Genomic DNA, 72,089 nt, shown 5'->3' with positions numbered 1-72,089 from the left:
CTCACACATCCACGGCTTTGTGTCCTTGATGACAGGACAATGGTACTGCATATAGCTAATAAGAATTTCCATATTTTAAAAGTGGGACTTATGCTGCGTTCCAGACAACTCTGGACCACCCATGGAGAGGCACATCATTAATGGTAAACTATCAAATGAAAAGCAACGTAATAATATTTGGCTGCATTTAATGAAATAACTACTACTATCATAAAGTGACACATGTTCTCTGAAAGAAAGAAGCATCACTTTGTCACGGTCGGCCATGTTTTTTATTGACGTGTGGCGTCGTGCACCTGGAACGCTCTGAGGTCGGAAGTCAGAAGTTCTTGAGTTCCCAGCTGTCATGAATACAGCTGCAAGACTCATACAACAACAGTGGAAGAACTCTAGGTGTCTCACTGCACAGGAATGGACTGATGAACTGATTAAGATTTCATCATATGACCACATGTAAGGGAGAATGAATGCCGGGGGGAGGGCAACGGATAGGTGGGGTCAATTCTGGCTACATGTTAAATCGAATAAATGATATGTATATTTTTCATGTCCAAGGTCATATATTATGTTAAGAAATGGCTGTAATATTCTATATAAATGTTTTGTACGGTAAGATATGACACGCTGCTTAAAAATGTTCAAAGAGAAGTGGACAGAGCCACTGTGTTTCTGAAGTGAGGCCAATGGGAAACAAAAGTAAACATCTATCAGAAAAAGACTCTACTCTTCAGTTCATTTATTACCTTTGTAAATATTTTTCAATGACTTTATGGTTTCAAGTCTTCTTTTCTTAATAGCATGTCATTTTTGTAAATTATGGTCCCATTTAGAGCAAAATAGACAGTAAAACAGGGTATGCTTCATGGTGTAGTTACCTGTTTTCAAGAAGTAGCTGACACAGCGACCTGTCAACCAGGATTTAGGCATAGCAATGTGTCTTCATCCTCCAGAAAATAAATATGCCAAATTTAGGGCTTCATAATGGTGGACCAATGGGTAACGTCAAGGTACCTTTACCCACTTACTTAAGATTTGATAGCAGCTTCCTGTTTGGCCGTATGATTAGGCTTTGAAGTGTTTTTTGAATTATGCTTTTAGCCTAAGCTCAAGCAATGACCTTTAAGTTGTGGTCCAATGCTTTCATAGGGTCCAATGGTCAACTTAGCTGGAGGATGTTACACATTTCCTGCACCATACCACCGCCACTAATATATGGGACCCAATCTATGTGTCTGTAGGTTGCTATTGAGTCTTTATGACATAAGGCTGCACTCTTGCTACCTTCATTCTGTTAAGTGGTGGCACCACATAAGACATGAAGTTTGATTGAGCTCAGTTTGACCACCAAATTCTAGACCATTATGTAAAAAGTGCTTTTAAACCCAACTTGCCAGATTCTTCTCTTTAAACCTGCGCGTTTCCTCTTCTGCAGCACAGAATCTAACAGAGTATAACTTCTTCTGCTGGCAAAGAACACATTTTTGGATAAAAGTCTTGCCTAATGCATTTTTAAGAATCTCCTCAACAGTGAAGTTTGTTCACTTCCTGTTCGTACTTGCTTGTATTCTTCTAAGATCCATAACCTACAATAATACTTCAAGCTTGTAAGTTCATAAGAATGTCTCAAACACTGCTTTACTTTTTGGGAAACATTTCTATTCTTCCAATACAAAAGTTCTCAGAAAGTCTTTTACTTAAGAGACCCAGACTCTGAATTACTTTTTTTTTACCACTGTTTTAAATGGTTCAACCCATTCTAGAGAATCCCAACCAAACCCAACATAGAGTCAACAGTAGGGTAATAGGAAGGCTGACCCCGTTGGATTGGAATGACCCATACACCACATGTATCTGAGCAATACCAAATACTCTATTTTCAGTGTTAATGTTGTCCTGGTGCAAGAGCTCACCTCTATTGTTGGAGTGAGAGGGGGCTTATGGGAAAAGCAATGCTGGGCTACTTTTTTCTGCTATATGGCCATTACAGAAGTCTGAACAAACAGCAGCGCTGTAAGATCCAATGGACTTAAATAGGAAAGGCATTCAACACATTTCTAAAGGCCTATAAAAGCTTCTTGGTGACTGAACGTTGACTGTACATAGAACCGTGTTAGTTTGGAGTGAAACTTCCACAGGGTGTCTTAGACTGCACTCTCTTACGTTGCCAATTTAGCTTAATGTTTGAATCAGCCATTATCGAATAGTTCTGTTTACAGGGTTTACATCTACAAACATCACCCACAGTCTGAATGAGTCTAATGTGGAATTTGTAATTATATTTTTAATAAGGTTTACATTAACAAAGATTACAGTTTGGTTAAGCATGTTTGTATTCTTCTTTATGTACACACAGTGACAATGAGTAGATGGAAAGGAAAGGGATGCATTTTATCTGCTGAGGAACTGCTTAGCATGAACAGTATAACATTTTATACTACACATAAAATGTTCCCATTTTACTGCCAACTGGGTCCATTGTGACGATACCTGAAAGCACCTTTTATGAGCTTTATCAAAAAGCAGGTGATTCAACATTCTTATGGCCCTGCAGTGAACACACTGCAGTGTGTGATTGGTTCAAACCCACCACGTCGAACAACAACAGAAAACTAACCAGGTGCAACTAACCATTATTGCAAAAAAGTATTAATCTGCCCACTAATTGTTTGTTCATCCAAAGTAATGAAAACTTAAAAATTGGCCTTCACAGGTTCCAAAGGCCCCAGCTGACACAATAAAATGTAATTTGTAATCCAACAAAACATCAAAAACCCAAATATTTCTGTTAATTATCAGAGAAAAATACAAATCAGCATTTAGAGGCTGGAAAAAAAAGGTGAGGTTCTGCTTGAAAAATGACTACGACAATTAATCAATTATCAGAATAGCTGTGAAATATTATTTTTCGATGATCCTCTTTACCATTTTAATTACAACGTTTTTCAGCCTTAATATGGAAATTTCATTTTGGTGGTGAGTTTTGTTCAATATCAATGACATGATGTTGGAACAATAAAGTCTATAGGGCCACTTTGCATATGTGCCTTAAAATGTATAGGGTCTTTTAGTAATATAGTAGGACATCATATTGTGATTGGCCTGAGAAAAAAATCAGGTTGGACTTGCGCGGCAAGGAACCAATTGGCTATCGTCTGATGACAATATTGCCTCTGGGAGTGAAGGCCAATTTTTTTTCCAGTGTAGCCAGCATTTAGTTACAAAGCACTTCAAGCCAAGACTTCCTTTTCCGTGCACCATATTGTTTACAGTCCACTTAGCAACTTCAGAAGCGACATTCGCCTCTTCAGATATGTCTGTAAAATCAAAGCCGTCATTTCGTTGTTCATAACATCCCCCGGGGAACGCACATTTATCTGTTTCTGGTGAGGTCTGTCTTCAAGAGGAGAAGAAAACGCTTGTTGTTGAGTGGAGGTCGGATTGATCATTTCTGATCCATTCCAGGAAGTTAGGGAACTCTAAACACTGATTGGCTTTGTCAATCAAATTTTTGATTGAGGACAGATTGTTAGCTGCACTGGCATGCAAATGTCTGTTTACAGAGATAAATAAAAACCTTAGTCATTGTCAGTTGTCTGCTAAGGGGGGCCGGGATATCAATACGGCAGATTGCATTCTACCTGCTTTTGCTCTCCACACAGACTGTTTTTCCTGCCAAAGCCTGCTGATACGTGATTGGTCAATACTACTCGGACTACAAGCGTACTACAAACAGAAACCAGAATTACTAGAATCAAATACTAAAATTCAGTCCCGCGCCTACAGACATTTTTAAGTTGAGTCTGTAAATACAGATTAAGCTTCTACAAACTCCTTTAAATTGGTCTAAGTAGCCACGGTCACAAACCAATCATCAAGCGGTTTATGATGTCAGTATCTTCTCAAGCCTTGATCAAATAAAGGACTATTGGGGAAAGAAAGAATAATTTCTATTGTCACTATTTTGTCCGTTATTGGGTAGATGTAAGTGGCGCACTAACATACACATACACAGCGGTCAGACTGATAGTTTTCCAAAGGAGGTTTGTCAATTGATGTATTGAGTTCTAAAGGAATCACGAGTTGTCAAAATTGTCTAAGATTAGAATATTTGAACACCTCCTGAGGGACCCCCCTAAACTCATTACCCAGAAGCCGACTGACGGGAAAATGTGCCGCTGTTGTCTGACTATTTCTTCTTCCTTTCCCCTTTTATTGCCACCAACATCTGGGACCATTGTCTGGGGGATATTTTGCCCTTTTAGAAACACTCATCAGGGTCATTTGAGTGGGTGTAGCTGTTCTGTTCCATTCATCAGCGTAACCTCTTTGTCACAGTTTATATTCCATCTCATGGGCTTGTTTTTTAAAGGCTGTACTCTTTTGTGCGTGTTCATCTAATGTGACTAAACTGACTAATATAGCAAGGCTGTTTTTCAAGGGCAGTTGGAGCAAAGAATGGCAAAAGCATTCATCACCTAAAAAGGTGGTGACCAAGGTTCTGCCCACCTGTTCATTTAAAAAAAGGGGAAAAAATGTTCAATTTCAATTCATTCAACTGCTGCAAATTATCAACAGAGGCTCCTTGTAACATGTACATTTGAAGGGATGGAGTCTTCGGTTGGCGTCCACACTCCGGTTTTCTAAGGTTTTAGTAAAAAAAACGAGTATTTTGGTTGAAGAGGAACGGTTGGGATTTTTTTTAATGAAAGTTAAAAATGTCGAGTCACTACTGTCTTTGTCTGTATTGAACATACCCAACAGAAATGTGAAAAATGCTGCCAGCCTCGTCACTATGAGTGGAAAGTGTGTTCCAAGATGGTCTGTTTTGGTGGGAAAATGGGGGAAAAAATGGGGTTGAAAATATTATTTACTTTTTAACTTGGCATTTATGCTCATTAACAACATATCCTCTTATTTAAAAAAAAAAAAATCAAAAAATCATATGACGGCGTATTGTAAAAAAATTGTCCATAGTGAAAAAAAAACAAAACAAGTAATTTCGAACTTTCGAATATATGGGTTGTGTCACAATCAGTCTAATTCAAGTCAGCGCCTTATCTTTTTCAATTGTTTCCTTCAGTTTCAGAGTCATGAAGATTTAGTTTAGTTTTTTCCAAGCTTAAAGATCGTATCTACGTTCAAATGCAGTTCAGTTCTTACAACAGGAAGTAAACGCATCACTGTTTGTATGCTCACGTACTGTGCTCTCCAAGGTGCTGATTTAAATAGCTATGGTTAAAAAAAAAAACTAGGCCTGTAAAAACATTGTTGTTAGGTCCACAGCTCAGTTCCAAGTTTTGCCAGAGATGATGTATTTGTAATTTTGCGACATTGATGTTCATCATGTTGTGGGACATTTTCTTTTTATAGATTATTTTTTGTGCCTTTTTGCCTGTATTGGATAAGACAGTGAAGATAGACAGGACATATGAGGAGGATTGAGACATGCACCAAAGGGGCCGAGGTCCGAGCTTAACCAGCGCCCCATGTTTTGGGACATTTTCATGAAAGACAACTTCATAAATTATTGATTAAATAACTAAAGACAATTAGCTAGTCTAGTCTGAAAAATCAAGGTCACCGTTTTTATCATGTCTATGGAACCCTGTAAGTGTGATTTTTTTTCTTCAATTATATGCTGAACCATTGCTGCTTTAGTCCTCTCCATCTCACATACATCCCTTTATATAAGGACCATTTCTTTAACAATGCATTCCTTACACATTACACAGCAGCCGCACTGCTTTAAGTGCGACGAGTGCCATTCAGCTGTAGTCCAGCAGCTGCACTAACATTCAACGTCTGAGAGACACAGGCATGGAGGGCGTTAAAACCTCGAAGAAGAGAAGGAGATATAAATAACCTTCATCTTCAAAGGGAGAGTGATTACAATTTCAGTCTTTAAACCCACACCTCTAGGGGTCTTAATCAAGAGGATGAAATAGCCCTGCACCTATAGTGATGTATGGCTACACTCCTCCATGCAATCAATAGATTGAGATTCTGCAGTTTTGTACTTCTGACTGCGAACAACAACAATAAAATGTCTGTCTTGACTTTACCCAACAGAATCGATACTGCTTCTTTTTTCACCCCCTTGATGCTGCTGCTCCGATTTTGTTTTAGAAATCAAACCAGAACGTTCCCCAAAGCTGATGTCTACTTTTCATTCACCTTTTTATAAAACATGTAATCCTTTGTTTTCCTGTATGATATCCTGCCAGTACTGATAAGCTACGCATATTGTTTCCTCTGTTCAGCTGCATATAAATTTGCATTTGCTGTGCGTTCTAAAATAAGATCACCATCTGACATCCGCTCAGAGTATCAGTCACACAACTGATAGTTTAAACGAATATTTATAAGCCTAAAATCCTTTTAAATTATTCATGAATGCTAAATAAAGAAATGAGAACAAGGAGGAAACTATTTAAATAAAGTTTTGAATATAAAAGACAGAAGGACAGTGATTTTAATGCCAGAAATATCAACTTCTTTTCATTAAAAATGATGTTGAAAAGACGGTCTATTGAAGGCCTTGTAGCAATGAGCACAGACAACAAGAGCTGCACTCATATCTGAATGGGTTTTTCAGCATTAACCTGCCAGCCGTACCCATCTTCAGCACTCTTCACACACACTCTCCAGGTGGAGGTTGCCAAGTTAATTTTAAACCCTGGTGTTTACAGTACGACAGGCCCCGTTTTACACGCTCATTTCAATGACAATGGCCTAAGTGTTGTGATACAGCGTGTAGGAGGACTACAAGAGTGGTTAGGCAGGGGGGAAAAATGGGACACCAGCATAAACACCAGAGAGATCAGGCTATTGTTTTCTCCCTCTAAATATACAGGATCCAGCTTCCCGTGGCTGAGCACAGACAGAGAGAGAAAGAGAGAGAGGGAATGACATAACCATCCCTTAGAGAGGCTCCTTTCTTCTGCTTGTGTCACAAGCTTTTAATGCCCTCTTGCTGTCAGACGGTAAACTGCATTTTCAAATGGAGGGTGGTTTTCAGACCCTCATTGTGTAGCTACATCAGGCATTTTCATTGTGTTAATATTTCCGGGCAATAATTCATTTGCTATACTTTTATTTTGAAGCATGAAGGTGCTGAAGCTGCATTTTGTCTTGCATATTGATGGGTTTACATGCTCTAGTTTCCTTCCACAGTTCAAAAATATTCTGGTTAGTTTGACTGGAAACTCAATCTGCCAAAGGGTGTAAATGTGTTTTGCTATTTTTTGTAATGAACTATCTAGATTGCTCATGGTGCAAGCTTGGATAGGTTACAGCCATCTACAACCCTGCCTCATGTGTAGTCTCTTAAAGACCAATTTAATCAGGAAGTGTGGTTTTTTGGATGGCCGAGAGCATGGATGCTACTTGCCTTTATTTTGAGTGATGTGAAAATAACAGTTGGTGACACTTAACATTAGTCAGTGCTGCTGCCAAAAAATGATTCGCAACTGTCTCAAATGTCAATTTACTATCCCCGATAGGGTACATTATTGATTGTTTGCCCAACTTTGTTGGCCTCGCTTCCTTCCTGTTATGCTACCTGCTCAGTGCATGCTAAGAAAAGTCCAGCGTCCCCACAAACTGATGAATCTGCTAAGCTAGCTTGTTTCTTTTTAGCATATCAAACATTACTTTGTTTACATCTACAGTGACAGCACCCTCAAAAGAGGCTATAATTGATTGCCTACATTTATAAGGCAAATGGAAAAGGTGCTATCACCTTACTTAGCTGTTACCTGTTTGTTTGTTTTTACTGGAAGCTCTTAAAATCCACTGCATGCTAGCATCCCAGAACCGAACCGCATACAGTTAGACTACATGGGAATCGATTAAAAAAAGAGCGAAGTGATGCTTAACTTAGCTTTTTGTAGCTTAAGTTACATAATTATGCTAATTGTATGTCAAAACTTCGTTTTCTGATATTAAGTCTGATATTAAGTGTATGACATTTGTAAAGGCTTAGCTGCACCTCCTACCTGTACCAATTATCAAATGTTAGCATGCAACGCAACACAAAGATGATTAACGTGGTAAACATTATACCTGCCTAGCATATTATCCTGTTGGTGTTAGCATTTAGCTCAGCTCACAACTAAGCTTAACTATAGCAGGCTAAAATTGCCATTGTGAGCATATTATCCTGTTGGAGTTAGAATGTAGCTTACCTCAATACACCACTGAGCCTAAATAAAGCTACATAAGCAATGCTAACATTGCCATTGTGAGCATATTTTCCTGTTGTTGAAAGCCTTTGGCTTATCTCACACCACTAAGCCAAAGTACAGCTACATAGGCAAGCTAACATTGAAATTGTAAGCATATTAGCCTGTTGGTGTTAGCATTTAGCTCAGCTCACAACTAAGCCTAAATATAGCTACATAAGCAAGCTAACTTTGACACTGTGGGCATATCATCCTGTTGTTGAAAGCATAGTTTACCTCGCAACACCACAAAGCCAAAGTAGCTTCAGCAGCAAGCTAACATTGACATTGTGAGCATATTATCCTGTTGGTGTTAGCATTTAGCTTGGCTCGACACACCACTGAGCTAAGTACAGCTACATAGAGGTGCTAGCGTGGCTGTAAACTTGTGTGTCACACCACAGGGATGCAACCTTTGCTTTATTGGGCATAATGAACGAATATTGGCTAACAAAATGATAAAAGTAAAATAGGATGCCAAAGAGAAGTCACTGTCTGAGTAATAATCTCATACATGAGTCATCTTCACATCATATATTAGGTCCTGGTGAGAGCTTGTATCTAGTAGGAAATTAGGTTAATAAAAATGCTTTTTGGTTTCCTCAAGTGTGTTAGCAAGTGACTCATGATGTCACATGGTCTGTTCTGTGATCTCAAAAGAATCAATTAAGACTTTGAGTCACATACACTCCCCGCTGAGCATGTATTCAGACCGTAAGATGTAATTTGTAGCCTCTCCAGAGATTGTCAGCGTGCTGTTGTGGTCACCCGGTGATAAATTTACACTTTGGAGACAGTCTAATTGTAGCTGATTTGGTTGTCTATAGTGATGTGCTTCCACCGCGCTACAATTCAGCAATAGTGGCCTGTTTTTTTTCCTGCCAGAAGATATTCTCCAACTGGCTTTAACTATGATAAAACAGACCTAAAAATGGAGACGAGCTGTAGTGGCTTCAGGAGACATGAAAGTGATGGATACCACCGCACTGTATGTTACCAAAGATTTAAAAATAACTTCTGCTGCCTAAACATATGTTCCTTCAGGCCAAGGCCGGTTTAATGACTCACTCAAGACGAGAAGAGATAAGATTTTTTCACCAAAGCATAGGATCATTTACTCCACATTGCAGCGCACTGCAGATGATTTTTCAATTTCCATGTTCCTCCTGGGTTTCCTGAAACATATTGAGACTTCTGCCCTGAGTAATGGCTTTTTTCTGCCTGTCAAGGTAGCCCATAGACACAATTTACAACCTCTGCTATCTTCAGAAAGCACTATGGAATACACAAGTGTCAATAGCTGTATCAAAATGGCCACAGGGATGGCTATAACAAAAATGGCAGCCATGTGAGGAATGGAGTGGTGGTTTTACTCAGTTTCTTTCCTTTTTTCAATCTTTTGAGATGATTTGCTTCTTTTTGATGGAGTAAAGCTTGCTTTTCAGGGAATTCACTCTTGTTTCATCGAGTACAAAAAGAAACAGTCTCAAAAGTTTCCAATTTGACCACAAATCCACTCTGATCCTGTGCGGTTGCTGGCTTCAATATTATTTTACTGTATAATTCCCTACAAAAATGACCTGCGGGGCTCCAGGTGTCATTAGAAACATACTTTCGTGCTATGTGTTTTACTGCCACTGTTAATTTTATGAGGGCCGTTAAGTTAAGTGGAGGTGTATGCTGCCAGCAATCATGCTGCTTGAATCAGCGGTTTATTAACACCCTTCCCCCGTCTTCCAAAAAAAAAAAAAAGAGGAAAAAGTAGATGAGGTTTGGTTTGCTGCCCTGCCTGAGGCTCGTGAATGCCACTTGTGCCATGCGAGTGTGCAGAATGATGAATCAAGGCAGGAATTGAAATGCAGCGATCATCGCCTGTATCGATGTTTCACACTAAACTTCCTTCACTGACTCCGTTTAAAGGGGGCAATGAGTGAGATTTATTCCGTCCCATAACACAAAATGACCATAACATATCATCGGTGGAGTTATTGATCGACGCCAGTGACCCAAAAAAGAAAAAAAATACTTGAGCAGGTGTTTGGAATGTCGGCCATTCGAAGCTGGCTGTCCAGCACACCCCTGGCATTTTAAACTGCCCAGTGCACTGACAGGGCTATGATTAATATCACCATTTCTCAGGCATGTTTGGTGAGATTTCTGCACTATTTATTAGCTTGGCAAAAGTTTTTCAGTACTGTCACAACCAGGCATGATCACAGATTGGTACAATAAGTGGAAATAGAGCAGGGTTTGTCACCTATAAAGGACTATAAAGTACTAAGCTTTTAAACCTTTGGTGTAACTCTAAAAAGATGGCAATAAAGCAAAGACCAAGGACATGATCAGAGGCGCAGAAATATTCTCTTCTGCCCTTGATGCTTTTAAAGAAAGCTTTTAACTGGACATATAATGTATTACTTAAAGCAATTTCAGTGATTCACCAAGACTTAATTAAAAGTGACGTTCTGAAAAACTGGACCTTTCAATCCAACCAATCCTGACAATTCTTGTAAAACCCTTGTAACCCTGTAAAACTTTTGTTCACTCCAAACGATATTTGTGTAATTAATTTTACGAATTCCCCAAAATGTCACATATTTCAGGCTGTAATCCACGACTAAAATAACATACCAAGGTCATATAGGGTCGACTTTTACGAGAAGGATGGGACCTGTTCCAATGAAGGATGTTGAATTCTCAAGCACAGATTCCTCGCAGGTTGTGAACGTTCCTTATCAAGGTTCCATATTTCCAACATTTAACCTTTTCCCTAAATTGAACCATTTCCTAATTAAAAGTTGTAGTGGAAGCCTGCAAGGTAGCCTGTAAGCGTGGAGTCCAATCCTTGTGGGCTTTGGCCCAGATCTCTAGCTACCAACTGTTTCACAGGAAAGCTAAAGGAACAAATCATCGGTGAAGGTTCTCAGTCAGCCAGGTCATGGTATTTCTAAGCTTAATCCAAAAGGCAACTGGATTTGGTTGAAGTTCCTGAAGATGTTTCACCTCTCTGCCCAAAGGCTTCTTCAGTTTTAAACTGACTGGTGGACAGAGCTAGGAATATAAGCCTCTGTAGGTTAGCAAACCCCAAAGGAACAAACTTCACTGTCGCTTCAAGCTACTGTAGACTGACTAGAGCCCAGTTTGAACTGTTGGCTACTCAGGTTCTGCTTTGAACCAGATTCACTTTGATGGATACCAGCCATGGTTGTCTGTTTCCGCTGTGGAGCTCCTGTCCATAAGTGTCCGGTTAGTGGTAGTTCCACTGTATTTAGCAAGTCATATGTTTGCCTAAATCTGGATTACAACAGTGATACGACCCCAGAATTGGCTCCAAACAAACCCAACTGTCCCACCATCATTGAAGTGGGGAAATTCTTAAAGGGCCACAGCCATCCACTAAATCCCCACTCTCAGCTTCTGCCTTCAGGCTGTTGCGAACCAAAATATTTATGACAAATGGTTTGTCCTAGTTGCCATAAAACATCTTAATCAGTAAGGATGCTTTAAAGTCAGCCTGCTGCCTCATACTGCACGTAGCACTTTATATTATTACTGAACACCCCTTTAATATCCAGCATTATTGTATCTATTGTTTATGATGTATATGTTGTGTTTTGTGTGTTATGTTCAGCGTTTTGAATGGTTTTAAATTTACCACCTTGGTAAATGTGTCACCCTGTGTTTTATATGGTGTATATTTGCACACGCAAGTCAAAGACACATTTCTGCCATTGTCATGCAAAAGTATTTTCTATTCTATTCGATTGTACTCTTGCTTTGTCAGGGCCATTGGCGTAAGTATAAATGTGTCGCTACAGCTGCTGTTCGGGGTTCTGATCACTGGCTGGTTTGGATAGGCGTTGGGAAATACGGCTCTTTGAAGGGAGCCGGATCTTATGGCTCCGTTTCTTTCCGAGAGCGGCTCATTGTTCTTTTTTTCTCACTCAAGCCTGCTCTCGAGGTAGAGAGGGGTCAGACTCGCGAACGTGCCTGCACTATATTCTCCTGTCTCAACGCACACGCGTTAAAAGGAAACAGCAGAATAACAAATAAACAACGTCATTGATATGTAAACAATTTATGACACAACTCTCTTACGACTCGGTTCCTGTCGTTCGCACCAAAGATCCGTTCAAAAGGAATATTTAGTCAGTGAGAGTAAAAGGGGTTGGTTTGTCTTGGACTGTATCTATTATTATTATTGCTTCCTATATTGTTTTAGTAATAAAAGCTTAACACAGATAAACCTAGTCTTAAATGTGGCTTCAGATAACCTATTGAAAGAATAATTCAGTTTATATGTAAAAATATAATCATATAAGTGACAATGACCGTCTCCAGAGCGACAGACAGCAGCAGTCTCGCTCTTAAGTGCTCTCCAGGAGTCACTTTATATGAAGGTGACACACAACATTTAACCCCTTCCTCGTGTTTAAAGGATTAAACACGCAGATCCCTTCGCCAACGGCACTTTTTCATGGAGTGACTTTGGCCGCCGTCTGCCCCGAGCACTTGAAACCGCTGAGCATTAACCCGCGCCCCTGGCACATGATCAATAAAGCCGGGGAGACGCTCGCACACGAGCGGGTGCGCACGCACACACAAACAGGAGCCCTGCCTCCCATCATTGAAACTATTAACACCATGCCAAGATCGATCAGTCACCCTTGGCTCCCCCCCCACCAAGCACATCAAGGGTAAGTGTGTGTGCATGTGAGGATGCATGTGTGTGATCATATATGAGCACATGCAGAATATTTGTGCTCTGCAGAAGCACCAAACCAACTGTGTTCCTTCCATTTTTTATCTTACTTGACAGCTGACATCACTTCCTATAAGTAGGAAGCCTTCACAGCTGGGCGACGGTGCCAAACAGTTGATAAAATGCATGATAAAAATGTGCACTACCTGAAGGAAAATAATGTCCTCGTATCTGAATAGTTGACCTTTTGCAGAGAGGAGGAGCTTTCTGCAGCACTCTGATGGCAACAATTCAAATGCAGGTTCACAGCGTAGCACTCAGAAACTATCTCCCTCCCCAGTGGTGCCATTAATAACTGGAGGCAATCTGCCTCACTGAGACGTGGGAAATGTAGTCATCTGTAGCGCAGTGGTGTGACCAGCTAAATGCTGCTAATTGATATGGACAGCAGGAGCCTCTCAGTGTGTGGGATTAGAAGGTGGCGGGGTGGAGAGAGCCTGACGTGTTTTCAGGCTGTGACGAGGCTGCTGAAGATGCGCCAAAAAAAAAGGGAGAAAATTGATTCCCTTTTCTACATTACTTTTTATTCGTACCCGTATATTTTCTTCTAAATGCATCCAGAGTTAAGAGACACATCGGTATTCGACCAGGCCTATCTATTTTTACCCCCTGCCCAATGATTGATGTATCCTTTCAGCATGTACACCCATTGCTATCCACAGGGATGAATAAACCACAGATGAACAGCAATCTGCAGGGAGTACACACACACACACGCACAGCGCAAGCATTTACAGTGGAAGTACACACAGATGTCCGTATGCACACGCTGGGGAACAAATGCATATGGAGGAATTCACATATACAATATAAAGACAAAGTAATGTCCCACGCTACGGTGGCCCACAAGGGCAAACATGCTGCAACGGCCAAAAACATTTCTATAAAGAAAAATGCAGCACGTTTCCGTTGTTTGTCTTTTGGACTTTTGTATGCCTTTCTGAATTTGCAGAATTCAGATTTTCTATTTGCCCCTGTTGGCCACCGTACGAAACAGCACAAAGATGCAAAATATACACAGGAACTCACACAAATAATTCTCCCAATAGGACTGTTCCTTTTAGTCCATCCTATCATGCTTCATACAAACCTTCATATAAACCATACAAACCGAAACCGCATACTAATCATACTAATCATACTAATCATACTAACTGTGACGTAATATTGAGTATGTCGTGCGTTCCCATCTCATAGTATGCAATTTTGTGTATGCGAGAAATGCCCGGATGTATACTAGATCGGCCCAGATATTTGAGTATGAGACGGGAGCTCACTGGTTGTACTCAACCGCCCCAAAATGCATTGTGGCTATTCAGCTTCTACTATGGCGGAGATGGACCGGAGATCAGACTGGACATACGTAAACGATTAAGTCACGTGATACGGAGAAGACGGCTCTGAGTATGATGCCAACAGCATCCATACTGTCAGGTTAGTAGGCAGTTTGTAGTAGGCAGTACGTTAGTATGCGGTTTTGGACACAGCACCAGTGATATCCGAAACTGGGGGAAAACGTTCTGCAAAAACTCATACAAAAGTCCAAACAAATGCAACTGCAAAAAGCCACAAAAATTGCATTAAACAGCTAAATACCCTGCAAATACATAAACGATGCAAAGTTAAAAAAACAAAGCATGTTGGCCCTTATCGGCCTCCGTATAAAACAGCACAGAGATGCAAAACACACACAGCAACCCACACATATAATGCTCCCAAGCTTTGGCTGTACCTTTTAGTCTATCCCATTATATACTCTGTTGCATCTGTCATGGACGCTCACTTATTTTGCAGTGTGTGTGTGTTTTTTGCGAGGCCCACTCTGCCTCTGCTTTCATCTCCCCGGCTACAAGACAGCTCCTGCGTCGACTCATCCGACATGCTTTGCAACTGATACGAGACAGACAGCCATGACCGCAGAGATGCATGTCTCCCTCAAAGAGCTGTCTATTCTGCACTCTTGACAAGCTAATAGGGCCAGTTTGTGAGCGATAGGGGGGATTTTGGCGGCCATTATGACCACAGGTGAGTTATGGAGTTGATGTGCCCCCTCTCTTGTAGGGTAAAGACACAAACAGGGGAAATAAATGCACGGTGGCAAAGAGACACAGGGTCATGCGCTGAATGCAGCGTGTACCAGGTGACATAAGGTCTCAATCTTTTTCTGTCTCAATGACAGGCCTAATTGCGATCCCTTTAACTCACGGACAGGCAATTTATAGGATATTCACCTTGGGGGACTATTTATATATGAACAAGTGCCAGAGAATAGACTACTTACTCCAGGGGGCATTGCAGTGTGATTGACTTGCCTCTGTGCTCAGCAGAGTTCTGGAGAGGCACTAGTGCCCTCTTGTGTCCAAAATCAATCCCACAACCTGCAGCTGAACACAAAAAGTATTTATTTGGGGTTTTACTCAAGAGAGGAAAGCAAATTAGAAGAACACTTAAGAGGGAATCCGTAAAGCTTTGGGTGATATCAGATGGATGCAGCCAAATCCGTCCCAAGTGGTCCCGCCAACCCAGGGGAACGCAGTCTGCAATTCCATCTGCACCCAACCAGCACTCAGTAGAGCACCCTTAAGATTCACAGTGTGGGTGACATTATTGCACTGAGTAAGCTTTCACGCGGGAGGAGGTGGAGGTAGTTCAAGCTGGGCTAAAAGGCAAATTATAGAGTGCCGGCTACCAGTGACTCAGCAGGGCGAAAGTACGCTCATAAATTCATGGGCTCAAATCAGATACATCAACCTTTCAAATCCTTTTGAGACAACTTTGATGATGCAGTTCGGAGAATTTAACCTCAGAGTTCGCAACATGATTCCAATCCTTTTAGCCGTTTCCTGGAAACAAGTGTGTCTTCAGTAAAAGCATATTCAGGCAGATGCTCAGAGTAATATCAAGCAAATATAGTTAGTTTCAGAAAGCAAGACTAGACATCATCCTCATCCTATATCGATCTATTTCAATATATATGTGCATTTGCATTCTACATTTCAACTGCAGACCTTTTAAAATAGATATTATAGGGAAACATTATGAAAGCACGTTTTAGTTTACATTCACCACAGGGAGTAATCAGGATCTGTCTCGTCGAGCAGGCACCAGGACATTCATATTATGCATTAACGTCACTGACACAGTGAAGTCTATTCCTGCAACTGTAACTATGAGTTAAAGTGTAGGTATATAAATGTTGTATTACAGTGCGGAAGGTCGATCACTCCTTATTCTACCTTGCCAGATTTACCTGCTTTCTTTGCATTAAGTCCTAGGCGGTGTGAAAGCACAGCTTTATGAAGACCATGTTTCATGAAGATCCAGGGTTGTGTATAAAAAAAAAAGATTCTAAAAAACGATTCTTAATGTTAAAAAACACTTCAAAAGGCGACATAGTGTCTTACAGTAACTTTGTAATGACTACTTTAAAGTTATAATCATTTTTATTTAAATAAATGTCTATTACGTCACTATCTATCCCTGAATGAGGGTACACTATAGTGACTGAGCCTATGGTCCACTGATGAAAGCCTTTGCATTTGCAGTATTACGGATTGGGTGCTGACTTTTGCAGAAAAAATCACAAGCCAGCAGTGGTTGGGCTGCCAGAGAGGGTAGGCGGAGCTAAGCGGCTGCTTTTCCGGTCTCTGCAAGTGTTGCGAGTAAACGGTGATCTACTATGGCTGAACAAACAAAGAAAAGATGGATGACTACAGATACAACTTCAAAAATAAGTGAAAATCCAAAGAAAAAGAAACAAACTCGATGCTTAGATGAAGCAAACAGTCTAAAAAGTGTTACAACCAGAGCAAACCGTGGCAACACACATGCAACACTGTCTGGATATCTGGGAAGTGTGCGCCCACAATTACCGTTTATCGCCACAGGTGCTGCCAAAGAGAATGACACTAAGATGTTTGAGATTACATGGTCAAGGTTACAATACAGCAAACTGCGAAAACTGTGAAAACCCCAACTGAGACACACCGTACTGGTCCAAATATAAGGCCGATTTTTTCCCTTGAAATACATCTGAAATAGTGGGGTCATCTTATAATCGGGGTCTAGACTTCTAAAAGCAAAATATACGTTCACAACAGTCAACGGTGCAACTTATCTATAGTGCGAGTGTACCCCTCATGACTGAGGCCAGCCGTCATTCACAACTACAGTGCCAGGGGAATGAATGATGGAGAGACATGGTGATCGTCTGGAACAAATGGCTTAAAAGTAGGCCAAACAACTGAGGCGGAGTTCTGATGACAATTTTAAGATAATGGTTATCAATGCAGCAGAGTCATTAAACAACTGTCAAGCAGCCAAGAAATATGGTGCCCGAAGAACATCAACATATCAGAAAATGCTAAATTTATGAGGCCTAATTTGGGATATGAAAACTGAATATGCTGTTTACATGCTCTGCTTTAATGCTCTACACGTCTGTGCTGTCTACTTCCTGTAGTTGGTTTCAACTTGATTTAGATTGACTTTAGGTTATAAATGTTACATCTATAGTGTAATGTTGCTGGTGTAGGGAGAGAGGGCTAGCTTCATGTAGCAGTTAGCAGAAGCCCTGGGATAGCTGGTTAGCTGTTAGCTCTTTTTCACCACTGGAACAACAGGAGGAACAATGAAGCTATGTACCATAATCCACCACGTTTGGTCTCGCTCCCTGGGTTGCCTACGTAGGCACATTACATATTCACTGGAATCCTTGGAAAAAAACCATCATGATCGCCATTGCAGCTGCCACCCTCACAACAATGGCACGGTAAATGGACTGTACCTATATAGCTCTTTTCTAGTCTTTGCGACCACTCACAGGTGCTTTTACACTACATGTCACATTCACCCATTCACACACACCTTCACACACTGATGGCAGAGGCTGCTACCTAAAGTGCCCAACTGTCAATAAGTTATCACCGTCGGCTCTGCCACCGGGAGCAATTTGGGGTTCAGTGTCTTGGCCAAGGACACTTCGACATGTAGACTGAGGGAGCTGGGGATCGAACCTCTGACCTTCTGATTGAAAGACCATCGACTCTACCACTGAGCCACAGCAACGTTAATGTAAGGCCGTCCCAATCAATGTTAACGTAAGGATGTACCAATCAACATTGACGTAAGGCCATTCCAATTAACGTTAACATAAGGCCGTCCCAATCAATGCTAACGGAAGGATGTACCAATCAACGTTGACGTAAGGCCGTTCCAATCAATGCTAACGTAAGACTGTACCAATTAACGTTAGCTTAAGGCTGCCAAGTCTTCCCCAGGGTAAGCAATGCACACGCACCAGTCCACCTACTTCCATTGCCCTGTGGTCCAGTTCTGAGGCTTATGCGCCCATTGTAGGTGCTTTCAGTAGTGGACAGGGGTCAGCATGGGCACCGTGACCTACTGCGGCTACTTAGCCCCATAACGACGAACTTTGAAGCACTGTGTGTTCCAGGATGAACTTTTTCAGCAATTTAAGCTACAGTAGATCGTCTGTCCGGCCTTCACTCCCCACGCGCATCGATGAGCCTTGTCCTGCCACGAGCCTGTCGCTGGTTGACTGGTTTTCCATCCTTGGACTGTTTTTTGGTAGGTCCTGACCAATGCAGACCGAGAACAGAAGAGCTGCAGTGTGGAGATGCAATTGGCCCTTGTCAAGTCGCTCCCCTTACGCTTGCCAATTTTTCCTGCTTCCAACACATGAACTTTGAGGACAAACTGTCACTTGCAGGTGCCATTGGCGCCATTGTAACGAGATAATCAATGTGTTTCACTTCACCTGTCAGTGGTCATAATGTTATGGCTGATTTGTGTATACACTATATGCAGAATAAGTAGAGCAGGAGTAGATTATGGCATAATAACAAATAATATCTATACTAATGCTGCCAGACATGAAAATAACAGCAAACAGGCTCATTCCTGCCAATTATAACACACCTGTCTCTTCCACTCTGCGTAGCAACAACACAGAGTCAAACCACATCCAGCGCTCCCGTTGACAGTCTAAGAACTTCAGCATAATTAGCTTTGAGGTGTCTGCTCAGAGTAAACAGATAAAGTAATACAAAGATACACAGCAGCTCCTCTCTGACTGATCTGGACTGTGGCGGTGGGGAAAGCGGGTGACTTCCTCAAACAGAGGTTGTACATTATGTTTTTGCATGCTGGGTAATTAGGTGGCAGCTTTATGCGTCCCTGTGTGTGTGTTGCTGATGTCTCCATGTGGAAAGCCTTGTATATTTTTGCGTGTGTTATAATCTCATCTGTCCCTTTTCATGTACCTGCGTGTGTTTATGTGTGTGTGCTTTTTTTTTTTTTTTGGCAAATCACCTTCATTATAAATGTGTCTCATTACAGTAATGAGACGATTTCATTATCACTTAAACGACCTTGTCCCTGGTGCTAAACAAGGCCGGCTGTTACAAACCCAGTGGGCTTCTTGAGTTGAATCGCAGCAGGGGGGGGTGGGGGGCAGGCAGGTGGGCGGGTTCGGCAGGTGGTGCCAGCTGAAATTTGAATGGAGACGTCTAATTGGAGTGCAAGGCTGCTTGTACGCATAAGTATGTGCATGTTTGATTGGGAAGGAGAGCTGGTGGTTTGAATGTTTAGTAGATTGGAGTTTAAGTCTTTTAAATGTTTCAAAAACACTTTGAAAGTCAAATATGAAGCTCAATGAAAAATAGTGTGTAAAAAGTGGAATACCAGAATGTTTGTTATGTCACTTACAGGCTTTAAAAGGTATGTATGTAGTGCACACACAAATGTTTTTAAAATCTTAACAGATGTTGAAAATGTGAGAGACCCCACACATGATCCTAAAGTGTGTGGAGAGCAACAATATGACCAACAGATTCCATTCACCAACAATCAGAGTCCAACTCTCACAAGTGTCAGTCTGTCATACGCGACTTTAGAGGAAACAAACATGGTGGACGACGGGCAGGAGGGATTGGCGATGATAGTCTTTGGAATACTTTTTGCTGAAAATTCACAAACAAAAAACTACGGATGAAGTCGTGTACATGTTACAGTTTGCTTCCCAATTGGCTGTTGTTTCGTTCCACGTGACAATTCACAGAGTGCATGTTTGGCTGTCCTCGGTGATCCCCCCACACAACAGCAGTGCTTCCGCTACATACAAATTATTGTCCCGCAGTTACAATTAAACGATGGAAATTTCCACTCCAAATAAACAGTCGTTCGCCCGCTCTCCTCGTTGAGGGAGAGCACTGAAACAGCGACAGGAGTCACAGGACGTCAATCACACGTGAAGTTGTGGCAAGCAAATAAACAGCAGCGGGACCTGTTTACTCCTCACACAGTGTTCTAACGGTTCTGTTACGCAATGTAAACAATCCTATTGTGTATCTCCGTATGTCCCTACCGTGAATGCATTGATTATCTCTGTTTATAAAGCTTTTAAAAGGTGATGAGGTTTGGTTTTGCCCTGTTCACATATATGGATCAAGTTCGCTTTGCCTGTGCCAAGAATTTTAAGAAATTAAAAAAAATATTTAAAAAATTACAGGACTGGTTGTGTTAAAGATAAAGTTACTTCACATTGACAAAACTCTAAAATATCTATAAAAGGGCCACATTCTGTGTGGATGTTGAGTCAGTTTGGATTATAAATGTCAATTGATGCAATACATTCCTCAGTTCACGCTATACTGATTGAGAAAGCTGCTGCTTGCAGAGCCGTGCTGGCAGTGCCTACATGTACCATGATGCAATTGTGTGCGAGCTGCTCCACTGCATTGCTTCAACCATATTCTCTAGCTCTAATAAATATTCAGCCAAAATGCTGCAAAATGTAGCCTTGTATGAACTCATATTTAAGGACACCATTGCTTCTGTATGTAGCATGGTGTCGCTGCCAATTTGCAATTCAAGCAAAGGCTGGGACTGGAATCCAACTGAAGTAGCTTGAGGTTCGTCAGGGCCACCAACTTTGTGAAATGACAGAACATCTGCAAGTTGTGAGTTTGATAAGTTGCTGATGGAATGGTGATGTCATTGTAATAAAACAACACAGCTCTGATTGGTTGACTGTTTTTTTAACTGGGTGACATCCACATGGCTAACTAGCAACATAATGACAGCCATAAGAAATGGTTCTATGTTTGTTGCAATTGTAAAGTTAACGGCTCCTAATGACCGCTAATGGAGCAGTACGTCACCCAAAGCACATGAATGAAGAGTCATGCTATTGGGCAAGATTGTTGCTAATTTTGGTTGATCGACCACTAAGTGATGGATCAACACCAGTAAGTCAGTCAAGCGTATGTCCCCAGCATTCCTCTTATACATATCTGCATAGGATAGAATGATGAGTACAGAGCAGTAGATCTCTTGTGCACATACTCTGTGGGCGACTCCAGGCACACCTTCTATTTTGGTTCATGTATGAGCAGCACAGAGTGTGACAGGTCTGGTGATTAATGAATGCATCCTTTACAGAAAAAACAGATGAATTTGACATATGATCACGTGCTCCATTATGTAAAATGTTGGCTTCATGCATTTCATTGTTGCAACATTTTTCCACATGTGCTGTACATGTGATAACATGTCACCACATGCGGAGCGCATTTGGAAAAATGTTGCAACAATGAAATACATGAAGCCAACATTTTACATAATGGAGCATGTGGAAATTATGTTACGACGTTGAAACATGCAAATACTGCACATTTTTCAATTGACTTGGACATCATCCAACAGCATGTGCAACATTTAATAGAAAATTTCCTAGGAGGACTAAAAATGTGTTCTTAAAGTAATTCAAAATAGTAGACAGTAAAATATGGTGGACAATGAAAGCCATATATGGCTTGGACTCGGCACCTTCCATAGTAATCTATCAGAGGCCATAAGAAGAAGGATGGTTTGTCCAAGAGTAACAGATGCTCCTCTGTACAGTGGGGACCTCATCAAGTCATCATTTACCTGGAACAAAATTGGAGGATCCATGTTAGTCACAGCTCCCGCAATACGTGGTTGTAAAGTAAGAGATGTGATTGAACCATTTGGCCTTGTGGCAGCAAAGGCAAGTGCAGCCCTAAACCCACCCTCTCTCAAAAGCTATGTGAAATGTTGTGACATCATAAATGAAATCATGCTATTATTAGTCCATGTGTCCACATAGTTTTGAGTTGTTCCCAATAAGAAGAGAATGTCTCTGAACTTCTCAGAAAGGCGCTGGTGTTGTTACCGCCACTCCTTTAAAGGCAACTGGACAGACAGACGGACAGACAGACAAAAAGCAAAGGGGCAATCATACAGCGGTGGTTAGACTGGTGTAAATAATCTGGATTCCAGCTGTGAAGTGTCAGGGGGCTGCCATAAAATATTGACCAAATACTCTTAAGGTATTTACAAAATCAGAGTAGCTCGACTGCTACAGTATTATTATTGTTATTTCACAGTTTATGATTTATTATATTAAAGACCAACTCTTAACTTTGATTTTATTTTTAACGGAATAGTTTGGAGAAGCAGCCAGGAGTTTTACAGAATAGTGATTGAGCTTCAACACGTTTTTGATTGATCCCTAATCAGACTGATGTACATCAAATGATCCTACCATATGTTCAGAATCAGAGGTCCAACCGCTATCTCCATCATCACCACTATCGTCAACGTCAGTGTGGCTGTCAAGGGGGTGCTACAGAGAGGAGAGACACCAAAAGGTTACTGGTTAAGATAAGAGCTGGATTTAAATTGGGGAAAAGATAATTCAATATTTGGCTTCGATAATAAACATTTCCTCTGCCTTGGCTCTGAGAGCCCCCTTTAAACATCACAATGATTTCTCAGAGCCAAAACCTTTTACAATGCAAACTCACCTCGAAGTCTGAGTCCAAATTTGTGCCTGTGCCATCGCTGTTTGTGTGGTCGTCAAGGGACTGCTGTGTAAAGAGTGGAGACAATAGGTAGCAATACTTAGTGGTGCTTATTCTTAATCATTGTGAGAACAGACATGAAATAAACAGTGAGTGAACTACCTTTTCAGGTCCATCGTTCAACCTCCCCTCCTGTCAGGGTTTGCGGTAAAACAAACAAAAAACAAGGTGAGGACACAGATGCAGACTTAGATACTTAGGTTTAATAAACAAAAGGCAAAATATGCAAAAACAAAATCTAAAATCAAAAAAGACAAAAAAGGAAAATCAAAAGGCAGAGCAAAAACTTACAACAAAACCAGGAACAGGTAATCCAAGGGACACGAGGGGTCAGGGGAAGCACAAAGAATATCCAGGGAAAAAACACAAGGAACCAAGTGCAGGTCAGAGACATAGACTAAACTCCAGAGAAGGACGACAATGAACAGGCAACGAGCCAGGGGAGCACAAAGACTAAATAAACTTAGGAGGGGAGGCTAATCAGACACAGGTGAGACAATCAAGGGAGCAGGTGAAAACAATCAGGGCAGGGCACATAATCAAACAGGCGGGAAAACACACAAAGGCAGGAAATAAAACAAGACAAGACAAACATAAGGCAAGAACTACAAAATAAAACAGGAAATACTAAAAACCAAACTCAGGACTGTGGTAGCAGAACTCGAGCAGAAAATCTCTAGACAATGAAACACAAATCAATTACATAACTAAACAAGACTAAATCAACACAATATATTAAATACAAAATTAAAAAATAAGAACTCATGACACCTCCTCCTCACGGCTGTCTTCTGTTGCATGTCCACTGGGTTGCTGAAAAAAACAAGAGATAGATAATTCAATATTTGGCTTCAATAATACACATTTCCTCTGCCTTGGCCCACAGAGGCCCCCTTAAACATCATGTTTGGACCAGCTGTTAAACCATTTAAAATGCAAATGCACCTTGAAGTCAGAGTCCAAACAAAAGGAGGGGACGCGTCTCTGTCTGTGTGGTTGTCAAGGGACTGCTGAGGCAAGACAATAATAGATGGCGTAGCTCAATGCAGTGACTGAGTTCAATGAATATAAGAATATTACATTCATACAGTGAACCTTAAAATTGTCCAGCATGTACAAATGTGATCTTACCTCTGCATGATTCAAAACTTTGCCATTGTCAGTCAAATCTGAATCAGAGCTGTATAGATATTGGTTATTGCAGTTCAATACATATTTTCCTTAATAATTCTAATACATCCATAAACAGCACTTCATTTTTTTTTACCTGTCTCCATCAACATTGGGATCTGAAATAAAGTCAAAAATATTACTATATTCTAAATAATATTACTTTAGTATGCACTATACAGTCTATGGTATGCACACACACACACACACACACACACACACACAGACAGACAGACAGATAGATAGATAGATAATTCCCACATATTATACAAATCTTTAACATATTTTAAATTCGTATTCACAAATATTTGGCTTACCACTACTACTACTAAGAGGACAATTTTAACGTTAGTTGGCAACATTACTAATTTTCTCTATACGATTTTTTTGTCATCGGGGGTAAGGGCTCCTTGTCATCTCGCAAATATCTTCTGTAAATCTTCCTTTTCTCACGAGAAGGCTCCATTTTTAAGATCCTAGCTGTCCTCTATAACTCAACCCTGTCCCTTCCTTCAGACTGTATGGGTGCCAACAGAAGCTATAAGTGACGCGCGTGGAATTATTTTTCAAGCCCGCTGAACAATCTGATTGGCTCTCCAGTTGCTGAGGCAACGCTTTGAAAGTGAACTTATAATGGTTATTTCATAGAGACGTGAAAGCAGCCGCCAGCCATGTATGTTCTGATAAAATGGGTAAAAGAAAATCAAGTAAGTGTGGGCTTGGAGAAAAACGTAAAGGACAGAAAAATGTCAAGTGACTCAGAGACGATTGGCCTGGTGGAACATTTGTATCCCACTGTCAGTGTTAGATACTGTTATACTGTATATGGTTTGTTGGCAAAAATGTAACAACAAGACAAAAAGTCTACAGCTATGCTAGCAGCTCTGTGACCCTTTATTCAGACAGATACATTTTGAGCCAAAATGCTAACTTCAACAACGCTAACATGCTAGCAGTTATAATGGTTGCTATAGCAGTGTCTCAATTCAGAGGGTTGCATCCTTCGAAGGATGCGGTCTACAGAGGATGGGTCATTCGTAGCCTGTGTAGACCGCTTTAGGTGAACTAAAATGCGACGTCTGTCACCAGCTGTTCCCGCCCTTATCTTTGCGTCACAAAATGCTGCCTCTGTCGCCTAGCAACAGCTATCTTGCTAACTAGCCAACAAAACTAACGTCACGGAACAACCTTACAAGTTATTATTTTATAGATAATTTGTTTCAAGGCCCCTTTCGTTATTTTTTTGAGTATTGCATTGAAACCAAAAACGTTTACATATAAAAGTGTATTTCTCAGCTTGATTAATATATTCTCTGATGGATATAAGTCTAAAGACAACAATCGCTTTTTATCGCAAAATTCTAAAAAATATTCTACTGTCTGTGTCAAACAGAAAGGAGAGAGGGAGCCGGGCCTGGAGATATCTGATGATGACCGGAATGAAATTTGGGAGGGTCAGGCTAGGACTTCCAGCTCAAGGTCCTGGTGGGAATTTTGCTGAAAGAACCTCATCTGATATTTTGTGACTCCAAAATTGCAATATATGCAGCGAGGCTCTCAGGGTCAGGATGAATGGTGGAGGCAGTGTGGTAAATCAATGGCAGACCACTTTCATATATTTTGGGCCTGCCCCTTGATCCATCCATATTGGCAGGAGATTGCAAGAGAGATAAGGAAAAAATTTTTGATTAGAATTTGATTGCTCTTTTTCATATTATACCTGGGTAAAACCCCAGACAAACTCTTGGCCCAGGATGAATATCTTTATAAAATACTTTTGGCTGCAAGTGAGAAAGCCATCACATGGAAGTGGCATGAGACAAACCCATCGAAGGACGACTGGACTGCGATTGTCAACGAAATACACTGTGTGGAGAGACTGACCTTTTCCTTAAGATCACGTTTTAATCAATATATAAAATACTGGAAATGGACTACATATTCTAAGGCACTGGCTGATTCCTCGGCCACTTGAGAGTCCGCCACCTTGTTTGAATAGGGATGAAATTAATCCTGCGACACGATGGGCCTAAAAGGACGCATCTGAAGGAGCCTTCGAAATGAGACAACCTTCGATTCACCGCTGTGGCCTTCAAGTACGTCCTTAAAAGGATGCAGCCCCTGAATTGGGACACAGCTTTGGTGTCGTGTTAACAGAGTGTTATGAAGGAAGAAAGTGAATGAAAAGAAACAAATGATATGCTTGGAATTACATGCAGAATAAATAAATAAACCTCCCACCTGTGCATCATTTGCTTTGCACTTGGCACAAGAATACCACACAGCTGGGCAAAGCTGATTTTAATGTTGGGTAAATACCACAAGTCCATGAAGACTTTTCAGATACATAAAGAGAGAAGTAGTTTTCATCATGTAGCTTTTTACTAACTGAAAAACATCTATTTATATCAACAGCACACTTACAGTAGACACATTTGCACCCTTAGACACACTTTCTCTTTCCTGAGCTCTACCTGGCCACCGCTAAGATCTCCTCTCATCCCTGCTAAGCACTCAATCTGTTTGGTGAGTGACCTTTAGTTGTTGGAGAGCTTATCTCTTGCTTTTAAAGCACCCTGCACCCCTGAACTAATCCTCGGAGCCAAACACTGCTGCCCTAATCCCCTCTCCCTCAAGTCCTCATTCACTATTTGCTTCCACTCTAATTGTCTTCGAGGCCCTTCAAGGCTCATGCAGGTTAACTTTGCTGTCTGTGTCTTTTGTACACGTGTGAATTCAATGATCTGTAGGTGCATGCATGCATCATAACCATCGGTGAATATCTGGGGCACTAAAAGCTTGGCACAGTAAGCCGGCGTGTGTGGTTGTGTATTTGAGGTGTGCTTGTGTTTGCACGTGTCTTTATGAGTTTGACCGGCATGGTCGGGCAGGGCCCAGTGATCACGCAGCCATCAGGGTGCTTTTAGGAGGATTGCCACTGTGTAGGAAGGGATCAGGACCGGAGTCAGAACCAAAGCTGCACAGGCAGAAGCCCAGAATCAGCATTCAGAAGGTTAGTGGAGCGTCGAGTGTGTTTGTGTGTGTGTGTCGGTGGGTGTTTGTACGGCAACCCCAAGGGTAACAGTTCCTGGTCACAGCCTGTGGATGAAAGTAATTGCCAGTGGAGGGCGACCTGCAGCTGAGGCCTGGAGATGGTGTGCGTGTCAGTGTGTGGATGAGCATGTAATTTTAGGCTGCTGCTTTTGTCCAGTGAGCCTAATACTCCACCACTGTCTGTTTCTGCTTAGATACACGCATGAATATAAAGCATCGGGCAATTAAACGTGTCTATTATTACCATAGACTGTATATAGGAAGCCGTATAGCCACCTTAACGTCACCAATTTGTTTATGAACCTGCTATTGAAGCATCTAGGTCGTTTTTTCTGGAAGGGTGGATACACATTGTTACGTCTTTATCCTGGACAGTGGTTGCAATTTGTCAATCACAGGTAGCCACCAGCTAAGCAGAACCCACTTAACTTCAATTTCAATCTAAATGTGAGTATTATTTACAACGTTATTATTTTGCCTCATTGAAGAAGACTTGGGCCGAGCAACTGAGACCCTAACGCCGGGGACACACAGGATACGGAAGCGCCGCGAATAGCCGAGAAGCGGAGCCAGTTTCCTTTCGGCGCCCATGTTACCAGATTGTGTCGTTCACATTACACGCGCCGCGGCGCCCACGTCCTCGGCCAGCTCGCGCCCTGCAGCGATGGTTTTGGCGTCTGGTCTATTTTTTGCGCGAGCCACGAGCGATCGTGTCAATCATGGCAGGAAGTCACACATGAAACAACGAGTGAATCCGGTCAATTTTCAAAATTAAAACATTTTTCTAAATAAAACACCGCGATTGACAAATGCGATGTTATATTTGTGTGCTTTTATATATTTGTCAGTATCTAAACAGAGCGCGAGAGAGATGAAGATACACGCACACACACACACACACACAAGAAAGAGAGAGACACAAAGTGGGCTGGCTATAGGGTGTGGGGGCGGGGTGTCAAAACACCCACGTAAACAGAGAGAGAGAGCAAGAGAGAGAGAGCATGATGAAAAAACAGCTCCAAATGTGAGTAAACGACAGCTGAGGAACAGGACGCTTGTTGACCGGTGCGGAGAAATGCGAGTCTGGGGTGAATTTTCCTCGTCCGGTGTGTCCCCGGCGTAAAGTCATTATGACAATGATTTTCTGAAGTAATAAATGAACTGAGTGGACGGCTAAGGGCCTGTGTCCACTCACAGTGTTTTTTGTGCTAGCAGTGCCTATTTTCTATATAAAACCAATGCAGTTCAGCGTTTTCAGTGCTCAGCGTCCTCAGCACAAAAACGCACTCAGCATCAACATTTTTTGTCGCTCACAGCTCTCAGGAAGGGAGGGGATAGCTGATATCAACTTTATCAACAACAATGGCGGAGGAGATGCTAATCCTTTAATTTTTTTGAGGGTACAATTTCCACATGTACAGCTGCTGCTAATGCAAGGACACGATTCTGTTCAATTTTTTAAAACTTTTTCTTTGTAACATTTTGTTGAATAAAAGCAAATATCAAGCATACAGAGAGATTTAAAACAGACTTAACAGTCACTACCAAGTGGTTTTTGCAACCACTCAAATTTATTGAATAAGAAAAATGGTGCATTTTGGAGCTGAAACGGAACAAAACCATCACAGTATGTCAAAATCACACAACACAGCAGTATAACAGTCAAGCCAAATGACCAGCAGGTGGCAGTGCATAAGAGGAAAATATTCCCTCTACAATTTATTTAAACAGCCTTTTTTCAATAGAATGAACTCAAAGTGCACCATAAATGCAACTACATCGGCTCATCAAGTTTCAAGAATGTAAATGTAACTGTAGCTGGGATTACCCAATCAGTGGATTCATGGAGTGTGAATAAACTACACTACTACTGCACCCATGTCACAGGATATCCATGTCCTTCAGAATAAAAGCACAGCATAGAGTTTTTGTCACAACTTTTTTTTTTCCAAGCAAACAGCTGCGACCCACTGAAAATAGCTCCGCGACCCACTTTTGGGTCCGGACCCACCAGTTGAGAACCACTGGTTTAAGATATACCTAGGAAATGAGACACCACTTGTAATTGTCCCGATATCAAGCCTGAAGTGTGATCTGCTGGATAACATCGTTGGAAATATGTTGGATGTGTTTACATGTCGATGCGCTCTTCCGTGGCGTATATCAGGTGTTTGTGCACATTACCGGAGTGAGGAGGATCATAAAAAGTGTGATTTCATGTCATGAATGAACAGTTGACGTTACGTGGTTGGATTATTTAGACGAGAGAACGCCAAATTGGTAAGTAATTTAAGTAACAGTTAAATTATTTATTTTCCTCCCTGCCTGCCTGTCCTGTATCGTGGAGAGCTGATATTGTTACGTTATATTCCAGAGATAACTTCTGAGGGGAGAAATAAACTGAAACAAGTCAGATATAATATGACTCATGTAACACTTGTCAGCTGTTCCCCGGTGCAGCAAAGGTTTAGCCCCCACCCACCCCTCTCACGGTCTCCACGTACGAGTGGCATTTCATGGTTTTCTAACAGTTGTTAAGAGTATTAGTATCCCATTAGTTGTGCTAGGCTTGCACTCACTGCTAGCCAAATTGTAGCGAGCTTGCTAACTAAACAGAGACAGCAGCATGAGCTCGGCAGAAAAGCAGTGAAAGTCAACGATAGTCTAATTCATTAATAATGCATTACTATAAACAACAACCTTATCATGATCATACTTTGTGAATAAAGCTGTGTTATGAAGTTAACTTTAATTATCCCAGGTACCTGCATTACCTGCATGTCACGTATGGAGACTCCATTAAAAAGGCGAATGCATGCGATGTATGTCCCCGCCTGAGGCTGCACAGCCATCGGCCACTATCGGAGCCCAGATCCGCTGATGATTATAGTTCTTAATAAGTCCTATCGGGGCCGATTAATTGGCCAAAACGATCAATCGGGTCGACCTCTAATCTTTACTCACACCAGTAGCCATGTTTACATGTTAAGCTTCCTCAATATCTCAAAGCATTCTGGGAGATTTCTTCTACAACTCTGCATCTAAGAACCGTCCATTTGTTGGGCTGTTTGAAATGCTGGATGACCACTACTCATTGATCCTCTAAAGAAGAAGGGACAGCTTACTCTAGGCGAGGGTCGGGCCAAGTGGTTGAGCCAAGGGAAGGAATTGGGATTGGGCCAATATGAATTTAGTTATTTATTGCTTCCTTACCTGAAATGTAGTATGCTTCTGCTCCACACCAGTCTGAGGTCGCTCACTTTGATGATGACAGCCTGACTGTTCTCCCCGCCAAGGGTGCATGAGTGGGAGTGGACAGCCTGCTCTCTGTGCGGCAGTTTTCAGGGATGACTTCCTCTCATTCATGGGTGACCTGGAAAGTAAACCCACCTCAAATCACTTTTCAGAGCTGTCACATAAATCCTTTGGACCTAAATTGATGGCGTCCTGGGTGTTTAAAGGCTGGTTCTCTATATTCTACAGTCAAGTTCGCACAGCATTGTCCACTAGAGTTTTATAGCCTATGGGATGGAGGGCGTTTGGACAAATGCAGGTACAAGTTAATATAGTAAATAAAAAAAGCATATAATATGTATCTCTTCTTTTACTCTATTAATAAAGAGCTATGTTTTGTGACATTGCAACTAACAGCACAAGGCACATTTATGCAATAAGTTCTTTCATTTTTTATTATTTTAACAGATATTATCTTGGTTCTATATAAAAAATAAAAATAGGAGTGCTGGTTTAGCTCAGTAGGTGAAGCGGACGCCCAACATACAAGGGCTACAGTCTTCGACGCACTGATCGCAGGTTGAACTGCCATGACTGGATGACTGGCTGTCAGTCAAACTCCTCGCTATGGCAACACGCAACATCAAAGCCCCCCCCGAAGCCTCATCAGACGTACTCGTTACTACTCAATACGGTCTCAGAGCAGACCATCATCATGGTTGCGACGTTATATAAATTGTCCATTAATATCATTATTAGACGGGCTACTAACACCTTGTCTTTTCTCTTTGTAAAGACCGGATACTACAGGTAAGAGTGCTGGATCCTGGGTGGGAAAAAGTGAACTGACTTGGGCCTTGACTTGCCTTAACTAAGGACTCCACTTGACTTGAAATGAGTTGAGACTTGGACCAAAATGACTTGAGACTTACTTAGGGACTTGAACAAAGATGACTTAGTCACAACACTGGTAATTTGCATGCAAAAGTAGCCCAACTCAGTGGGAAAACTGCAGACCTGGCAACCCTGCCTGAGGCCTTCAAATGCACCCATATGATGAAGCTAAAGAAAAAAATGCCCCATTTCCACTCCCCACATTTCCTGTCTCTCTTCAGCTGTCCTATAAATAAAGGCGAAAGACAAAAAAATAAATACTTTTACAGTTAAAGTTGTTGACATTGTCCTTTTATATTGTCATTTGTATCGTGTCTGACTTTTAACTTTGATCTTAACTGGGTCTGATTTTACGGTTGATGTCGTCTTTCTGTGTACTCCTGACAACAAAGCTAATTTCCTTTGTGGGACAACAAAGATCATTTATATCTGGATCTGAATCTAGCTGTCAAAGTAATCTGAGTCTGTGGGACAGTCTGCATCTCCTACATCCTGAATTGGAGCACTTCTGATTCCCTTTTGAGCCGACGGATAGAAAGGAAATGATTGAAGTCCTCAGCCGCCTCTGTGTGAGGAAGGTAAAATGTGCACATTTATCATTAAATCATTTCGATTTTTGTCATAGCATTTTTTTTGTAATGGATCATATTTTTATTCTTTTCCTTGAGCACACAATAATATGAACTTTAAAGCTGTCTTATGAATACGTTTCACCAGATACTGTCTTCTGTGTAAAACGCATGGAGGCGGAATGGCGCAGTGAAGTTGTTCATTAAGTCTATCTATCCAAGTTACACCTGAAAGGACAAAAAAAAATGTACAAGGGTCATACTTTTCTATTGTTTTTCAGTTGCTTAGAAAGTGCCTCAAGGCAGCGATCTTATATCGCTCGGACGACTCAATTGCGAATGTGACAGCTGTGGGAGCCTAGACTGGAGCTGAGGCGGCAAACTTGTGCTACCGGCTAGCTGACATCAGAATATGTCATCAAGTCATTTTAAGTCAAAAGATCTGGTGTTTAAGTTGCGCGCTAACAGAAATTAGCGTCGCGATAATATTATCTAAACAAACAATCCATTTTACTTCACATGCTTAACATAAAATGACGTGTGTGCTCATCCTTACAGGAATATAACTATTAGCTGCTAACTTCACATTGCAAACAATCTGCTGCTTCAATACTGCACACTAACCAGGTACAGCAACCTCAAAGGGTCAAAACTCAGAAACGCAATGGGTTTAAGAATACAGCCACCACTAGGAGGAGACATTGTGTGCCAGGTGAGGGCAAACCTGTCATACTGCACAGCTTATCCTACCGTCATGTTTCAAACAAGAATACGCACCTAGGTCTATGTATGCGATCTGACTGAGGGGCTAAAGTAAATAAAAAAATGTCAGGATATTTGGTCATTTTAATTTCCAGGTTTTCCGGGACGTGTGAGAACCCTGTTTTATTATAATTGTGTCATGCATAAACAATATGTTCAGCCCAAAGAGGGCTTACAAGACACCAATATAACACAGATAATAAATAAATATTAGAGAACCGAACCATCCAAATGTGTCTTCCAGGCTTGAGACACAAAAGTGGCCGACTTATCTGCTCTTATCTCATCAGAAAAAGGGTAAAAACAAGAGAAAATGTGTTTCATTTCCAACTTCTGCTAATTCACAAAGCTCACATAACCTCTGTTCTTCTTGAATGTTTTTAAATGGTGGCCAAAAAAAACCCAAAGTGGGTGCAAATGTATGGATACTTAAAAAACAGCTCTGTTTTGTACAGCATCTGAAGCCTTTGAATCCCCATTTACCTGAAGAGTACTACCTTTAAGCTACATTTGTACTTCCCTTATAAATGTAACAGAATCTAAGAAATACTTTAAATTAAAATCTCTCTTCAGCAGGGACAAGGCAATAAAAGAGGTGTTTCAGTGGCTTCCCTGGACAACAGTAAGTGTCAAATGCTGATATGTGAAATGGCCAGCAGAGGGCCACCAAAACTAACAATTAACAATACATGCTCCCCTCCAGACTGCAATGCTTTGTTGGAATGAATATGGGGTTGGTTGAAACGGTGAAATCAGCATTTTTCTTCTCTTTAAACTTTTATATATCGTCAGATAGAGAAAAAAAAGATGCCCTTGTAAATTTGTGATGATATATTTCTTCCCTCTTGTTCGACCTCTGTGATTTTAATGCTGAAATGAAAGCAGCCATGGGTGTCCTGGCTTCCAATGTTTTATGAGGCCTTCAAATTGGGAATGCAGGCATATGAAAAGGCTAATATTCTGAAAAAAAAGCTATTTTATGAATATATTTAACCTGATACTGCTACTTTGATTGATTGATTTTTACAATTATTGTGTCCTGAGGGCAGGGTTGCCACGTCTGTGTGACAAAACCAGCCCAACAGCCAATAAAACCCATGCAAAACCATATACACTGGTTTTAAAAGTCCAATAGCTTCGCTGTCATTGCCAAATGCATTATAAAATACACAGATTGATTAAACTCAGGCGGTCATAGAGTTGGGTGAGAGGAGGATGCTATCAAAACTGGCATCCATCATGGACAACTCCTCTCACCCCCTGCAATCTCAGTTTTACAGTACTGACAAAAAGCTTTTGTATCATCCCCAGCCACGTGTCCTATCAATTCTTTGATTCCATGTCCCCCCCCCCCCCCCCCGGGCCTTATGCTTAAAGCCTTGCTAGTCTAAAATAATACTAAAAATAAAGGATTTCTCTTTATAGATAGATAGATAGATAGATAGATTTATAGCCTATTATTCATGTCATTTGCAGAGATGTGGACTTGAGACTTGGTGACTTGGACTTGAGTCGCTCAGTTCACTGTCTTGATGACTTGCGACTTAACAAAAAGTAAATGACTTGAGACTTGACTTGACTTGAGGCATGATAACTCGGATGACTTGAGTGTGTTCATAAGATTGAATGTTACCTGTTAAATTTATAAGATTATTATACATTATAATTCAAACTTTCTGTCTAACTATCGAGTCTGTATGCAGCACAAACTGGGAATCATGATTGAACGACTCAAAAAGCTCCTCATATGTGATTGTCATGATTGGATGACTGGCTGTCAGTCAAACTCCTCGCTATGGCAACAAGCAACATCAAAGCCCCCAAAGAAGCCTCATCAGTCGTACTCGTTACTGCTCAATACGGTCTCAGAGCAGACCATCATCATGGCTGCGTCTGTGCCAAGATAATACAGATACAATTCACTGTCATACTTTTTCAACAGGTTATATAAATTGGCCAATAATGTCATTATTAGACGGGCTACTAACACCTTGTCTTTTCTCTTTATAAAGACCGGATACTACAGGTAAGAGTGCTGGATCTTGGGTGAAAAAAAAGGGACTTGCCTTAACTAAGGACTTGACATAACTTGTGACTTGACTTGTCTTTCCCAAGAAAAAATTGGACTTGGAGACTTGCCTTCAAATGGGGAATGCACCCATATGATGTAGCTAAAAGAAAATGCCACATCTCTCTCTTTAGCTGTCCTATAAATAAAAGCAAAAAAAACCCCTCTTATTTAAATATTCTGTATTTAGGTGTATGTGTGTTTTTGAAATTAATGCAGAACTTCTGTCCACTGCTGGGACCACTGAACCAAAATGGCCAACAATTACTCAATGACCCAAACAGGCTGCATGTAGCTCCAGGAGAATATGGACTAGAATGGAGGACAGGCCAGGCAGAGCAAGTAGGGAGGGGGGTAGACATGCAGAGTGACAGGCACCCCGAGCAAAATAAAACAGGAATCAGAGAGCAATAGACCGAGGGAGCATGTGGCAGAGGCCTCGTCCCCTGAGGCCCTTCCGATCTCTCTCAAAGCCACTTCATCAGCGACACAAGCTGTCCTCTTTCAGCAGAATTTACGTCAGCCGCTCTCGCAGGTCAGGCTGTGTTCATCATTTGCTGCGCTACCTGGAAGTGGCTCATAGATCAGGAGTCAATAAAAGGAAGGCGAGCGGTACCGAAACACAAAAGCAGGCCAGCCTGATTACAATAGCACCGGTTGCTTTGTTCCAAACACAAAAGCAGCGTTCTGTTTTAATTAAAAGTCATCCCAGGTGAACAATAAGCAGGAAATTGCTCAGGTATTGTCATCTATTGTTGCAGTTTGCTGTAAGGGGGGTGTGGTACGAGGATACGGGGTCTCACATGATGATAACAGGAGCGGTGTCAAATGATCTCTGGAGAGCAAACAGGTGTTCACAGGATGGTAAAAAAACAATCACAAGGGCGACGTTATCAGGAGCGTTCATGTGGTATTATGAGTCATGCACAGGTAAAAGAGGCACGGTGCTGAAGGGAAGGGCACTGTATGACAAATGGGATTGGATTGCTAATAAGATTTTGGCTCAATAATAGATCAATGGGGTTGAGGCAGCATGAGTAATGCATGTGTATAAGTTGACTTCAACTCAAGGACGGCGGTTCTCCACGCGCAGGGTTTACTTCAGCTGATGTCATATTAAATGCTTGGACAGATCTAATGGTCGGATGTCAGGGTATGTTGACATTGATCAAAGGTTAGCATTAATTGAATTCTTATTGCATGAAGGTTAAAGTGATGTAAAGTCCTCCTCAAATATACCTCAGTCTGCATGTGGGGATTCATTTGTGCCCTGCTGCTTTAATTCAGAAGCTAATACAGTTTGATTTGCCGTCATAGCTGCAGATCCGGGAACAAGAGTGATCAAATTATTATGCTAATAGAAACCTTGGAACCCATCGGCGACAGTCTGACGGGGACAGCCTCTGGGGACAGCGGTGAACGTTTAGCGATTAGCAATAAACGACTTACAGCCACGACTTCCGTTGCCGTGCGCTGCGTTGTTTACAGTCCAGTTAGCAACGTGAGAAGCGACCGTGTGTTCAGATCAGAAGTGAATTGAATTTCGCCCCTCCAGATATGTCGGCGATATAAACAGCGTCATTTCTTGGTTTATTAAATCCCCCAGAGGAGGGGGTGTCCGGTGAGTCTTAGATTCACTGTAACACCGTAAAGCCCCTTTCCCACTGTCAAAAAACCCTCTGCTTTTTTACTTAGTGTGAAAGGTTACAATCTGCATTCAGACCCAGGTCAAATGACTCTGCAGTAGACCCAGGTAATTATCGCCTCAGCTCCAATTGGCAATGATGGGAACACAAAACGACAGGCTAATCTCCGCCCCCTTTAACATACAAGAATAAGAAGCTAAATCGCCAGATAACGGCTGATGGCAGCTGGGATGTCATTACGGCGGATTACGTTCCGCCTGCTTTTGCTCTCCACAGGGACTGCTTTTCCTGCATACGCTGCAGCCTGCTGATACACGATTGGTCAATACTAGAGATGTTTCGGTCATAAGCGATTGAATGATCCGTTCAATTCCAAGCATTGATTCGTTCCTGCTGTTCAGTAAATTCTCTCGCTTCATGTTAACGTCCAACAGAATTGCGTCTGACTCTGCTCTGCTCGCGGCTTCCCAATGCCTCCCTTCTTCCTTTTAGAAAACCAGACTGATTGATGTTAGCACGCGCTAATAGCCTTTTGGAGGAGGGCTGTATTTATCAGATGACCACGTCATTAGTTAGGAGAACTATGGAATATCACTTGACCGAATGTGTCTCTCGTGTGTCTTGCAGCTGAACAAGATTTGAAGATCCGAATCATTGCAAAGACCCGTAACTGCCATCTCTAGTCAATACTACTCGGACTACAAGCGTACTACAAACGGAAACCAGAACACTTCCTGTACTTAAAATCCACACCCCTGCCTACAGGTTCTACATTTTCATGTAGAATCTGTAAATAGAGATTAGATATACGTGCCAATGAATTGATGTATTTATGATATGTGTTTGAAGGTTGTTTTAACTTTGCAGATTTCCTTACACAACTTTACTCATAATTCTTACATTTTCAATAAATATTCATACTGATCCTCTTCACCATGATTTCCTGATTAAGGCCTTGGGGTGTTTTATTTTGAAGGTCTCATGCGTGTTTGGAGTGTCAGGGTCATGTTTCAAATTACACGTTTCCCCAAAACGGAAGGAGAACCTGGAGCTACACGAAATGATGTTCATTTGATATCCTTTGGTGTATGTGTCAGATGTTTTATTTCCAAACTGCAGCAACGTATATTCAAACCCTTCAATATCAAAAAGGCAGTGCGCTTTTGTACACACACAACAGGGTGTCAGACCTACAATCATTTCCATTTCAATAAATGTTTTGCTGCGTTTTGTCAGGCCTGAATGTGCCCCGGACCATACTGGGAAACAGTATGGTTTCAACTGCATTTCCCATGTGCCCCTGCACCACACATCATAGGTGTGCTCAAGCAGCTGTCACCAGTAAGGGAATGGCTTTAGGAGCATTTCAGGGCAGAAAATGTAAGGTGAAAAACGGCTTGCAGCACCTGTTTTGCTTTAATCCTCTCGCTTCCTGCGCCGATAGTAAATTATGCCGAACTTGTGTTTTCCTGTCCTTTCCTGTCAGGTCTTTGCACTCAGGCAGGTAGCCACTGGCACCTGTTTCATACACCCTGTCATACACTTGAAGTGTGTCGCCCTGAGGGGAGCGGGATCAAATCCGACACCTGCCATGTTCCCCCGTCCTGCTGTGCCTTTGCATCTGGCTCGCCTCACTTTCACCTTTGACCTGTCGTCAGAATAGCTGTGTTAAAGTGGGATTGAAAACAATGCGCTCCCCTTCGCTGAAAACAAGAAAGGCCTGCTGCGACAGGTGAATGAAACCTTTGGAAATGCGCACGCCTAATATGTGTAATACTTCAAGGAAGGTTGTAATTACACCATGAAAGTCCAATATGAAGCGAAAGAGGATGCAATACAGGAGGGATGTGATAAAAGTATGAACAAAGAGGCTCCAAGTTGCTCATTCCTGTCGTGCATGATGCAGTTAAGGTTCAGTGGCCTGCAGAGCTGCTTTATTAGGTCTTTGAAATATTTTTTTCTTTGGGCGGTAACTCAAACAAACAACCACAGCAGGCAGCAAAGTATCTCATTACAAACTATAAATCATTGCAAACCACAAGTAGAGCAACGAGGAGGAAAACAAACTTCTGTCGATGAAGGTTGAAGAAAAAGCATGTTGAGGCCTGGGTTGTGTTTTCAGTCAAAACATGGCAAGAGTAGAACATAATCTAACATGCCTCATCATGATTAATAAGTACATTAAATTACATTTAAGCTGCTACATTTTTTGGATTCAAACTTTGTACACCTTCATTGCACAACACCGCAAGGACAGGTTCGACAGCCAGAGCGTAGCGATCAAATAACCTACAAGTCTGGACCTGAGTCAACAAAAGAAATTAGCATTCTCCTCCTCACACACCGCAGCCTGGTACGTGTTTGTCAAAAAGGCAGGGTTTGGAACTCAGGTAGAGGAAGTATTCTTTGACGTGACTCTGCTAAGTCATTGTGCTAACAAAAGGCAAACAAAATAAAAAAGCAGCTGACCCCGCACCGCAGGATGACGTGATAAAAGAGGCTGTCAGCAGGAGGTTGAAGAGTTAGCATGTGTAAATATCAACCCGAGTTGGACATGTGTTTGCTTTACGTTCTCAGGCTTCCCTTTTACGCTCACAGCTTTTACAGTACAACAGGAATGTAAATGTCATCCAAGTTGTTAACAGCCAAAGAAGGATGGTGTGGTGCTTCATGCTAACAATAGCTGAGTGATAAGAGACGACTAGCATTGTGAAAGTCTGACCTTATTTAACCCTCTAGGGACCGTAGTAGAATACTAGAATGTTGCACTAAGAACCAAACAAACATGAAGTAACAAGTAGTTTTTAGTCCTTTATAAAACACAACATCCTCAATATGATACTTAAAGAGGGGGTATCATGCTGTTTCACATTTTAAGACATATATAATATTCTACAATGTTGGATGTTGGAGTAATCCCTAGGCTTCTCAGCTCAGTCTGCAAGCTGCTGTGAACACCAGGTTTCAGACAGTTATTTTTACACGCTGTGACATCACAAAGTGCGGCCTCAGCAGGCTTAAGAGAGCTGGCCAGTCAGAAGAAAGCAGGCTTGTAGGGGCGGGGTTTCTTAAAGGGACCGAGCCCGAGTCGTTTCAGGCAGAGGCTGTATGAGGGCCTGCACACAGCACCAGTGTGAGAAAAATGGATGATTGACAGCTCTGTTGAAAAATACGGCTCCTGCAGTAAACGAAACTAAAACAATGGAAAGTCTGCTTCAGGCCGACACAAGAAGCTGTTCTGCTGTTAAATACACTGACGTGTGGGATCTTTGCTGTATGTTTCGGTAACTTAAGTGTGTTTTTTGGTTAGCGGAGGTAGCAATGGCAGCTCAACCCGCCAATCTCTACTGCACAACTCTGGCTCCAAGTGACGTCACCAGTGCAAGATGGCACCACCCGCCTTGGGGAGTGTTTTTGCTTCAATGTTGTACAATAAGAGTACACGGAGACACGCTGTCCATCTTTATATGCAGTCATTGGTTCAAACCAGTGAACAAAACCCCACACATCTCAACATCGTGATGTATATTGCCAGTTCTGGTTCTTAATGACGACTTAAAGTAACTACAATAGGAATCTTGGACTTTATTTTCCTTGTTTTGGTACACTTGGAAGGATTAAGAGAAGACAGCCCTTCTGGGCCCTATAGTGAAATTAAGAAGAGGCACTCCAGGACACTACGGGCTCTAGAAGGTTTGGTGATTCAGCCATCCAAGTCTTCGCTGTCCGATTTAGGGAAAGGGGGAACCTAAGTGCTACAGCTTAATTCTCTTTACATGAACAATGCAACCCTTTTTTGGCAAAAGACGCCAGTTCATGCCACACACTTGGGGTACTTTACCATTAAACCCCCTCCATGTTCAGACTGAGGGTAGAGTTCATTTTTCTTCCCTTAAAATTGCATTAGAACAGCATTTGTTCTAATCAAGAGGCCACTTGGCTTGATCATAAGAGCCCTTGGGAACTTACATAGCAATTAGGGCAGCTAAAGGAGAAATCATGCTAACTACAAGGGCACTTAAGCTAACCTGAAGAGCACTTGGGGAGCAACTGGTCTGACCAGAGGAGCACTCTGGGGCACTCAATTGTTCCACTGGGGAGAATAAAGCATGGTACACTCCTGTCAGGACAGAGACATACCTTGGTGAAAAATCTGTACAAAAAGGGGACACTTAAGCACATCAGTGTCTCAGTCTAACAGCTGAAGCACTGGTGTTTTATTCAAAGTGTTTTGGTTTGCTAGACACGTGACACGACACTGATCTTCCTTATGTCAAAGGTAAAACATATAAAGTAATCATGTAAAGATAAAGATTTTCTGAATAAAAACGTATTTCTGAAATTTCTGAAAACACTGTTCAAGCTGAGAGAGGGCTTACTTTTCTTCTTCCCAGCATCACACATCAAACAAAGACGCCGCCACTGCAAACCTTCTGCTTGCCATCATTGTCTCGATGACAATGAATAGAGGGACAAAAAACATGGTGATTGCACATCAGTTGTAATTCAGTAATATGACAATATGAGCCATTCCATTGTTGCGCTTTATCTCGGAGTAATTGAACGAACGGGATCACAATTACTGCGGGGGAATATAAGGATGATCCGGCCTGGCGTACAATACACCCATCTGGTTTTGTGGTGGCACTATGAATGGTTGAAACCCAATACAGCACTATAAATCAAAACCAACGTCATAGATATGTTCTATGAGACAGTCCCCTCACATCAAGTAGTAATCTGGCTGTAAACTCTACTGACCCATATTAATTCACTTGTTCTAAACTATGGCCTGTCAGCCAAACGCTATTCAAATCTACAGGACTTGAAATTCTGGAGATGACCCCAATGTTTTCAAAGATACTCAAAATGTCAGTTGGAATTTTAAGGACATTGAACGCATCTTTGTATTTGAGTGCAGCCAGAAAAAATCTGTGTTGGATTTGAATAGTTTAGTCCAGTGTCCAGAGATCCAGAGTTCTGCGAAGAGTTGGCCCATGATAGCCTAGAACAGCCAATCTACCAGGATCAGCAACTTTATGTTTTATTTGTTCTGACATCTATTCCCCCCTCCAGTTAGACAGTTTCCATCCAACCTGATTCAGGTCAGGCCAATCACAACGTTTATCTAGTTCGGGGTTGGGCTGCAGATCAGGCATTTTCATACAACCAAGATGGCTGCCACTGATGTGGAACTTTCTGAATCTGCTATCCTGGATAGTAATTTGCGTTATGCACAAATGGGAAGCGTTAGCTAGTAAATCGTGTCATGCCAAATGTCTTTGTGTTAAATTGAACTCAAAGAAATTGGATGATGGAACTAGGTAGCTTGTCTAGAAGCCCACAGCTATATCACACATTTCATTGCTTCGATTGGTCATAGAGTCCAGAGGAAATTTGATTCCAGACTAATTTGAAATTGGTGAACTTATCTAACATTGTTGAGGTAAAAAAAAGAGGCGACCTGTATGTTAAGGGCAGAAGTAGAGAGGACAAAATCATTTCTTTGCAGCATAGAAAACTTGAAGGATGGATATTTTGAGTTCTGTCAAAGTAAAGTGTTTGTTGACCTAAATCCCACACAGTACCAGCCCGTAAACCTCCGTTACATGACCAGTTTTTCATGATTGATAGCTTAAGGTGAACAGCAATAAAAAAATACTTGATGCAATCTAAAGTTTAGGTTGGAAGGCCTGTTTGTGATGGGTCCCCTTTTGACAGGCGAGGTAGCGAGGAGCGAGACTAAATTTACCCGGTCTGGGTGCTGGCAAAATACTTTTTTTTCTCCAAAGATTCCATGATGCAGAGCATGTGAGACATCTCAGACTGCAGCACAAAAAATGTGTGCAGTGTAGGACTGTGGGTGGGCAAGCTCCTTGGGCTAAGACAAAAACACACACAGATGCAAGAGGATCTTCCATTATTTGGGCAGAGATTTTCATTGCAGATGAGCCAAAGTTGCCCTGTCTTCCAAATGTCATCACGCAGCAGTGTTTTACTCCTTTGGCTTCTTGGCTACAGTGTTACTTTCGTGAAGATGACTGAGAGTGACATGAGAAGTACTAAAAGTAGGAGCAGGAGAGGATACGGCTCTGTATGGGTTGCAAAATTCCATGCCTTCAGGTCTAAACAAAGCCTAGAGCACATCTTTAGCATTTCCTAAAATGCAGCAGCGACTATGACCTTGACTGAGGAAAAAAATAGACAAACAGCTGTGGAATACATTGATGATAATTGTGCGTATTGTTACAGAACCATTATGCAAAATATTATGTAAAAAACCTCTTTTTAGCAAAGGACGGTCCTAAAGAAGACACTCAACTTTCAAAATATACAACATTTGCCCCAGAAAGTTGTGGAATGAGCGTTCTTACATTATGCATTGGAACTGTGGTAACTAAGAAAACAAAATCATTTCAAAGTAAGAGAAGCCTGATAGCCTTGTTGGAAGCTTTCTCCAAATAAAGCATGCATTTTAAGTGTTCAACCGCTTATTTTCAACCCTTTTCCAACAGGGAAATAATCTGATTTAGTCTTGCTTTAGCAGTAGCTTCTACATATCCCCAGGCCTTCTCTGTTAAAATACTTTATCAGCAGCTTTATCAGACGGGTGGGAGGCAGGTAAATTGTGTTGTTACAATTCCTAATGTGTCCCCTCAAATATATAGATGCAAGATTACACTCATTAACGCCAGCGCACTGGGAAAAAGCTCAGACGTCACACTGTGGATGCAGCTAAGCTTTTTATGCCGTTAAGTATATGATGATTAGGATGAAAATAGGACGGATGTGTTTGAACACTTGCCAAAAGACAGTTCCTTTGTGAGTGTCACCCTACTTTTCAGTTTGCTTTTAGTTTTAATGATGCCGTTCAGTGTACAAAATGTCAAACCAAGATGCATGCGTCTCAGCCTTGAGCGCTTGGATCAGTATCTTAAAGCCTCGAGTACAGCTGGGAAATCTCTGAGATCCCACGGTAAAAAACAAACATTAAACGAAAATCCCTTTTAAAACAGCAATCACAAATAGAATAAAGTCAGCAGCAGTGTTGACATACCTAACTCTGACTACTTTACAAGTAATTGCTGTCAATATGCTGCTGATTAAGTTAGTGCTTTGCGAACAGCGAGACAATATGACCTGATAAAAGATAGACTTAAACATCATGACATCCCAAAACAAGGCACTAGTTGTCACAACGGAAACTCAATGCCACCTGACAGACTCTAATCGGATGTTTGCTCGAGCTAGAGCTTCAGTACATATCATCAGGTTGAAACAAAATCCTCAACAGCCTCAGACAAAGTCAAATATTGTGAATGTATATTTACTGTAGGGCCATTATTGGAGTGTACGGTGTTTTTCCATTTTGTCCACACACCATCTGGTCAATGTTGTGCTATTGAGCTACACTGTGAAATGTGCTAGATTTATTTTGAAGCAATCATTTTTTATAGTTATTCCAGCTTTACTTCTGAAGATACGATACAGATCATGATATTGGTCTTATGGTGAAATATATACTTCGATATATTGCGATACTGGATATTGCAATAATCAAGGCAATTTTTTTTTGCCATATCACACGAGAGGGAGCACTGTTAAACTGAATATCAGCACAAAGATAATAACAGCCGTGCTGATATTCAGTATAACAGCACGACCCAGAGTGCAATATAGCCTTTATACAATTCTCTCAGCAGAATATAGTCTTAAAAGGCAAATGGCCAGAAAAGATTCATTTTTGTTGATTCAATTATTCACCCCCCCCCCCCCCCACACACACACACACACACACACGCACACACACACTAATTCCACAACTTTACCACTATTATGTACATTTATCTGTATATTTCCAGCCAGTTATGTGAGTCTGTTGATAGTTAGCTTAGTTACCTTAAAGCAGACATACATGCAGTTAAAAGTGATGTTACACTCTATATCAGCGCGATAATGGAATGCCTCTTGTCCAATCAAATTACAGGGTCTGAACAACGGTTCTCAAATGTGATTTTTTAAAAATCTAATTTTAGGAAACAATCTTAGTGTAAAAAAACACACCACTATTTGCTAGAAACCTGAGATTTCTTTATTGCTGCAATAGAAAATGGGATTTGCCTTTGTGTTAATCCCAGTCCTGTAACATCCATCACTATTTGTGGAGTCAGAGCCAACAAATGAACAAAGCCTGTGTTCTTCAAAAGAAAAAGGAGAAATATTCGCAAGTAAACTATAACAAAAAAAAAAAAATCAATACTGTGTTTTTTGGAATCAATACAGCATCACAAAACCTGACATTTGAAGTGTTTCAATATTTTCTTACACTGCTGGTCACAATCTACGTTCTCATCTCCAACTTCCTGGGAAGTCGAACAAAAAGAAAAAAGTGGTTTTGAATAAAGCCTCGTACCAATTGATGTTGCATCTGCCTGACACTGGGGCCACTGTTTTATTTGATAGGAACAAAAAGCACCTTGTTCTGTGATCAAGCGACAGATAAATGAAAAAGACACACATAATTAAAACATTCACTGTCCTTGTTGTGATGACGACTACATCAACACCCGGCCTGAACCACAAAAACAAAACACAAAGCAACGCAGATATGCACCTTATCTCTTTATTGTGTTTGTTATTAGTGCACGTCCATGTGATAAAGCACCTGCACTACTTAGGAACAGCACATAAAGAACTTCCTGACAAAGGTGCCTAATGGCTTCGTGGCTTTCATTAACCGAGAAAGCCACTGTGGAAAGTAGTTAAAGAGCCTTTTTCAACAAGGCACCTCTGAAAGGATACAGTATATTTACTTTAACAGAGACTCAGACATTAGACTGGGAGTTATTTAAAGAGTGAGTTTGCACAGCGTTTGCTTCAAGACATATCACTGCCATGACACTTAAATATTGATTTTGTTTTGTCTGAGTGCGTGAAATTGTTTGCATCACATTCTTTTAAATGTTTCCAGGTTGTGTAAATGAATGAGTCAGTTATATATGAGCTAATTTTTCATTCTGCACGAGGTTGTATGGCGTAGCTCTCCGTTACAAGCTCTCAGGTGTTTCAAGGTTATAGTTTTTCACTTTTGCTCCCTTACTCCTCCTTTGAGAAGCCTTATCTGGGTTGGGTAACACAGTAAGGTCGAGCATGAACTTGCACTGCGCTATGATGTTCCAAATGGGAGTTAAATTTACACTAATCCTGTGACAAAGCCACTTTGCTTAAAAAAAGGCAGACACTTAAAACAAGCACAACCTAGACATTCCCGGCCCATCTGAAAGGCTTCGGCCAGTAAGCAGGGGTTTAAATGCAGATGAATCAGTTGCTTTCCACAGAACTGTCCTTTGATTTATCAAACAGTTTGGCTTTTTTAAGTCATCACACAGGAGCATGAGCTGGAATAATGATGAAATGCTTCATCAGTTCTGTGCACCCAAGGGAGATCAGAGGTCAGGCTGAGCTACAGCTCGGCTGGAACCGGTAGCACTTCTGTGTCTTGTTCAAGGGCATGGAGCAGCTTGAACCCCAGTGTGCTCCTGTGCAGATCCCCCACAAAGATGAGCTACTGGACTTTCTACAAAGAAATACCTCATTTTCCCTCTCATTATATGGACTGATTTTCCTTGTTATGTGTTTGGTGAAAGGCCAAAAGAGAGTGTGTCTTGGCTGATAGATCATTAATCTGTGTCGTTCATGCATTGCTGTATTATATAGTATTAGTTCCATCCTTTAGGCTTGGTGCTGCAGCCAGGCTATTTAAAGCCCATCAATGCAAGTTTTTTTCTTCCTTGGTATTGTAAGAACCTCCAAGAGGAGGAGCTCTGTAAAACTGCTACAGAGCTTTCCCAGCTGTAGCAAAAATGACCTGATAAAGACAAGGATATACCGGACGTGGTGTGATTTTTTCTTTCCAAATAAAATCATTACATTTTTCATTTTGTGTTTGAAAGGTAAGGTAAAGGATGAAACCGCCACAGAAGGCTTTTTGGATTATTTTAATAAAATAAACGGCCATTTATTGTCTGTATTTATTACGGAAATTGTGTAAAAATGGGACTTTAAAGGTGAAAAATATCTATAATTTAAGTTTGCTCGTGTCAGTTTAGAGCATATGCTTTTATTTTGAAAGGTATCACAGGAACTGCTGCTATATATTGTGTCTCGCTTGACGCTGCTTCCCGTCTCTGTAGTCCACCTCTACAGCATGCAAATTACGGAGCAACTCCAATATATCTCAGATTGGTTAACTACACGGAGCGCGCGGCGCGGCGCGAGAGCTGGACGCGGTACGCGCTTTCATCTTTTGGAGTGGACCGTAGAAGAAGAAAGAATTGCCTCTTTTTAATGACAGTTGTGTTTTCTCCTCGCGACTCGAACCTGCAACTTAATTATAATTAATTCTTCAGAGTCTGGGGGAGTATACCCATCATCCCGGGACCGGAGTGACACCTCACAGAAAGCTGCTCGTGCAACGGAATTATCAAGTCCCCCTCGTGTGATAGGGTTATAACACTTGAATAAGACTGTGGAAACCGAGAGGACAAGTGTGGACTGACGGACCCTGTGAAGTTTGCTTGTGTGTCAGCTGTTTTTTGAGGAGTGCGGTGGACGGACTGGAGAGAAAGTGTTGTGGAGGCTAGTCCCTCTTCAATGCGTCGGTTCCCCGTGTCTACATGGACTGAGTACGGTGACAGTTGGACCAGGCTTCCCCTGTTTTTCATCAGTTTTAGTCGGTAAGTCACGAAGCTGAGTCAGTACTTATATGTGTGTATATTTATCTTAACGCGTTGCACTGTAAAATGCTCAATTAGTCTCAGATTTTTAACAACTAAGCACCAGGTGTGCTTCTGTATGCTTTCATTCTGCTGCATTTTTAAACAGCTAAGAAGCAAAGGAATCCAGGTGTTCATTATGGACAGGTTCCAACTAGCTTAACTATGTTGTACCCCTCCACATTTGACCATAAGCAAAAAAACAGAACATTCCTGTAAATTAACTAAGTGGACTGACCTGTCAACATAAATTATTACTGTTCGTCACCAGCAAGGTTTTACGAGTAGAGAAAGTCCTGTAAAAAAAAAAGTGCCTGGGCTTGACAGGCAGGGAGCAGAGAGAGACCAGTGAGTTTCCCTGAGGGTCCTCCATTACCTCGAGCACACCTGGCTGTTTGCCACACACAGTTACTGTATCCTACGGCTCTGTGCTGGGCTTATGGTAATGAAGAGTGGTGCTACGTCTGTACAGTGCTTTCATTACGTCCGAAAAATCTATAGCTTTAAGTGGCTCTTTTTTCTTTGAAATCTCGGTTATATACCTCCGCTTGAACACAGCATCAAAAGCCCACTCGTTCATTGTGTTTTTGGCTGCTTTTTTGGCATTTAGCCACAGCTAAATATAGTTGCTGCGTATGAATATTTATAATTTTGTTAGTGGTCACAGGTGTGCTTAATGAGGACTGCATCACGACTTGTAACAGCCAATCAGAGAGGTGTTTTTTTATTATTATTAAGAAGCATATTTAGCCTGCCAAAATTAATCACATTTAAACTCATTAATTTCTTGCCATACTGTAAATCACGACTGATTATAAATCTTGACTGCATTCAGGCCCAATTTAATCGGTTTGCACTTTGACCAGCAGGACAGCAATTTATTCCACGAGAATGGCGAGGTGGTACTCCTATTTAACGGCAAGTTTAATGAAGGAAAGACGTGTGTAATTAGCATTAAGTTGTGAATTGCTTAATTGAGTTTTGGTCCTAATTTTTTGCTTGGATGAACCCTCCCATATCATAGATGTATGCTGCGTGAACCTAATGTATCTAAATTACTTGATTTTAATTATTGATTGCTTTCTGGAGATACAACAGCCTACATGGGCCAAATTAACACATTATGTAAAACTCAAAGTGGGAGTCTTGTACGCAACTTAAGCCACGTCCCAGCCTTTCTCCTAGAATCTATTGTTAGATGCCTGTTTGAATTCATGACGAAAGACATCTCCCTCTTTTCTACTCAAGATACAGAGGACCTATAACAACATCAACAAACCACAGAACGTTGTTCATTAAACCTCTACTGAGCAATTTGCTTGCAATAAAGGCAAACACAATTGTATGTTTGGAAAGTTGTTGTAATGTGCGAAATAGCTCGAGGAAATTGGTCTGCGGTTTTAAGAGCATCAGCTCAGGGGTAGAGCAAGGACGAAGGCATCGGGAAACTTTATTAAGGCACACTACTTCCAAGTAAGCCTGCAGATATATTGGAGAGCCTCCGCTGCTCGAAGACGCAGAGAAAGTAGGCACGGCTGGCCCGCAGAATATTGAATCAGTCAAAAAAAAAAGGGCTAGAACAAGGAGCAAGGGAGTTGAACTATCTCCTGCCTCTTGAGTGGGCGGATGTCATAATTATCATTTCGCCAGGATTGCGATGGAGGGGCCGCGGGCGCTGGCAGAATCTCTGCAGATATGTGGGTGTAGTGGTGGTGTCGACCCTGTAGGGCAGGCCACATCACTTCCAATACAGAGTAAAAAAAGGGACAAGTCCCACCATAATTGGTGCCTGAGAACACTGCAGGGCGCTCAGGGAACATGATAGACGGTCAGAGCCCCCGTACGTGCACATAAACAAAGCTGCATGAGCACGCACAAGGAGAAAAACACACTAGCGCTCATGCACGCTGAAGCAATAGAGTGCAGGGAGCTCTAATCTGCTATCCCATGTCAGGCTGAAATGAAACAACCCCTAGCTGGACGCAACAAGTCTCACTGTCTTGCCTTCTCCTTCCCAGCCTCCCCTATCGTTCTCTGTTTCAGCCCCCGAGCAAAAGCCGCCTGACTTTGAGCATGAGTAAAGGCACGCAACTGTTGGTTGCTGACCTCCAAGAGAATAGGGAGAGAAAGGGGGAACTCTTCCCTGCCACAGATTCAGGTCGTAGGCATGTCACACTTCATGTGCAGCAGTGGACTAAATTAGCAGGTAGGACTGTGAAAAGCACTCCCTGTACAGTGTTTCCAATGTAATTGTCAGACAAGGAATCCTGCATTATTAAAACTAGCTCTTCCTTCTTTGTGCTTAGTCACTCCTGGTTGTGTTGCTGTTGTTCAGGAGTGTGCTATCTCCAACACCTGGAAGAAAATAGCCTCTTTCAGTAAAGTTGCTATAAACCTCTCTGTCAGGAGACATATAGGTGCTAGCTTCAGGCCAGTGGATCTCTTATTGCAGTCTGGTGAGTCAATAGAATCCTAGCAGGGCTCCAAACACAATCTAAGAACAGAGCTTAAAATCTTCAAAATCAACACGCATTGATGTTTTTTTTTCTTTTGAGCTGTTTTTCTGATCAATGTTTGAAATGATATTTTTGCAGGAATAACGAGACGGGTCTCTGCCTTCTTGCAAACAGACAGACGTATAGACTCAGCACCTGTCATGAATGTCTACCTTGCTGCATAGGCTATAAATATTGTAAAAGCTGCTGTTTGGGGAAGTAGCACACAGAATGCGCTGGGCTGTGGTTGGAGTTCTGATGAAATGCTCACTGAGCACATTATTGAGGACAATAAACACCTCACTGCCCTTGTTTGAAATGCAACACTCCCTGCTGTCGCACCGGCGTCACGTGTGACATGCACACATTTCTTACGCCCGCCGCGCGGAACGAGCCGTGTTGCCTGTAAATGCATTTAATCTTCACTTTCTGTTATGATCCAAAGCGTTCTGAGGTACATGGCAGTAATCCTTCCCAAAAAACAAATAGGGAATTATGAGCGTTAAGACCTTCTTGCGGTTCGACTTTGAAGCATTTGTTCTTCTAACAGGTTTGAACAGGAGCCTTAGAATGCTGTCCAGCCTCTTTAACTGCCCACTGCGGCGTCTCTCCTTAATTGGTCTTGAAAAGTCTCGTTCGCGAGGACTGTGCGGGTCAGCTCAAGTCTCGGTGGTTATTAAGTCATCAGACACTCAATTAACTCTGCAACTGTACCTGATCTTACAAAAGAGAAACTTGCAGGGGCAGAAAAACAAGATGCTTGAGCTATATCTGCATTAAAGTTGCTGCTTGAAGTGCACTCTTTAAAACTTTTCCTGGCAACGCTTTTGTGTAAAAATACCTTTTCTAATCAAAAAAATGAGAGTGCAACTCTCCTTCTGTGTCTGTTTAAGTGTGCCCTGCCTGGCACTGGCAGTCCCACATATTCTTGGCTTTTCCATCGGTCATAGGCTGGCTTTCCTTCAGGCTTGTGCATCAGTCTGCTCAGGGTGTCACACAGGTGGAGTTTTGTTCTACCGGCTCTGCATCATAAAGCAACTTATAGTGATCCCAGAGTGTCACAGGAATGAATAATGGAAGCGTCTGGTGAATAAGTAGAGAGAGGGCACAGCCCAGAGTGAATCAGAATAGGTGGCATACACAGTCCAACCAGTGATTTTCTGTCAGACGTGAAAGTTGCGAGTGCAAACAGTTAGAGACAGACTGTGACTGTCTGCTAATCTCACGTCTTTTTATTACATTTTTCCTCCCTAAGTCAGCCAAGGGAACTTTGGATATGTTTTGCTAGGTTGGCAGAAAGATAATCCACGGGGCTTTAAGCTGGGTCAACATTGTTTTGCGTATATTTTTCAGTCTTCTCATGGACACGCACGCTCTCAGTATATCAACAAAATATGCAGCTACAGGCTAGAACATGCAGGGTCACATATAACAGCATGAGTCTGGAGGATGACACTGTTATCAATAAAATATAAAGACATACAAATACTGGTAAAAACAGATGATGACTTGATAGTAGTTTGTGTAATAAGAAACTCAGCAGGGGTTCTGTTGATGAACTGTAAGCATCAAACCTGTCAAATATCTGCCAATTAAGGATGCCACGAGAAATACAAGCATGGCATTAATCTGTCATAAAAAAGATTGTACTTAAGTGTTGAAGAGATTTAGAGTGTGTCTAAGTGTGACTTTAAGCACACAAGTGTCCTTGTGATTTCCTAGAGACTGAAATAAGACTTTTGAAGCTTACAATACCAATTTTTAGCCTGGTTTTAAGTCACTGATTACCAATATGGCGGCAAATCTAGTGATTTTTTTAGACTCCTTCTTGGATTTTGTACCAATAAAACCATGCAAAGGTAATCAGATGGTTGTGTTCTTAATCAAGTAACATTGTGTACTAGGGCTTAGCGATGAATCGTTTAACCATCGCAATTGCGATGTGCGCATCACAGAACGAACGATAGTTTTTTTTGTTGCTTGGTGCAAAAGGAAAACTGGCCATTTACTCGTCTGCCATCACTAATCTACAACAGAAGCCTGTCTGATATCACATTAATGCTGCCCTTTATGGACTCACAGTGAACTGACTGCTGAGCTGCAAAGTCTGTTACACTTGCCTTGTAAACATGCGCGTGACACTGCTGCCGTCACATATCATGTCGGCGGGATGCTTGAGGCAGACGCTCAGTTACGCGAGGCGGCCTTTGAGTGACCAGTTTTGGTTAACGCTGTGGCCACATAAACGGATCGTTCACGTGTTGCGGAATGTTTACTGTTAGCGGCTTCTTCTGCACCCAACGGCGTGAGGTTGTGTCCTGTCAGGAAGTAGGAGATGGTGAGCTTTCGTTTCAACAAGTTACTGATTTAAGTAGCAGAGTGTTTTGCTGGTTATGAAACAGACTGAAATCAATTCTGATGACTGTATATGTCCTAACAAAAGCAAAGCAGACCATCAGCGACGAGATTGATTATTTCTATATGGTTATTTTTAAAGCCTGAAATCGCTTGTGAGGGGGTAGGTGTCAGACGAAGTGATTAACTGCACGCTGCCTTTGTTGACATTTTCCAGGCAAAAATGTAAAGTGACTGATACATATGACAGCAGGATAAGATACTTTTGTTCAAAACCACCACTTAAGCATGTACAGGACAAATCAGCAAAGAGATGAGGTACGGTTTTGTCCACAGGGGGCGCCAAAATCAACACAAACTGAAAGTTCCTAACAGTAGCTTTAACCATACATTTATGGTTTATGATTAATTTGCTTTATGAAGAAACATGTCGTTCCCCCTGAACTCTCTCTACTTTTTCATGCGGGTGTCAGTCACTCAACCAAGTATGCTAAAAGTGAGGGGTTTTTTTTTCCGAATTTAACCGAATTAAAAGTCTCAAATAATAAAAACCATGATTGTTAATTGTTTATAGGCCTGTATGTAGTCGACATAAAACACACTTTTTTTTCGCAATAAATATGACAGAACAAAAACTATAACTCGCAATATCATTTTTTTTCAACATCGTGCAGCTCTACTGTCTACCAATTTTAATCATTGTGGTTAGTGCTGAGATGATCGTAAACTATGAAGCTGAAACCTTCTGCTCGCTACTCTAATTTACAACAACATTTCAATATCAACCCAAGCATTATTTATTATTATTTCTGCATTAAATGTTACATAAGCAGATAATGATAAATCTGTGACAGGCCTAAATCAGCCAATAAGATCAGCCAGAGACATACTGGCTGAGCTCTATATGAATTTGAACTTACATCAACTGTAGATTAGCTGTTTTATCAGTACAACCTAAAATACTACAGACTATTTTAAGATGCCAAAATGGATTCATGTGAAAAACTGTTGTTTCATTTGAGGCCAACATTTTCATGAGTATTTTTTATCAGTTTTGTTTATCAGCTCGTTTTAAATACAATAAAGTTATTCAGAAATTGAGATGTGTATTTAGTGGACAATAAAAACCGTATCACGATAAGCAGATTAGTCCTGCACTGTCGACACCACAGAATGTTCTAGGTGTTGCCCTCTATGTTGTTTACCCTCCGTAAGCAGGTCTGTCTACCTATAATGTGTGGCTCCTTTCAGACTGAGGCTTGTGTATCAGACGGCAGATCTACACCTATTTATGGAGTGAATCATAAGACTGTCATTAGTGTTACCCTGTGGCCTTTTTACAGAGGGTGGGTGCTGCTTTTCAAATGGGCTTTTCAAACAGCTGAGAACAGACAGACACTTAGGATGATTATATAGCACATCATACGGAACACGTAACACACGCTTCCTGAACAACTTTACACAACTGCTTCTTTTTTTCTCACATTTGCTTTGGTTGTGATGTGCCAGACTTTCCAGATACAGGCGCCTGGATTGAGTATTCAGAATGAATTTATCTACACTTACCAGTCCTGCTGGGCACTGGTTAGTCACTCCCGAGTAAAATGTGTTCCTTTTAAAGCGACAGTAGTGTACAAAGGAAGTGTGCATCTGCTTGGTGCAGATGTCTTTCCTTACAAAATGTACCTTGATGCCACAATACACTCGTGTAATCTGCGTGCTCATTTCTGGAGAACTAATTACTGCGCATTAGTTAAACAGACCATTTGAAATGCAAGCCTACTAAATAGCGCTTGCCAAGGGAGCCGAGCCATCCCCCTCCCTTCCACATGCAGTCTTTGTGCTTCTATTATTAGTTCTATCATGCATATGTTTGCTATCAGAAATTAAGGCCCACCAGCTGAGAGCAGTAAGAAAGGAGGCCGTGCAGTACGCAAGGTAGCGACTGTGTGAAAAATACATTTTTGCTTTTAATCAGCTTCTCTTCACATGTTCAGACCTATGAGGCGTGTACGTGTAAAGCAGTTCAGAATGAAGTCCCACTGCTTTCTTTCATCTTGCCATATGATCGACTGCCAGCTGTTAGAACCGCTGCATGGCACGAGACAGCACACAGCTGATGAAGCTTTAACAGGCCGCTGATGATGATTCTAAAGACGCAACCCTGAAGCAGCCAGCAGAGCACGGGGCATGATCCCCGCCTCCCTGGTCACCACGGCCGTGTGTCTGCAGCACTGCCAAAAGGATCTTTGTTTCTGCATGGTGGAGCAGTATTGTGGTGGGACTGTGGGTTGCCTCAGTCTCACTCCTATCCAGGTGGAGAATGTGGGGTTGAATTAATAGTTTGAAGTTGCACAAGTTTGGTGCGACTGGTCGATTTCATGTTTCCTTTGTTCCCTCAAGCTGTAGATTGTGCCCCTAAAAAGTATGATTTCCATTTTCTATTTTGTGAATTCTGTTTAACAACTTTAGCAAATGTCATCAGAGAGATTATCATATTTTTTACTTCAACATTGCACCATTTTTTTAACAAGGAAAATGGCTCAAAACATTCCATGCTTTTATTCTCCTGACTCATAGTTTTAGTTTCATTAGAAATGGCTCTAATCTTTAAAGCTACTGTGCAGATTTTTTTCACTGGTTATGAAACAGACTGAAATTAATTCTGATGACTCTATGTTACCTACAAAAGCAAAGCAGACAAGCATCAGCGACAAGATTGATTATTTCTTTGTAGTTATTTTTAATGCCTGAAACCGCTGGCGGGGGGGTAGGTGTCAGATGAAGAGATTAACTGCACGCTGCCTTTGTTTACATTTTCCAGGGCCAAAAATGTACAGTGACTGATACATGTGACTGTTAAAGAAAGCAGGAAAACCAACACTTAAGCATGTACAGGACATAATCATTAAAGAGATCAGAGGTACGGCTTCGTCCACAGGGGGCGCCAAAACCAACACAAACAGAAAGTTCCTCCAGCAGCTTTAATTTAGCTGTTATGACAAAATCATTTTAATTGTTTTGGTCTAATTTCCAACAGATGGTGTGTTTAAAACAGACTTGCCCAGTTTACTTTGCCACAAGCTAATTGGCAGTTGAAATGTGCCTTGCATGCTAAATTGATGGTAGCTAAAAAAAAGCAGATAAATAGAAGAGTACAGGCACATTTCCTCTGACAGTGAAGTGCCACCATGATAAGACTGTTCATTCTTTGCTATACATTGAGGCATGCGGCTTTGGATGATACTCAGTCTAAGAACAATTTCATACATGCTCTGAATTCATCACCGTGGTGTTTCATCCTCCATGAATACAGATTACATTTACATTTTAGCTCTCAGACATGTAGGTGATACACCAGTATATTAAACACTATTTATATGGTTCTGACAGGGAACCTCAGACTTCAGTGAATTAAAATGTACTCCTTCAACCTCCCCGTTGTCAACACCCATAAATCACCATGTCTGCAGGTAGCCTAGTAATGAGGTGGACTAAGGCCATAAAATGGTAAGAACAGAGGTGTCAGTGAAGAATTTTTAAACAAGTGGAAAACTGAGAAATTCCAACAAGAAATCCACTGGATAAGTTTAAAACACAAATGCGGAGTGACTTTTATCAGTTTTGACGGAGTTGGGAGAAAGGCTCAGTCGGGTGCCACTAGGGATAACAAGCCCTTCATACTTGTACATCAAAATGCCTCACGCTACCGAAAAAGGAATTAGGCTCCTGCCTTATGGGCTATTTGTGGCTCCAGAATGCTTTACTTACTCTGACAGTGACAAGGACAGAACATGACTACAGCCGTGTTCATATTATCTAAAAATAATGTCTTAAACTGTCAACTGGATAATATGCACGCTACTTGGTACAGTCTGAATCCAGGTTGTGTTTATACGAGTCACATGCTGTACCCGTTTGTGCCAATTCACGCACGATGACAAATGCCTCGTAGGTACCAATAAGTGACCGTTTAGTGCATGAGGAAGCGTGAAAATTCAACTGAAAGCGAGAGCACATGTGCTTCATGCCCTAAAGATTACAGATTACAAGATAACACGCTCAAAGGGTCCCCTGCTTTCCCAAATGTCGCCAATATCGTCTTTTACCAGTTTTGTTGACGGAGCAATTCATCCCTGGAAAAAGCCACAGTCAAAGCCGCTGTTCTCTGTAATCGATAGAACCAAGGATATTTGAAATTGGAGCCATAACTGTTCAGAAAGTTCAAACAGCTCGTGGTTTCGCCCATTCGACATTCCTACAACACCCAGCGTGCATTGCGCCCCTCCCTCTGAAAGGAACGGCCCAGAGAGAGACGCTGGAGTGAAATACTATTTTTTTGTGCATACTATAGTTTACTAAGCCTGTATCTAGCTCCCCATAATAGCATGATAGGACTGAGGTTGAAAATCAGCGAGCTGGCCCTTTAAAGTGAGAGTCTGACCAGAAGCAATATATTTGTTTCAATGAGAATTTAAATATGTATGTTCCTCCATTGCTTATTGACAATACATGCCCAATGGACCCAGTTAATTCAACGCCTTAAGCCTCATTATGGCAGTTCTGGGTACACAGGTTAACAGCCAAGAAGGGACATTAAAGTACAGAGTGGTTTACTCACCTTCCTAGCCTCTTGTTAGCTGTCCAACCAAAGTCCATAGGCAAGACACTGACTAGATACAGGCTGGCAGGTATCCAGCGATCGATATCCGCACCTGACCTCTGACCTTCCTGTGGAGGATGTAAAAGACGAAAGAGAATGCATGAGTCGAGAATGCCCAGAGTCGGCTACGATTTTGTTTGTCGAATTTCTGCAGGGCTTGTTTGCATCATTGTACACATAGCATTGCAGGAGCAACGGCATGGTAAGTTGTAAACAAAAGAAGTGTTGAAAATAAAGTGGAAAAACAATGAGGGGAAACACAAAGACACCCTCACCCTAATAACCCTGCCTCAGAGTTAAAATATGTTGTTGGACTTAGTCGTTTGATTTGGTGCTAAACCTGCTTTATCAGCCAAATCCAATTTGAATGCCAAAAATTCCGTGTCGGGCAACGCCGAGAACTCCTCTAAGGCACTAATAAAGTCTAAAAGTTGAACCTGAACGGATCATTGTGACTGTTCATGTGACATTAGGCTGAGTGTGTTGGGTGGTGATGTCAGCCATCTTCTTAGCATGGAGCAGAAGTTTTGCACTGTTGAAGGAGCATCTGTATGTCATATAAACATGTGTATTAATGACATATCTGTGTTAGAAGAAGCCTGAGGGGCTGTCGTACTTCCATGATATTATGGACCACTTCACTGCATTGGAACAATACAAATTATAGCTGGCCCAAATAGAGTGTGATCATGCTATTTCTGGGACTGTAAGTGGCTAAAGCCTGTTGTGTAGCGCCTGGAGAAAGCTCAATGTGCGATAAATATTCCATCAACAGATTTTCCTTCTCCTCTCTCCCTCTGCTGTCTTTCCCTCGTCGGCTGTGTACCCGTTTTTTTCCCCTTTCTAACTCATCTCATTTGATGTTGGACGATGATTTGGCTTCACACTCATGCATGAGGGGAGTTCTCATAGGGCTTCGCTAGATCTCTAATTGAATTGTCTGAGCAGCAAGAGATGCGCATTTAAATTCCAAAAAGAAGAGAGGACCGGCACCGGAAGAAGCGCTTCATCTCTCGTGCCCGTCACGCTGAGTTCCATGCAACATTGATTACCTGAGAAAAAATGGATCAGGGAGAGAAGTCTGTTTGAAATATACAGAAGAGAGAGTGCAGCAGGCTAATGCCTTCCCATATCTGCCCTCAGCAGTGTCATCATGCAGTACGCGATAACATCTGTCAATAGTCTGTTTCATTTCACATTGTCTTACGAGCCGTCAGGGTCACAGAGGTGAGTGCCTCGGGTGCCATGACCACCACCAGAATTCTGAGCAGGCACAAACTGATAAGTCATAAAGAGGAAATGGCCACAGATATTCTCAGGGGAAAGGTTTTGGAGCCTTTGTGTGAATATTAACACCATCTAAAAATGCATATTTAATAGGTTTGAGAAATTAGATTTTTGTTTCATTATATTCCACAAACTCTCAAAGACAAACGTTGGTAATTGGAGCTTAAAGTCAATCATATCTTTTTGATTCTGCCTATAATTGGTTCAAGATGGTCATTTTCTCAGCTTACTGTGACATTTAAGACTTTGCAAATTTGAGCAACTTCAAAGCCTTTGGGTTTCAGGAAGTTGAGATGTCACAAACTTGAGATCTTTTCCCACATTAATGATCATTTTTATCCATGCTCATGTCTTTATAGTCTCAAAAAGGATAAAAGCAGCAATACACCGGGTCAAATGTGTCTTTTTTCAGGGTCTGAATCTTAAATACGTTTAAATAATGAATCAAAGGCTTTATTTTAATACTGTCAAGAAAATGTTCCCAGCACTTCAACACTTTACTTCATGTGAGGTATACGAAAACGACATGAAAGCTTCCCCTTTCCAAAATGCTAAACAGCTTATAGTTTCAAAGAGTGACTTTTTTTACATGCACACATTTTGGCTTTGTAAATTACTTGTGTACTTGTCACTTGGAATGCTTTTCAGTGCTGGGTCTCTCCATTGTTGTTATGCAGCTATGCAGGCCGAGTAACAGCACTCGATGTCCCCGGAGGCGAGAACATGCAACTAATTATTCTGCTGTATTCCGTCTGATGTTGTGGAGATTCCCAGTAGAAATCAGTAAAATGGATTATTAATGCGTTACGTTTGTGAACTATTTCTGTGGGTAGATTGTTAATGATGATTTTTACAGAGATTTGGTTAAAGGGTTGTGTTCAAGTGTATTTTCGAATGACGCGAGCGTTCAACATGTCTAGTGTTTTGTAATACTTGGATGTTTCCCAAGTCAGTGGAGTGAGCAGTGTAAGTCTAGGTCTATTGTTGCTGAAAGGTTTCCAGTTACCCGGGGGTACATGCTTGAACACATCAGAAATGTTAGAGGTAGTGTTGACTTGGCTTCATTAATAATTTTGACTTCACGAAACACCACCAAAAAATTGAGACATGTTGGAATAGACAACAAGTTGATGAAATAATGAAAAAGTGAGAGTAAAGTTTCACATCCTGCTTTTGTCTCTGAAGCCCTCCTCATCTGCATAGTGGGTTTAAGACTCTCATATGAGGTCGTGGTAATTCTAAGCTTAGTCCAGAAGGCAAACTTGGTTGAAGTTCTTAAAGACGTTTCATCCGAAAGGCTTCTTGAGATCTAAACTGGACGGAGCTAGAAGCTAGAGCTTTAGAGCCTTATATTTCTAGCTCCTTCCACCAGTCAGTTTAGATCTCAACCTTTGGGATGAGAGGTGAAAGGTCCTCAGGAACTTCAACCAAGTCCAGTTGCCTTTTGGATTAAGCTTAGAACTCTCAGACTGTGATCATTAAAATGTATTACAATGTTTAATTTCTCTGTTGGATGTTTAAAGAGGTAGTAGCAAGGATTCCCTTTCATATATTTTGCGGTACAAAAGGTGCAGTGGGTATAGAAGTACAACCTGTATCGGGCACTCTAATCCACATTCCAAACATTTTACACCAATCGCTTTAGGGCAAAGTCAATAACTCTCGCATGAAAATGTTCCCTACATCTCATTGACTTTCAATAGAGAGGCAGCATTTTCTAGTCAAAAGAAGGTCGAGTAGCGTTTATAGATGGATCATGAGTCAGAGGTTTGAACCTCCGACAAACACTGTTTTCCACAGGCAGTATCAGCTGAACTAGGCTTGCCTAGTCTTGTTAGAATGAAGCTTTCCAGATGCTAATCGGATTGGTTAACAAGAACAGCTGTGCCTTTCTTCCCATCTTCCCATGCCTTATCTCTTTGAAGAATTCCGTACGCGAACACTAGATATGTAGTTCGCCTTGATCACGGGAGGATGGTTCTACTCCTCCGCCAGTCCCCTGGGAGCGATCTAGCCTTTGATCCATTGTGATTTTAGTCAAATTAATGTAATGGATTGAGATGTGGCGCTGAGGCATGTCATCATTAAATTCACATTCCAGCGCTTCCCTTGTCATTCAACATAAATCCTGCCTACAATGATGTTTGAACTCTCTCAGCAAGACGGCGATGTCTGCGTGCGTGGAATACCATTTGTAACAGTCAAACAACACATCCCAATAAACAGCATCAGAAATCACACTGATGAACATAGGTGGAGTTTCATTAATTCTTTCTTGGTTAGTCAAGTGAGGCTTCATCGGTTGTACAACAACGACACAACCATTCACTTTCAGTTTAGAAAGCCTGCTCTAAATTCTTTTCTTAGACACGGACTCTAAATGGACGAAGTGACTTGTGCATTTGTATGACTCACACTGAGTAAGTCTTGTTCGAATGAGTCCTGCATACAAAAGGGCAGAAAAATCAGTCAAATGAGAGAGCCATTTCTTTAAATGTACCATTATCTCACTGTGAGTCACTGAAGAGAGATGCTGCCTGACTGTCATTGCTCATCCTGTGAAATGTATTTACTCATTGGTGAAAGCCATTGTCCCGTTAGAGACTGTGGATTCTGATGACTGTTTCTATGGATTATTAGGATTCCCATTAGCTGCTACACGTAATTTAATTCCTCATGTTTAAACAGGATACAAAAGGCTAGGTGAGGATAAACATTCACAAAGGAACATATCAATAAAGAGACTTTATAAGGGTTTATTTTAAAACGAGCACTGGATCTTGGGCATGTTATATATTTTTCATGCTGTTTTACAATACAAAGACAATTCTACACTACAGACTCTGTCATCCAAGAGGAGTGTGACTTCCACTCATGCATACAATGCACACATGCATGTAAATTTTACGCGTATTCACACATACAACAACCAAAGTTCACGGATTGTAACACATGAAACTTGTATGACATGTGGATCACTTGGATTGTGTGAGATGTTCAAGTAGAACAATGCATTAAATAGTGTCAGACTTGTAAAACATGACACTTAATGGTCTTCTCTTTCCCCTCCCCACCCTTCTGCCCCCGCTTCTCTTCCATCTCCACAGATATATCCGGACGAAATGCTGCCCTGTATCATTTTCATCGGCTTGTTTCTCTCTGCGGCCCAGTCCCAAGATATCCATCCCTCAGAGGCATCATCCTCCATTAGTGAGTCTTGTGACTCCTTGTGCTCCTGCGAGGGAAAAGATGGCATCCTTCATCTTAACTGCGAGCAGAGAAACATCACGAAAATCTCCCAAATCAAAGTCCCGTCAGGTGTGCCCTTCCACCTGAACCTTTACAAAAATGACTTGGTTGAGCTCCGTGCGGAGGAAATGGAAGGGCTTAAGAATGCCCTTTCGCTGCACATCGGGGGTAATAGCATACAAGAGCTGGAGCCAGGGGTCTTTAGCACTCTCAGCTCACTGAAAAAACTCCACATAAATAGCAATTTCCTCGTCACTCTGAAAGAGGACACTTTTCAAGGCCTGGTGAACTTGGAGTTTCTTCAAGCTGACACGAATTTCATACGGGTCATCGAGCCGGGGGCCTTCAACAAACTGATCCGCCTCAAGGTCCTAATCCTCAATGATAATTCCATCGAGTTTTTACCCAGCAACATTTTTCGCTTCGTGCCCCTCACACACCTGGACTTACGTGGCAACAAGCTCCAAACGCTGCCTTATGTCGGGTTTCTGGAGCACATCGGACGGATTATGGAACTTCTCCTGGAGGACAATGACTGGGTCTGCGACTGTGATATTCTACATTTAAAAATCTGGATGGAAAACATGAGGGCACAGTCGGCTCTGGGGGACGTGGTCTGCACTACACCTCATCATCTTAAGGGGACCATTCTGGCTAAGGTCAAGCGGGACGTCCTGTGCCCGTCCCACGCAGATATAAACCTGGAGGAGCCGTCAAAGTCACTGGATATGGTTGTTACCCCCTCATCCAAAGTGGCTCAGATTCCCAAGCTGAACGCCAAAGACGACGCAAAGGTACCGACACCGTCTCACATTCCTGGCAGCCCTTGTGTGGAGCACTGTTCTTGTCACAATCACCCTGTGGCTGGGTTTTTGATGCATTGTCAGGACAGAGGGATTCAAAAGGTGTCAGATATCGGGATACTTCAGCAGAGCCCGACTAAACTGGTGATGACAGGAAATATGATTCAGAAACTCTTGAAGTATGATTTTGTCACATATGACAGTTTAGAACTCTTGAACTTGGCCAACAACAGAATTGATTACATCGATAATGAAACTTTCCTCAGCTTGAGCAGTTTGAAAAAACTGTACCTAAATGGCAACAGAATTGAGAAACTGTTCTCCACCATGTTTGTGGGGCTGCACAACCTTGAGTACCTGTATCTGGAATACAATCTTATCAAAGAGATTGCTCCAGGCACTTTTAATCCCCTGCCAAACCTGAAGCTGTTGTCGTTAAATAACAACCTGCTCAGCTCTCTCCCAGCGCAGATCTTTCGCAATGTGCCCCTCACCAAATTAAACCTGAGGAAAAATCTACTTATGCATCTGCCAGTGAGCAACGTGCTTGATCAACTTGACTCGCTAGAGCAGATTTATTTAGAGGACAACCCTTGGGACTGCAGCTGTGACTTGCTCAGCCTTAAACAATGGGTGGAGAAGCTCAGAAAGGACACGGTGGTGGGCTCCATTTTGTGTCACACCCCAAATAAAGTGATTCAGGCTGAACTGAGAAGCCTGCGTCACGAGGTGCTATGTCCTGGTTTAGGGACCTACTACCCCATGTCCCCAGGTGGGGAGGAGAGCGTGACGGCTACACTGGGGCCCGACACAGCAGACAAAGGTTTATTCAGCTCACTCACAGACACTGTCCCGCTCTCTGTGCTCATCTTAAGCCTTCTTATGTTTGTCCTCATGATTATATTCTGCTCAGCGGGATTGGTGGTGTTTGTGGTGCACCGGCGTCGGCGAAGGGCGAAGAAAAAAGCAGCAGAGGAGCAGCCGCGTGAAAACACAAGCAGCAGTCCGATACACTTACACTACAGCATGTACGGGCAGAAAACGACACACCACACCCTGACTCAAAGAACAGGGTCTGCCACTCTGTACGAGGAGAGATCACACAGTCCTATTGTGCAGATCTGTCGCAACCCTACCTACTGCTCCCAGCACAAGGAGCACGACGCAGAATTGGATTACAGCCTGGACGACCCGAGCACCAAGCATCAGTTCTGCCGGAGTATCATGGAGAAGGAGAACACTTCTCCGCTCACCGGAAACCCCGGCTCAAAGTTCAGACCCATGGCCGGAGACTGCCCCGCAGAGTTCGTCACTCTGGGTAATCCCAACTCCTTGTACAGGAACATTCTGGAGAGGGAGAAGGAGCTGCAGCAGCTCGGAATTACAGAGTACCTTCGTAAGAACATGCCCCAGCTCCAGTCTGCTGTAGACATGCAGGTGCCGGGGCACCAGGAGGAGTTAAAGCTAATGGAGACAATTATGTACTCAAGACCACGCAAGGTCATGCTTGAGCAAACTAAGAATGAGTACTTTGAACTTAAGGCCAACCTGCATACTGAGCCGGACTACTTGGAGGTTCTGGAGCATCAAACTGCTTTTAACTGAGCGTAAGCAGAAAGAAAACAACTCTATATATTCAATTTGAACCAAGTGCCTTGTCCTGTTTGCCCTCTTGTACTTTCCACAGTGTGAAATATCTATCATGGGCACATCAATTTAAGTTAACTGTAGCACAGAATGTAACTGGTTTATTCTTTGTTACCTTTATCTTTTGACAGCCATGTTATGTAGCTGCTGAAAGGTGTTCTATGGCCAAATGCAACCTAAAGAAGCTCCCGCAGTCTGTTGAGCAGGCCCGGGGTGAAAGCAACTTCAATATTTGAGCTAAATCAGCGTTTTATGATTGATGAAACATCCATGGCGCGCTGCCGCCAACTCAATTGATCCACACAGCACTCCCCCGCCCCCATCTGACATCCTGATAGGATAAAGCAGATGTTTGGAAAGTAGTGGGTGAATTTCAATCACCACTTGACCTAGAAATGCTGTTTAATCAGTCTATCCTTACGCCGGGTGTGACCTGATTACACCCTCTGTCAACATACGCCAGCTGGAATGCTGTATCCATAATGCTCATTGTGCCGTAGAGTCAGCAAAATGCCAACTGTATATTGGAAAACAGTGATAGGAGCGCGGTTCCACTGTTCTCCTGTCAGTTCTTTTAATCGATCCAAGACACTGCACAGCTGCAGTCATAGGACCTTTATTTATTTTTATACAAGCTGGTGATATTCACAGAAAGGATGTTTATTCTTCTCTCAATCAGTAAATACAGCACTTAAAAGTACAATATATTATACACAACTGTAATCATGTACAAATGCATTGCACTAATCAAATGCCATAAGATGGTGCATGACAATCAACAGAGTCCTGCTGAAACTTTCTGTTTGTTTTTTATTTCTGCCAGAAACAATGAGCCACATACTGTGTGTGATCCTTCAGCGTGCGTGTGAGAGCTCGTGTTTCATGTCTCTAATTTATGTCTGAAAATCTTCAAGCAGCATTCAGGAACATAGCTCCTCCTCGTGCTGTCGTCGGCTTTGTTCAGAACTGTTTTGAACTTCCTAAAGGCGGGGCATATTACACTGTTAGCACATCAATGGTTACTGACGAGCAACATAACCCAGGAGCTCCAGTTTGCCACTCAGACAACCTGCCGACCGACTTCAGCCAACGCTCCCTCTGTGTCTCAGCTCATGTTAAACGGACTGCTGGGCGACTGACACCTGCGACGTGGACACTGTCAGGATTTATACGATACACACCTTCATACTCATTCAACTTTGAAACGGTTCATGTAAGCACACACTCTGTAGCTTTTCTACTTAACTAGATTGAATTATTTATTCTGTATATTTTGTATATACTTATGTTCCATTATATCTTTGGTTTTTGTGTGCCTTCAGTGCTGTACAGAATATAAACAGAAGTTGTAACTGATAAACAGGAAATAAAGAGTTGCAATATTACCTAAACTTGGAGCTGAATTTATGGTTAGCTTAACGTTCCTGTGAAACGGCTATGTGTCCTTTAAAGACAGGAAGCTATGGAGGGTCTTGTCCTTGATTTTGATTGGCTTTAACTTGTACACAAAAGCTATGAATATAAATTACATTCCAACACAAACCCATAACCGCTAGCTAGCTGGGTTCTGTGCGTCAGTGGGGAGGGATATGAATATTTGATAAAGCTTTATATTAGGAAAGAAAATAAGTATTCTCCCGAGTGCAGGATGAGTCATCAACATTTTTTTTGTTTTCCGATAAATAACAAACTCATCAAATCATCAAGTATATCTAAAAAAATACCTACAGAATTACTTTTTACATTGTGGGGCCAGACACTGCCCAATATTCACCTGATAGATGCTGTGTAAGACTGTGGAAGCACTGCAGCCTCTCTGCAGTGCTTCCACAGTCTGTCGGCTAATTGTCACTCCAGCCACACTGAGCTGCATCCACCCCCCAATAGAGTGACCCTCCCCCTTTGATGTCCCCCCTATCAACCCTCCACCGTGCATATGTATCCGTGCATGCATCTACTTGTGTAAACACCATTTGGTTGTTTTCCTGCTGTGTGAATAATTTAACCCCCCACGATGGCTCAAACCTAGTCCTTAATCACACAACAATGGCTGCAGGGCTTTCACCAGCCGCGCTTTTCCGCATGACTTTCATTTTCTCCGTCTCTCTGGGGAAACAGTGGGCCCTCTCTAATTTCTCCATTTTCCATCATAATTGATGTACCTTAAGCTCCTTTGCAGGAACACACGTAACCTTGCTTTCTGCACACAAATGCATGCAGCGCTCGTATCAGGATACAGATACGGCACCAACATTAATAAATAAATGTTTGTAGATTTGTGTGTAGACACGCATCATTTAAGGTATATGCAAAGTTACAGAAGCAAGCAGACCATGCACACACACACACACGCACTGCAGGGAAGACAAATTATCCTCTGCAGCATGATCCTGTGAGACTCATAAGCAATATGCTCATCCAAAGGTGAGACATTAGCAAAGTGCATTCGTGTGTAGAGAGAGATTTTTTACTTTAGGGCCCGACTTTAAATTAATGGAATCACTTTTGAACCACAGCCCACCAAGGCGCCCGTCTTTGATCAAAGAGACAAATAACACAGCTCAAAGAAAGAAGTAACCTGCTCAGCACGTGCTCAACCTTGTTATTGTGCAAATTTAATACACGTTTGTATTCATTCTTTTGAAATTCTCGTTCACTCAAGTGTCAGGATGACCCAGCCTGTTCTTTACATGTTCTTACCTTTTATAGAAGATTTTAGAAGTATTTCTTCATTTATATGAAAGGAAACAGTATCTGAAAGAAGAGTTTTAGCTAAATGTGTTCTAAAAATTTGAGATAGACCGATATGGTTTTTTCAGGGCCGATACCGATACCGATTATTAGTAGTCAAGGAGGCCGATAACTGATATTTGGAGCCGATATTCATTTGCAGTAAAAGTGAAAATATTGGCGTCAAAATTTTGAATAATACAAACTCCAACACTTAACTTTGTTTAAATGCCTTTAAGCATATGTTTATTAAACAAACAAACAAAAAGCGCAGGGAGTTCCCAGGGTCAGCAGCATCTCTTATAAAGTTCACTGAAAATTTAAATAAATAAATAAATAACTTCCTGAAGTTTTATAAAGTAAATAAAACAAAGTTAAATAAAATTTGCAAAGAAATGAACTTTTTCTCCTCTCTGCCGTGTGTGAGCACTCTGCACTCTTATCGGCCGTCGGATAAAAAAAAGAAGAAAAAAAAAGGCCGTAGCGATATGCGTCAAAATGCCGAATATCGGCACTAAATATCGGCACCGATAATCGGACTGGCCGATAATCGGTCTATCCCTACTAAAAATGTACTTGGATGTCTTCATATGAAGTGCTTTAAACCACATAATGTCTTAATGGTAAAATAAGTAGGATTTTCCTTGCATTTTGTCAACAACACATAAAAAACACTCACTCTCACTCTCTCATGTGAAAACATGCCCACCTTGCCAAGCTAACACCGACAGCATCACGGTTACCTTTGCACTAGCATGCCAACCGCCGGTTCCCGTTGCGCTAGCTTGCTAACCACTGGTTAGCTTGTCCTAGCCGGTTTGAGGCACCTCCCTGTCCAACAGAAAGAAGGCCAACTCTGCATCGCTCTCTCGCCATGTTCGCCAGTCTGAATGGGGCCCAGTTGCTAATTTGAACCACTCCCACACTCACCTCTACGCTGTGATTGGCTCAGGGAACCACAGCAGCACCCCTCCTGAAAATGTCCCGTGCAAAGCAAAGCAACAGAATAGATGCAGAGGGAAGGGTCTCACAAGGGTCTGCACACACACTAACCAACACACATGTATAGAGGCCCATAAGTGATGATTTATATTATATTTGTAAAAGTCTGTATTTTACTTTTCTAAGAAAATCCTACTTCTTACACCTTTAATGTGCCCCTTTCTTGAGACTCATAAAACAACCATAAAAGCACCCTCTCTGGAACATCACAGGTTCCACACATTGAACACGTTACGTGACGAGGTTTCGATGCACTTTTGCTGCATAAATTTGCACAATAATGATGAAAAACGGTGGCAAATTATAGCTAAGTACCTCTTGTTCAGTACAAGCTATAGAAAGGAGGCTGTAATGACTATGGATGCTCATGTTTCGAGGCAGCTGCTGCAAAGTAAGACTGATGTTCACGGACTTATACTGCCATTGCTGTACATGGACGCATGAACAATGGTGCTAATTGTAGGACACATAATGTGTAAAGGTAGCCATTATTGAAGCAAATTGTGAATGAACACACAAGCCAGTTTCAGAGTCAGACAAGCTCACACAGCTGAACAATAAACCAGTAACCAACTGTGACTATTTACACTTCATTTTGAACGCTACGTATGTTTGTTTTGCACCACAACCAGGCACGACTCATATTTCGTGACCTGAAACGTAATTACAAACTCAACAGTGAGATATATTTTTACACATGAGCACTCAAAAGAAGCAGCAAACACAAAAGTAATGCTTTTATGGCTTGAAATAGCGGCGTAATATTGCCATAATTGCGTCGCATGCATTAATGCAGGCAGTAAAGTGGACTTATTGGAGTGTCCACTGTCTCATTTGTACTGCAGATGATATATTAGCTTTATTAGCAAACTACTTTCAAAGAGCACCCTGAAAAATCCATATCATCTCACCCAGTTATTATTTTATAAAATGCTCTATCAGTTACGTCCCCCAACCACTAGCCATTAATATTCATATCTGAGAGCACAACAACAGCGCATCTCTTCTGGGCAACATTATCGACCCCTATTTTTGCGTTCCAAGAGTTCCAAGCAGGTTCTTTGAAGCGCGCTGCAGTCAATTAAAGCCTCGCAGATTACATTATTCAAGCATGCACGTCTTTCTCGCCTTTAATTCTTCCTGACATTTAATGAACAGTGAGTGGCAGAAATACAGAATAATCACGCAGTGGGATATAATTGCTGCAGGACAAAAAAAGGGTTCAGTACATTAAAGAGGTCATAAGATGTAGGTCTTAATTTGGAATAAGCTACTGCTCCTAAGGGGTGGAGGACGTGCTCAGAAGTTGTACAAAAGTAACACGTTGGCTACTTTAATCTATAAGAATGTATTGTACTTGAAAAGATGAGAAAGATGTTTCTTAACCAAAGCCTGCTAAATAATCAGCATCTCTAGCAGTTGGATAAATGTAGTTCAATTATTCCCTCTGAACTGTAGTCCTAGAAAACACTGCTAGATCTACATCCTAACCTCAAACTAGGTTATGTAATTATGTAAGGCTGCGCATTAAAGGGGCGCTCAGTTAATCATAAAGTTGAGAAACTCCCAGGAAAACAACAAACAGGAAGTGTGAACGTTTGAGAACATCTTATGAAAGTAACTGGCTACTACATCTCCCACAATGCCAATCAAGCTTAGAATACCCTCATAACATCATCTTGGTTATGCTTTTTCAACAGAGGATGCAACTATTGCTGCAGACTGAGTAGCACTCTTTGTGACTGTGGTGAAGTGGTGGAGTCGACCCGTCTTTCAACTGTAAAGGTCTGCGGCTCGATCCCTCACCCCTGCAGTCCCAGAACCACAAATTGCTCATTCATAGCAGTTGCTGTCTGAATATGCATGAATTGTTAGCTGATTGGAGACTGGCATACTTTGCGTGGCAGCCTCTGCCATCAGTGTGTGAAAGGATGAATGTAACATGTAGTGTAAAAGCGCTTCGAGTGGTCTGAAGACTGGAACAGCACTTTATAAGTGCAGTGCATTTTACCCTTTAAAATGAACATAATATCTGCTGTGACTGTTAACTCAATTTAAGTATTACAATAGGGTTTTATTTGGCTTTAATTATGCTTCAATTCTATTTGCTCCAAGTAATCCAATTTGAATTTGAGTCTTCAATTGACTTGCTGCAAAATATGCCAAACAAGCTTGCTAAGTATTAGAATGAACATGACACTTTTTCAGTCAGTCAGTAATGACAGCTTAATACAACTTACACATACAACGTACATTTTACGGTACATACAATCAATCTTGTTGCTGATGGTCTGTTTGCTTCTGTAGGTCATATAGAGTAATCACAATTAATAGGATCCGTTTCATAACCAGAAAAAACTCCCCATAGGAGCTTTAATTCAACTGAGATTAAAATAATACAATAAAACTAAATAACCGTGTTAAATTCCATAGTGTAAAACGCATTGTGGAGGACTTATGGATTCAAAGCATGGTCGTCATTTACAAATAGAAGGTGTGAAATGAGCCTTCTTGTGCATTCAAACACTCCCTGGTGATTTGGATCTTATGAGCCAATGCATAAGGACTTTTAATGCCAGCTTTGTTCTCAACCAAGGTTCCTTATCTAGCATCCTTGTCTCTGCATGAACTACTAATGAGTTTGTAAGTATCCAACCCCAACGCTATGATCCTACACGGTGCATTCAAATTCCCACCTTGACATCTCTGTCACTTGAGTCCAACCTGTGGTCACTTTAATTGATGGGCTGTGATTTAGAATTAAATGCACATCCATCAATCCTTCCAACCATTCTCTATACCTATTATTCTACAGTTCAGGGTCATAAGGGAGCTGCAGCCTATCCCAGCATGCACTGGGGTGATGGAAGGCAGACAGGCATGAAAAGCACACGTTTATGTAAAGCGATACGGAAGATTTGAGCGTGTTTGAGCGCAAAGAAATTTGCATTAAGTCTATTAAATTGTCAGTTTGTGCTGCAATGGCTGGATTCAATTGATACCATTGACTTTAATTCGTCACTTTGACAAAAATATGGCTGCTGACAACAAAAAAAGAAAGAAAGAATAAATCAAAGGACAGTTATTCAAGATCTGAAGAGACATTTATCCATGTCAAGTGTCTGCATGGTGTGATGTGAATTTGGTAGCCCCCAACCATGAATGAAGCGCCATTATGAGGAGTGACTTTCTCTCTCCGTACCCCCCCCACTTCCTGCCTGAGCTGAGGTCTGTTACTGAGCTTTACCCTGGGGGCGATCTTATGATGCTAGCTGCCAAGCCGAGCAGCTTGCTCTGAAGCCGTGGACATTGAACCCTCCGTCCTGTTGTTCGTTTGGCACACAGTTTAAAAGGCAAGCCGGTGACCCAGTTCTGCATCTGAACATCAGAAGTATTCAGTCATGGGATGCGCTGCATTGGATCTTTTGTTCTGAGGGCGGCCTCGCAGGTATAGGGGATAAAAAGTGTTCTATGAGAGGAAAATTCTGCCTTCAAATGAGCGCTCAAACCATCCTCTGACAGTTACCTTTGAATTTTCTAGGTTGTATTTGATGTTTGTTTTTTGAAGACAACTTTGCATTTCACTGAGGTGTTTTTTTCCAGCACTGGGGCTGTGTCACTGCCAACATTTTAGTCTGATACTTAGATGTAGAAACACCAGTTCCTGCAGCACTTAAAGCCTCAATAGACCAAGATGCAATGCAGCTTTGAAAGGTATCTGTCAGTTTCAAACGTTATGTATCTTGTCTACATGGAAAGGCTTAAAAAACTTGCTAAAAATGCTAATGCTGCTAGCTTCACTGTTCAGCCACATATCACAGAAATGTTTTCTGTCATTCTGGGAAATGCAGGCATTTACAAGATGGAGGTATAGCAGATGAAACTGCAGCACCTCATCACCAAATAGCTCCTGGGATGTGTTGAACGTCTTGTATTGATGATAATGCCTCAAGTATGGAAGGAAGGATTTCTCCCTTTTATGTACTGTCTGCATCATTTTATATGGTAGGCTATCACATATAGTATAGCACAGTGAACATGGATGGCGAGCACTAGAGGAAAATGTATAATACGAGTGAGATCATAACCAATTGATGGATTAAATGGTGCACAACACTGGAACAAGTACTGGGTTTATTGAATAGCATTGATTAGTTCTGTGCGCCTAAAAGTCCCCTTTCCTTATTAAATCAGCTGGGTCACTCTTTCATTAAATACACCACATCAAAGACAAGCCTTTATCGGTTCTTAACCCCTCACTGATGGATTGTAAAGTTTGATACAAATGTACACACAACTTCAACTCATAGGAGGACAATGATTGTACTCTCCCCGCATGATACAACAAAGCTAAACATCCAGATAGTAATGTTTCACTGAGGGAATAGCAGATTAAAGGTCCTGCTTTGAAGCAGGATTTGTCAGTTTGATCAAAATCATGAGGACTTCAAAGGCATGTCTGCGGATGCCTTATATGATATTTGATCAAATTACAGGTTTCCTTCAGAAAACCACAACTTGACGCCATTATTCCTCCCCATATTTGGATCTGATCCGCTTTCAAACATAGCTTAAGATGATTGTTTTCTTGTTTTGTAGCAGTGTTTTTGTGAACTACTGAGGGAAGCGCTAATAGTTTTAAGAATGTGTTTTGTTTGATGCCCCCACAATAAAAGCATTACGCAAACAGCAAGGCAGAATGATTCTCCCTCTGCGTCACATGAAGCATTGTGTGCCTGAAGCGCATTCTCATGAGCCACCAACGGGTCTCCTCATCAGTATTAGATAAGCTAG

General features: G+C 41.7%; 1 protein-coding gene across 1 annotated transcript; it reads left to right on the top strand.

The window, feature by feature from the left end:
- Positions 1–46,545: 46,545 nt before the first annotated feature.
- Positions 46,546–64,935, top strand: slitrk6 (SLIT and NTRK-like family, member 6). Its single transcript, XM_069675543.1, has 2 exons — positions 46,546–47,025; positions 60,972–64,935. Exon 2 carries the CDS (start codon positions 60,987–60,989, stop codon positions 63,519–63,521), a length of 2,535 nt encoding a protein of 844 aa, XP_069531644.1. The 5' UTR covers positions 46,546–47,025; positions 60,972–60,986; the 3' UTR covers positions 63,522–64,935.
- Positions 64,936–72,089: the final 7,154 nt, after the last annotated feature.

The sequence above is a fragment of the Semicossyphus pulcher genome, unplaced genomic scaffold, assembly GCF_022749685.1.
Source record: "Semicossyphus pulcher isolate SPU_LCO1_2020_fin unplaced genomic scaffold, fSemPul1.0.p SCAF_24, whole genome shotgun sequence".
Lineage (NCBI taxonomy): Eukaryota > Metazoa > Chordata > Actinopteri > Labriformes > Labridae > Semicossyphus > Semicossyphus pulcher.
Note: the sequence above shows the minus strand (reverse complement) of the source record. Positions and strands in the feature narration are given on the sequence as shown.

Bases quoted from the DNA above. Each gene is read 5' to 3' on its own strand.
- slitrk6 (XM_069675543.1), top strand. From the start codon at position 60,987: ATGCTGCCCTGTATCATTTTCATCGGCTTGTTTCTCTCTGCGGCCCAG.